The 72,089-nt window shown below is 41.4% G+C and overlaps 3 protein-coding genes across 5 annotated transcripts in view; all 3 read right to left on the reverse strand.

Moving 5' to 3' along the window:
• Window positions 1–1,935: 1,935 nt before the first annotated feature.
• On the reverse strand, window positions 1,936–19,142 carry LOC307139838 (zinc-binding protein A33-like). Its single transcript, XM_079838957.1, has 6 exons — window positions 18,573–19,142; window positions 17,970–18,065; window positions 17,625–17,855; window positions 17,492–17,514; window positions 17,291–17,409; window positions 1,936–3,344 (listed from the first exon to the last, which is right to left on the reverse strand). Exons 1-6 carry the CDS (start codon window positions 18,963–18,965, stop codon window positions 2,794–2,796), a joined length of 1,413 nt encoding a protein of 470 aa, XP_079695083.1. The 5' UTR covers window positions 18,966–19,142; the 3' UTR covers window positions 1,936–2,793.
• Window positions 19,143–38,450: 19,308 nt separating this feature from the next.
• On the reverse strand, window positions 38,451–60,508 carry LOC307139832 (E3 ubiquitin-protein ligase TRIM35-like). 2 transcript variants are annotated; one of them, XM_079838944.1, is made up of 6 exons: window positions 59,927–60,508; window positions 51,641–51,736; window positions 51,296–51,526; window positions 51,163–51,185; window positions 50,962–51,080; window positions 38,451–39,891 (listed from the first exon to the last, which is right to left on the reverse strand). In XM_079838944.1, the coding sequence occupies exons 1-6, from the start codon at window positions 60,320–60,322 to the stop codon at window positions 39,347–39,349; spliced, it is 1,410 nt and encodes a 469-aa protein (XP_079695070.1). In that variant the 5' UTR covers window positions 60,323–60,508; the 3' UTR covers window positions 38,451–39,346. The 2 variants fall into 2 exon arrangements, 1 of the variants encoding a protein (XP_079695070.1); XR_013818177.1 differs by lacking the exon at window positions 59,927–60,508 and having other exon boundaries at window positions 38,467–39,891; window positions 51,641–56,585.
• Window positions 60,509–67,173: 6,665 nt separating this feature from the next.
• Window positions 67,174–72,089, reverse strand: part of fhdc2 (FH2 domain containing 2) — an 18,258-nt gene continuing 13,342 nt past the window's right edge. For both annotated transcript variants that reach the window (XM_079839672.1, XM_079839671.1), the window contains exons 10-12: window positions 70,859–70,976; window positions 70,622–70,786; window positions 67,174–69,184 (exon numbers count right to left, since the gene is read on the reverse strand). In XM_079839672.1, coding sequence (XP_079695798.1) covers window positions 67,781–69,184; window positions 70,622–70,786; window positions 70,859–70,976 — 1,687 coding nt within the window. In that variant the 3' untranslated portion in view covers window positions 67,174–67,780. The remainder of the gene's footprint in view (window positions 69,185–70,621; window positions 70,787–70,858; window positions 70,977–72,089) is intronic.

Here is a 72,089-nt window from a genome sequence, read left to right on the forward strand (position 1 = left end):
TGTCCATGGAGCGGACCTGTTTACATTTCACTGCCAGTTGTATATTGTGTATATAACTGTGTATGTGACAAATAAAACTCTTGAATCTTATCATTGCTTTGGGCACAAAACGTGTTCAATGACGACATCTTTCAATTTACATTCATTCTTTTCTGACTTTGACACAAACACCACCAAAACATTATGTACTATACAGGCCAATTTGAACATTTTTACATTCTCTTTTCAAAACTGTTAAACTTATGTTAAAAAAAATAGAAATTTGCTACATTTCGACAGTAATACCATATTGACATATATTTTGAATCTAAAATACTATCAAAACAAATAGATTTAGCTGGTGTTAGTTTTTAAATTGCATTGCCATCCATTCAAAAGGGAAAAATTTAGGAATAATGTTATACTATACTGGACCAAGGACCATGTAACATAAACTGCAGTGAATTATAGTGTAAGTCTTTTTTTGAAAAGAAAATTTTACAAAAGAAAACATTGTGTAATGATCATGTGTTTTAGGTCTGTGTTTTATGATTGAAAAAGTGTGTTTGTTGGGTCCTTTTTGGTAGTTTTAGTGCATTTTGAACACTAAAATAACTGCTGTGCCAAGCTGAAATTCAGTTGTGTGAATTTGTGTGAAAAAGTGTGTGAAGAGTTTTAAAAAAGTGACCCAAGTATTGAAAAATGTGTCGTAGGGATTGGAAAAAGTGTACATTGATTTAATTTTCCCAGGTAAATCCCAGCGTTTTCTCTAGTTTGGATGAGAAGTTTGTGTCTGTGACATGGGTCTAACAGCTCTGTAAGGCCTCTTCCTCACCTGTGAGACAATGGCTTTGGCCTTTCCTGTATTCATATGTAAATGGAGTTTGGGGGATGTGTAAGCAAACAGATCTACACTAGGCTAAATACACGCATGAGTTTTTTTAGTTGTCTCTTGTGACTTTCTCACTGCAACCGAACATTACTTTGGAGTTTTTGCAGAAATATCTTTGCCATTGTGCCTGTTATTTCATAAAGAAACCTTACAGCAGCCATTTACAGCAGCCACAGTGCTGTAACACCACAGAATTCTGGGTCTTTGTTTGAGTCTGTTTGACGTCTATCTCTCAGCTACAATCGCTAGGACACCTTTCAAAGCAAAGCAGTTAATTTCACGTTCAAAATGTGCTAAAACTACCAAAACACTTAATTGATGTCTTAAATCAACTCATTCTTCCAGAACACAATGAGGATTCACCCAACATATACACTTTTAACTCATACAACAAAAAACACTAACAACAGTCAGCATTATAGTATATTTTTTTGCTGTGTAAATTTCCATCCATTAGCCCAAAAACCGAAAACTAATGACGTGGTCAAAAGGAATTCTGCGTGTAAGCCTTTTCAGCCTTTAGGTGAAGTTCTTTTAATTTATTGATATCTCATTTTAAATCTGACTCCATTAATAATTGTATCTGACTCCAATTCTATCTGACTCCATAAAGTGTGTTATATTTAGAGTTTATCAGCTGATTTGAAGATTAGTTGCGATTTAATTTAGATCAATGATTTTTCGTAGTATCACTTATTTTCAAATATTAATATCCTCCATGGGACACGGAGTCGCAAATAGGCTAAGCGTCCGGATTTCGCTTGCTCTAACGGTCACAGATTAGTCAGTTCTGATATTACAGAGGATTGCAGGGTGAACTATCTTACCTCTAAGTGAGTCACACATGTGCACTCATAATAAAACATGTAATTTTAGTGATAGTCACGGAAACTGCAACTTATAATAACAATGGCAGGTCAGAAATCAGGTTTTCCCTCATGCATGGCTCAATGCTCCCGCTATGGAGTTCCCAGTATGGCCTGCCCTGGCAGAGAGATCTGCGGTAACCCCTACAAAACCCTGCATGGACATGAATAAAAAATGATTTCAGAAAGATACAGAATAAATCAAGATTAACATTTATTTTGGCCAGACCGGAAAAGTAAATAAGTAAACAAGAATCCATGGTACACAACTGATCAGCGTAAAAACATAAAACACAATTGCAAAGCAATATGAAAATAATTTAAAAGAGTCATCATGTCTGGCACATCTACATGCAGTTTGCACGGGGGGTCTGATTGCAGAATATTCCCCCAGAGAGTTAGAACATCCAGCCTTAAATACTCCAACTAGAACAAAAGGGCTGTAAATATTTGCAACACCCCCACCTGGTTTTGGGGGAGTGGATCAGATATCTTTGAAGAGACTACTCAAAGGAGAACTGAATTCTCATTAGTTTTCCAATCTTTCTAATACTACCAGTGATACTGAGACCATTTTACCATTCGCACTGAGACCTTTAAAAAGACATCAAACATGAAAGGGATACAACAATAGATTTACAAAATACATCATCACTGATATATCTGCATTTGGTGACTTGAAACCAGGACAAGGAGAGGGCAAAATGGGGAGGGGGGAGGAATGTTTGTCAGGGTGTTGTCACAGTTTCTGTGAGATCTTTTCCTCAAGATTAGTGACTTTTATTGTTCAATTACTGAGGTGTGTATCTCAACTTTTGTCTTAGCACCAAAACAGACTCTTACAATATAAACAGCTGCTATTCATACTGTGTGTTTCCAGAGCTCGATTTATTGGATACATTTTAAATGTAAGTGTGATTGACGAATGAGACGCTTTGATTACAGTGTTATTATTGAAGCATGATTTGCAAAACTATGTATATTATGTTAATTTTTCTAGAAGAAACTAGAGAAACTTGCTCTAACTGGTAAAACTGAATTAATCTGGAAGCAGAATCAGATTGAACTGTGATTTTCTGCTGTAATAATCAGTTTAACTGGTAAGATCCTCAGAGGAGAAGTTGTGCAGCCATTACATAAGAATGGAAACACAGTCTCTGTGAAGGACGTCCTGAATGTGCGTAAATGTGTGTTAGTGACAGGATCAGAGAATGACACTGTTCCTCTGTCATAGTCCAGCTGAACTCTCACACGCTGAAGCTTCACTTTAACAGGAAAGACAGTGTCAGGTTGATCTGGGGATTTTGAGCTGTATTCGCTGTTTATGTATCGCACACACCAGACATTAGACTTAAAGAAAACCCGTCCCTTCCTTTGGTTTGATGCTGTGGTTATTCCAAGACTCCAGACTGTATTGTCACCAACCTCCACATCCCAGCAGTGTGTTCCTGAGTTAAAGCCCTCAGATCCCAGGACACATGGACACCAGTCAAACCTCTCTGGATTATCAGGAAGTGTTTTATCTTCATCACTGAGCGACACACTGGTCAGATCAGACGAGAGTGTGAGACGAGGAGATGCTGTGTTTGGATCTAGAGTCAACGGAGCTGCAAAGAGAAGAACATCAGATTACAGGAGGAAATATGATCAGAAATGTAAATATAAAACATAAATCCTGCTATCATAACAATGGTCTCTCAGTTTCTGTCCGAATGGATTGAGGCTTCAGGTTTAATATCAGTATTCAACTAGATTAAAAAGTTTGTCGAGACAAACTTTAAGTTGGCTTGAAAAAGCCGGACCAGAAAGTTTGAAAAAGTTAGAAAAGTTTAAAGTTTGAAATAGTTTGAGTTTTAGTTAGTAGTTTAGACCGGCTATGCGGTTGCTAGGGTACTCAGGTGGTTGCTGTGCGGTTGCTAGGGTACTCGGGGTGGTTGGTAAGGTCTTGCTATGTGGTTGCTAGGGTACTCAGGTGGTTGCTAGGGTGGTTGTTATGCGGTTGCTAAGGTACTTGGGGTGTATGTGGTTGCTAAGGTGGTTGCTATGCGGTTGCTAAGGTATTTGGGGTGGTTGCTATGTGGTTGCTAGGGTTTGCTATGTGGTTGCTAGGGTACTTGGGTGGTTGCTAAGGTCTTGCTATGTGGTTGCTAGGGTACTCAGGGTGGTTGCTAGGGTGTTGCTATGCGGTTGCTAGGGTATTCTGAGTGGTTGCTACGGTCTTGCTATGTGGTTGCTAGGGTACACTTGGTGTGGTAGCTATGGTGTTCTGGGTGGTTGCTAAGCAGTTGCTAGGATGTTCTGTGGTTGCTAGGGTATTCTGGGTGGTTGCTACGGTGTTCTGGGTGGTTGCTATGATAGATAGATAGATAGATAGACAGACAGACAGACAGACAGACAGACAGACAGACAGACAGACAGACAGATAGATAGACAGATAGATAGATAGACAGATAGATAGATAGATAGATAGATAGATAGATAGATAGATAGATAGATAGATAGATAGATAGATAGATAGATAGAGAGTTTAATGAGTCTCTATGGTTTAGTTCATAGAATGTCAGTTGGAGTGAGTCTGGGCTTCAGTGTTTAGATTTGAATTTTTGACAGTTGGACAGTTTGAAAATCTGAACATTCCGTCAATGAAAGTCTATGGGAGTTTTTCCGAGTTTTAATCAGCATTTTTAGGAAAAGCGTAAGTCCGATCAGTTAGAAAAGATATAGCAACTCAAGCCAGAACCGTCTGAAGGTCTGATACTGGACGCGAATGATGCGAATAATTTGCGCGAAGTTGGACGCTTGAACATTTTGAGTTTACTCGCTTCATTCGCGTGACATTCACTTCACAACAGAGCAGCTTTTCCTCAGCCAGTTCTTCTGCCGCTGCTCTGATGTCTCTGTGGCGGCTCCAGATATAATTCGTCTTGTGATGATGTAACGGCCGATCTTTGGTCTCATGGATCTATAATTTGTTCTCTGGCAAATCAATTAGGCTGAGGGCAAAGTGAAGTTTCCTTACTTTTTTATTTTTAGGCTATTTAACTTTAAGTTACCGTTGTAGCCGACTAGCGCTGACTTTGAATGTTTGACTTACTTGTTTGCTTTATTTCATGTATAGCTGATTATCAGTGTTGGGGAGTAGTTAACTACAAGTAGCTAAGCTACTAACTTAACTACATTTTTCAGTAGCTTGTCAGTTGCTCAGTTGCTTTTAAAACACTGTAGCTTTTCCAGTAGCTAACTACTTTTTCCAGCAAGTAGCGGTGTAGCGCGACCAAAAGCTACATTACGTTTTGTGTTTTGACGAGCCTGTAATGCATTGAAGCAGCTCAGTGTTTTCTTCTTATTTGATCACATACTAAAATCGCGCGTTGCTACCATCTTTATTTCATTGCGCATCTTGCGGCTTTACGGTTCACAGAGAAGAGATCGTCTGATGATTATGTAAAGGACGTACAGGAGTGGGTTGATAACTTCACACAAATCAACTAGTAAAGGTCACACTTAATTTATACAAACAAAAGATTAAAACGCTGTCTGCGTCGAAGACTTCAAGCACATACAGGTGAATAATTACCTTTTTAAATTGATTATCCTGCTATATATATATATATATGCATTTTTGTCTACTCCTGTGTATCAAAGTTGCTTATATTTTGTTCCTGCATTGATGGGACATGACATTTGTAGCGATTTTGCACTTGACAGTCAGTTTGAGATATAGACTACATTTGAGTATTGTATATTTGGATAGTTTACAAAATAAAACTTTACTCTTATCATAATTGTATTGCATTGTGTTGTTTTAAACCCCAAACATTTAACTTAAAACATTCTTCATTAACGATTATTCATTTATTTGTAAATATGCATTTAATTGTAAAAAAATAAAAAATAAATAAAAGTAGTTTCGAAGTAGCTAGCAACATTTTGGTAGTAACTTGTATTGTATCTAACTACTTTTTCAGAAGGGTAGCTTGGCTGTAGTTGAACTACTTTCATGTTTAAGTAGCTTGTAGCTTGTCAAACTGCTGTTTCAGAGTAGCTTCCCCAACACTGCTTATTTTACCTTTTACTTCTACTTTTGTATTATTGATCATACATTGCATTTAACGAAAAAGAGACTGGGTTGTGTTTCATGTAATTTCATGTTATCAAAGTGATAATTATATTGTCTGAACCAGATATTAAAGGATTAGTTCACTTTTAAATAAACTTTTGTTGATAATTTACTCACTCCCATGTCATCCAAGATGTCCATGTCTTTCTTTCTCACAGCAAATTCACCGGTGTTGATTCTCCAGTGTTACAATAAAGTGTTACAATAAAGTGTTGCATCAACACTTAACAGATTGGGTTTAACACCAGAAGTGTCAGCTTTAAATAAGTGTTGGTGTCATTTTACGTTGTTCCAAACCTTAACTCTATTTTAGAGTTAACCAAGCCACACCCCAGTTTACGTGCAAAACGTCGTTTTGAACCAGACCTCGTGCGGGTGGACGCCATTTTACTACTGAAAGAGTGGTGGTAAGTATCTGATATTTTCACTTGATACTAGTATAGATAAATGAAAAATATAATGTAAATTGATTCCAATATTTATAATGTCTAATCGTAGTCATCCGTTGTTCGATTTAAAACCACTATAATAACGAATAACTAAGATCAGACAGCCAGTGAGCTCACGTGTGATTTTAGTTAATTAACCCATTTCATATGTCTTATTATAAACGATTTAAGCCTTGATTATGCTTAGAGTCATCTTTCGTTATGCCTGCGCACGTTTTAAAAAAAATGTATTCGCTGTAAGCACGTTCGGGAATGTTCTTTCCGAGCACACTCGACAAAGCGTCACACGTGCGCGAAGCACTTCTGACTTCTCACAAATGTCTGCTGTGTTTTATCACTATCAAGATTATCATTGGACTAAAACAAATTATGATTTTAAATCGAAGATTGTAATAGGATTCCTGCTGCTCGTTGACCGTGCTTCTATGAGAGTGGTTTCTAAATTATACGTTTAATGTGAAATGTTTGAGCAGTGTGGAAGGATTTTCTGACCAATGGATTTTTTTTGTAGTGAATTAAATACGTTTAAGGATCAGAAGACGGTATTTGTTAGTATTTGCTTTGTTCATTTTATGCCGTATGTTCGAATATGACCAGTCATTTTCGCGTCATCACCCAGGTTTAGTGCCAGAAGACGCGAATGAGAAGTCGCGCGCTGTGAGAAAATGTGTCTGTTTGCACTCATCTGAGAGCGCGCACACGTCTCACAGCGCGCAAATATTCTCTTTCAAGTCTTGCTCTTGAACGGACAAACTCTCGCAAAAAGTATGTCAACATGTCCATCTTGATGAGTATTCTAGCAGACATAGTCTGTATATATGCCTTAAGTAAACTTTATACAGTTGAGAAAGACGATGCATATCCATGCACTAGGTCTTAAAGTGGCAGTAGCCTTTACTGCTGTCTTGTAGTGGAATAGAGGTAGAAATTATATTAAGGCACTGCTCTTTACTCGTCTCCCTATGGCTGAAACGATCTGTTGCCAGTAAAAAAGTTGACCAACAGATATTTTTAAATAACAGTTAACGTTACTGTGTAATGGCCTGCAATAAAGTGCAGCCTTTTTTTTCCCGTGTCGAACGCATCTTTCCAAACTACGTTAGTAGTGGGAAGTTATTTTTCTTACATTGTGAAGGTGAACGTCTGTCTGCTTGTCATCGTTTTTTGTGCCAAAAATATGTCTTTGTATTGTAAAACATAATTGTTTCTAGATGAATATCTTCTGAAATGTCCCTTGGGGTTTCTCTTGGGGTTTTTGGGGTTTCTCAAAGCCGTAGGCCTGATTACTGTGTTCTGGAAGGAAATTACACTTTAAGGGTAAGGACACACCATTTTGATAGAGGTTTGGGTGGTATGGCAAACTGTTTCACGGTAACAATATTGATCATTTTGATGTATATTGTGCTGCCCTATTTGAAAATCTTTTTAATATTTTGATATTTTTACAAATTTTGTTTCAAATGGAATCAGATTGTATTTATAGAAAACCAGTAAGAGGTGTTTCTTCCTCTCCAAACTAGGAGTTCAGACGCAAAATTACAATGATTGTCAAAGTACAATTTCGAAATCAGAAGAAGTTCATAAAAATCCCAGAGGCTTGCTTTGATTTGTTTATAGCAGAGGGTGAGTGATATTTAAAGTTATTAATAATGGTGTATATCTTTTTTCAAGTTGTGAATAAAGCATTGCCTAAAATTGACAAACATCTTTGCTTGCAGTGAAAGAGAAGTTCTCAATACCAGAAGATCTTGCAGTGACTGTTACAGATGAAACCGGTACAGAGGTGCATGATAAAGATGTGTTTCCTGATGTAGTGACCACCAGTGGGTTGGTTCTTGTCATAAATGAATTGAATGACATAGGTGAGTGATGTGTCCCAATATCATAATGAATGCTGATAGTGTTTGATATGTTCAGTATTTTAAATGTTGTAAGTAGTGTTGATGACGTGTGGAGAAATGTATTCCAAAAAGGTAAACAAATGACGAGCTATATTACAAGTACCAGTTCTAATCTCTATTCCTACAGCCAAAGTCCTGGAATAAAAATGATCAGAATTAGATAAATGCATTGTTAAATGCAGTGTTAGGCCCGATCACACAGAACGTGTTTTTCAGGGGGGGTTTTTTTATGTTGCTAAGAAACCCCCGAATCAGCTGTTCTGTCAGTCTTATAAAGGTAATGGTCACCATAACGGAACACCCGCCTCTCCATTCATTCGATTGGACAATAGAAAAAAAACGTCATGACGTCAGGTGCTTTTCCGCTCAGAGTTGATTTTTTTTTTTCAACTTCAGGCACTCAGAGCGCTCCTTCTAAAACGCGAGGTGCCTGTGGTGCATAAGAAGCACGCATAACGCTCTCTGACAACAGAAATCTATTAAAAAAAAAGGTGCCTCTCGTTCTGTGTGATCGGGGCCTTAAAGGATTAGTTCACTTTCAAATAAACTTTTGCTTATAATTTACTCACCCCCTTGTCCTCCAAGATATCCATGTCTTTCTGTCTTCAGTCGAAAAAAAATGAAGATTTTTGATGAAAAGATTTCAGGATATTTCTCCACATAATGGAAGTCAATAGACCCCAAACGGTTCAAGGTCCAAATGAGAGGTTCAGTACAGCTTCAAAAGGGCTTTAAACCACATCAAACGATACCAGACGATCAATAAGGGTCTTATCTAGCCAAACGGTCTTTTTTTTTTTTTATAAATAAAGTTTAAGTTTTATAAGCACAAATGCTCGCCTTGCTCTGTTCAGTGATGCGCTCTCGTGACGTCAAGTAAAACGCAATTACGTTGGAACGGTCACGCTAGACGCAGGCGCAAAGACCTTTGAATATGTGGATACGGTCCTCCCTCCGCTCATTTGTAAACACTGACTCGGTTCTTCCGCCTGCGTCTAGCGTGACCTTTTCAACATAATTGTGTATTATGTGACGTCACGAGCGCGCATCACTGAACAGAGCACGGCGAGCATTTGTGCTTATGAAACTTAAACTTTATTTATTTTTTTAAATTACAGATTGTTTGGCTAGATAAGACCCTTATTGATCGTCTGGTATCGTTTGATGTGGTTTAAAGCCCTTTTGAAGCTGTACTGAACCTCTCATTTGGACCTTGAACCGTTTGGGGTCTATTGACTTCCATTATATGGAGAAATATCCTGAAATCCTTTCATCAAAAATCTTCATTTCTTTTCGACTGAAGACAGAAAGACATAGATATCTTGTATGACAAGGGGGTGAGTAAATTATAAGCAAAAGTTTATTTGAAAGTGAACTAATCCTTTAAACTGGCTAACATGACATCTATTAACCCTGGTTTGAACATTAGCAGGACCTTCCACACCTCAATCTTCAGTCAGCTTAGATACAGATACACTCTCTCTGACTTCAAAAAGCAGTGCCAGTGAGGACAGTGACTGGTTTAGTCCAAAACGATTCAGAAAGGATGATGATGAGGCTTCACAAAGCACACAGGCCAGAGATGTGAGTCCTAGTAGCCTTACACAGACACTGGGGTTTTTACTTATCACAACCTTAAGCTTTACATGCTTGTAGTTTCCTTGATGCTCTGTTTTTTTTCTTCATTTAAAAAACAAACAAAAAAAAGTATAGTAATGAGCTTTTCCAGACCAAGAGCATAGTTCAGGGACATTTAAATATTCCTGAATTTTCTGCTTTTATCTATCTGTTTATTCCTCCTTTTATAGTTGATAAAACAAATTCTACAGACAAGACCGGGTGGAGCAAATGTGCTTAAGGAGTATGAAGATGCAGGGACAATTAGTGTTGACACGAGAAAAGTGATGGTGAACATCTTAGTTGCACACATGATTGAGACAGAAGGGTAATTATCAAAATATAATTCAGTTTCGGGTTGTTGATTTGTTCGTGATTATGACAGTACATAGATTGTGATGTAAATTGATCTAGTTGGGTGCTACAAATTTTTATGCTAATTTTCTAGCTGATAACCTGTTGATTTGTTCTGAAAGTTAGAGTAGTTAAATTAAATATTCTCAAACTTTATTTTATTTTTATATAAAGTAATATTTGAGTGTTCCCATTCTTCAGGAGAGTCCCACATCGACATACCAAACAGAAGTATGGTTTGGGAATTATCACCTTGTTTCCCTCACTCAAAGATCCCCAAGGGCGGACTGGATATGTAAGTGATTATCAATGATCAGAACATTCAATATTTTTGTTGTCATTTTGAAATGTCTTACTAAGAAGTTGACATTTTCAAAGGAGGGTTAAATTAAGTTTGTCATTTGTCAGGAACATTTTTATGATGGCCAAAAAAACACTGGATTCTTGTCGTGGCGCCTCAAGACGGTACAAAGGGGGACGAAAACTTCTGCAAATAAGGATGATCCGAGAACCGAGGAAAAGGGAGGCCCTTTGCTTGACAGACAGCCGTGTTGTCATGAAGATCAGCTAGATAATGATCAAAGTCTAGAGGCCATCTCTTTGATGAATCATACAAGAGAACGTGAGGTCATCATGCAGAAAATGAGGGCAACGTTTGAATACAGACAGCGCCTTGTCCATGATCCAGAGAGATCCACCACCATTCTCTCCATGTTTCCTCGATTTCTGGATACTAAAGGATTGGTATGTTGTAGTTTTTTTCACTTCCTTTTTTTAAGCAAATTTAAATGCTAGTTTCAGAGAACTGTTAATTTGTCTAATTTGTTGAAACTGAACACATTAAGCTTGTGAATATAATTAATGTTTTATGGTCATTTCTTTTTCATGTTTTCTTCTGCTTCAGATTCTTCAGGACTTCACTCTCCTCTTTGGGTCAGAAACTGCTTCCAGACTTTTGGAAAGGTGGCCAACTGCTTTCAAAGCAAAGGTTATCAGACTAGCGGAAACCTTGACTCCTACTCCACTGCTGAAAAGATTACTGTCATCTGCCAAACAGAACAGAGAAAGCAGCGAGGCACAGGATTCTGTGAGTTGTACACAAATAACATGCAATGGCTTTGCAGCTTAAATCTAATAAACTTATTATATACATTTACATATGTTGTGTGTTTTTCAGATTGGGACAGTGACATATCTTCCTTCCTTCTGCTTCTGCATCTCTTATCACCCCAGGCTTCAGGAAGAAAGAAAACCCATAAGATCAGTGTTTGTCAGGCTGTTGACCATCTGGTGGTATTTCACAAAGTAAGTAACTGGAGCACTGGTGACATAATACAAGGGCTATAAGTGTTGTACCTCGAATCGGTCCATTTCTCCAGTTGATAATTCTATATTAGATACACTCTAAAATGGGGGTTAATATAGCAAGTTGATAATTCTCAACCTAAACTGAATTAACAGCAGGTTGATGCATATACTTTTCTTCTGGACTGTCTCCTGTTCTTTACAATGTTCAATTAAGCTAAAAAGATTCAAATGTGTTTAATTGATTAAGATGTACTTATTAATTTGTAATTAATATTGAAAGTATAATTTTTTTTCTTCATTCAGACATGCCGGAGTATACAGGAACACCTTGAGACAGAAGAGAATCGTCAACCATACATTCTTGCCTCAGGGTCCAGCAAGGAAGCCATCAGTCACTTCTTCATTGTGGTTGATAAAAAGATCATCCCCTGTCAAGCATCCTCTTCACTAGCAGCAATTGATGAACTCTTCAAGGTCCATTTTGTTTTCAGCATCAGTTATGATCTTCCCCTCAAAAATATGTGCACTTTTGTCCAGACTACAGTCTACGGAATTGATGTAGGCACCACAAGTGAGAGCCCAAGGGTAAAGGAGCTCAGAGCTAAATTCTTGAATGATGTTTAGATGCTACATCTGTAAATCGCTGCTTGCTACAATAGTAAAATTAATTCGGCACCTTAAACTTGTACATGGTTTGTACCCTGGGAAGAAATTTGAGCTAGTTTGTGCTCAGGATGGTTGTTCCTTGCAATTTAAAAGTTATGCAGGGTTTAGAAAACACTTAACTAGATTTCATTTTAGAGGTGTAGCATCCAGCAGTGAGAATTTATCCCTGCAAAATCAACAAGCTCCAAATCCCAATGAAGCAGTGTCACTTGTTGTGTCTGACACAGAGCAAAGATCAGATAGTGATGCAAGTTTGCATGAATGTTCTTCTGTTTCAAGGGATGGTTCCAGGGAAATGTGTGCATCCCTAATAGCCAAATTGCAGGGTAACGGTGTTGCAAACAGTTTAATTATGTCAGTTGTTGAAAGCATGGAGGATTTTGTTAATGATTTCCATACGAGTTTAAGAGAAACATTTTTAAATGTTGTGCCAGTTGATAGCACAAGTAGAAGTTCAGTTGACGAAGTTTTTAATAGTTTTCAGAATCCATTCTCTGATTTTAATACCGATACAAAATGGAGAAAATATTTCAGTGAGAAATGGGGGGTTGTTGAACCTATTGAAGTGCATTTAGGAGTCAGATACGATTCAAGAAGAAATAAAATCTCTGGAATGTATGAACAGATTCCAGTTAATGACACGTTCATATATATCCCTCTTCTGAAGACTCTTGAGTTCATTTTTAGGAATGATGAAGTGTGTAATCTCATTCAAGAGAAACGGCAAAGTGACATGTATCTAGATTTTTGTGATGGACAGTATTACAAAAAACATCCTTTGTACTCCATCCATTGCAATGCACTTCAGATCCAAATTTACTATGATGATTTCGAAACAGCAAACCCATTAGGATCTAAACATGGGATACATAAACTTGGCTGTTTATATTTTACGCTTCGAAACTTGCCACCACACATGAATTCTTCCTTAATCAACATACATCTAATTTCTTTGTTCCATTCTGAAGATGGAAAAAAGTATGGCATGGACAAAATACTTGGCCCATTAGTTGATGATGTGAGAACTTGAGCAGGAGGGAATGAATGTGTCATTTTCTGAGGAGCCCATCTTTGGGACTATTGCACAAATTACCGGTGATAACCTAGGGCAGGGGTAGGCAAGTTCGGTCCTAGAGAGCCGCTGTCCTGCAGAGTTTGACTCCAACCCTGAAAAACCCTCACCTGCCTGTAGCTTTAGTAATCAGTGAAGACACTGATGAGCTTGTTCAGGTGTGTTTGATCAGGGTTGGAGCTAAACTCTGCAGGACAGCGGCTCTCTAGGACTGAACTTGCCTACCCCTGACCTAGGTCTAAATGGTATTCTTGGTTACGTTGAATCGTTTTCTGCAAAACATTATTGCAGACTGTGCCTCACTGACAAGGTTTTAGCACAGGAAGTATTTAGTGAGGATGATCCGCGTGTGATGTTGCGTAACCGACACCTAAATGAGGAGCATTATAAGTATCTTGCTGACAACCCCAACGAAAACTCTTGTTACGGTGTTAAAAGAAATTCTATACTCAATACCTTGACTCACTTTAATGTGTCTGAGAATTTTGTGCTGGATATTATGCATGATTATCCTGGAAGGAGTTGCACAGTATGAAGTGAAACTGCTTTTTGAATACATGAGTTGCAATCTTATTTCGTTCAATTCCATTCTTCAAAGACTGTATGCCTTCAACTATGGTTTTTTTGGACAAAAATAACCGCCCAACTAAGGTCAACCTTCAGCAAGCAGGAAATGGCATTGGACTCAATGCAAGTCAGACATTGTGTCTCATTAGGAACATCCCTCTCATATTTGGAGATTTGGAGAAGCACTGGCATTTGATGTTGCTCCTCTTACAAATTGTTAATATTGTGTTTTCTCCTTGCATTTCTGAAGGAATGACAATATTTTTGAAGCATCTGATAGTAGAGCATCACCGATTGTTCAGGGAGTTGTATCCTTCTAGGAATCTAATTCCAAAACATCACCTTATGATTCACTACCCTGAATGCATCAGGCAAATTGGCCCATTGATTCATGTATGGACGATGCGGTACGAAGCGAAGCACAGGTTTTTTAAGAAAAATCTAAAAAATTTCAAAAACCTGACCAAATCACTTGCAAAAAAACACCAACTAGCCATTGCCTATCACTGGGAGTCATGTACTATGAAAGGTATTGAGTCTGGCCCGGTTTCAAATGAATTGTTGTCTGACCTTGAAAACTGTGATTTTATTTCAGAGCAGCTCCACATTGATCCCTCTAGTGAGGTAACAGTCACACCATGGGTTAAATATCGTGGTACCGAGTATCGGTGTGGTCTTGTTGTTTGTTTAGACTTAGTTGATGATGCACCTGCCTTTGGAAAAATTGTTAAAATTTTTATCAAGGATGGAATTTACTTGTTGACCTCATGTATGGAATCCGAGTTTGTTGAACATCTCCATGCTTTCAGTATTGTTGCACTACAGCACGGTCTTGTACTCAGAAAGCCTGAACAATTGTTTTACTACAAGCCATTTGATTTACAAATGTCCTATGACAATGACAGTCTATTTTACATCATTTTGGATTGTTATTTGTAATAAATGTGACGGCTTGGTGATGTGCTGGAATACATTTTTGAAAGAGTTATATGGAGTGATGTGTTTAATTCAGTCAAATTATTCTTTTAGGATTCATTTTATTTTGTATTTCTTTAAAGTAGGTAATGCAGAACCCTAATAAGAAAAAAAATTACCAACACTAAATGGTAACTCCTTTAGTGTTGTTGTTATTTCTAAAAAGGTGTTCTATTAACACCAGGATGGTGTAATATTTGACTCCTATAAAGTTGAGTAGATTGTGATTTTCATTTTTCTGAAGTGTTAGGTCAACACCAGAACAGTGTAGAATTTCAACTCTGCTAGTGTGTTCTACACAGCTACGCTTAACTCTGTAACAGTGTTGTTGTTATCTGCATTGGTGTTAATATTTGACTCTATTAGAGTTAATTGTAACACTGTGTCAGTGTTATGAGAGGCAACACTTTTGAAAGTGTTGAACTAACACTTTGTGGGTGGTTCCCATATATACACTTTTAAAGTGTTGAAATTAACTCTATTGGTGTTGATTTCTGGATTTCAAATTCACTGTGTGCAGTCGAAAAGAAATTAAGGTTTTGGATGAAAACATTCCAGGGGTTTCCTCCATATAATGCACTTCAATGGGCTCCAAACGGTCCAAATACGAGCGTGGTCATAGATGTATGCGTAGATGCCTCATTAGCGCCTGCACGGATCAGTAGAATGAGGCATCTACAATCGATATTCTATGACCACGATCGTATTTGACCTCACTTAGCGGAAGTAATGGCTGAGCTCAGGGATGATCACGTTCGTCTGTTAAGAGTAGGGTTGCTACGATAGTCGGTGTTGCCGGTGTTACCGGTGTCCAGACTCAACACCGGTTACATCACTTGCCCACCGTGGCACCGCCCACCATCTTTTTGATTTTTTTATAGTAATAAAATCATTTCGTTCAGTTAGAGAACAGACAAGACAAATAAAAACTGAACATATCTGCTTAATAAAGCAGGATCCGACCGTGAGTATCGGCAGCGGCAGGAGTCATTCATCAGATTTAAGAGTGAGGAGCTGACTGAGATGATCGCTGAAGATTTTGGTTTCAAAGCGAAACGTAAAAGCGCCTATTTAAGGGAGTTTGTCATTTGTTTTGTTGTTGTGTTTTTCATTAAAAATAATAGGCTAATGAACCCACAATTCAAGCAACCCGCAGCCGAATTGGCGCTAATTCAAAACCGAAAGTAAAATGTGCACGGCCGCACAGAGAGCGCATTGTTTACTTTCGCCTGGCTCCGCAGTGCGAGCCTCCGCGCTACGCTGACTGCGCGCATTTATTTTTGCCGCGCGCACCCTCGCGCTCGTGCGGGCGCGTCGAGTATAAACAGCTTTACGGACGAACTGTTATTCATTCATGTCGTGCATCTCAATCATAGACTAATCAATGCTTGATCAGTGCCCTGACTACTGAACTAGGGAACTCATTGAGACGCACCCATGGCCTCACAGAGCGCGCATTTACAGACGAGCTGCCATTCACGGTGTGTGCGCACTGGCGCGTTTTCAGTTCAGAGTGGTCGTGTGCATGTTACTTTCGGTTAGATAGAATTAGTGATTTAAAAGCCTCTGCCGGTGATGCCGGTATTACCGGTGTTGTCACACATCAATTAACCGGTGGGAAAATTTCCTCACCGTCACATCCCTAGTTAAGAGGTAAAATAATAGCATAAATACTGCTCGGTTTCTCACAGAAACTGATGGTTTGGCTACATAAGAAACTTTTTCATCGTCTGGTGTCGTTTAAAGCCCTTTGAAGCTGCACTGAAACTGTCATTTGGACCTTGAACCGTTTGGGGCCCATTGAAGTGCATTATATGGAGAAAAACTCTGGACTGTTTTCATCCAAAACCTTAATTTCTTTTCGACTGCAGAAAGAAAGAAATGAACATCTTGGATGACATAATGTGAGTATGGAACATCTTGGGTGAGTAAATAATCAGCAAAAGTTTATTTAAAAGTGAACTAATTCTTTAATATACAGATTTTCTCCTCATTGTTGTCACTACTAGAGCAAGCTCCTGATTGGCTAACGTGGCGCGAATATCCGCCAAAGTTCAGATTTTTCAACTCGGGCGATTCGCGCCATTCACGCGTCAAACGCTCAAATCGCGACGGCTCATTCGTGTGAATCGCACCTCAGAATGTCTATTCGTGTCTTTCTATTGACTTAACTTGTAATTCACTCACGCAAATCGCGTCATTCACGTCCGGTGTGAACGCACCATTAGAGTCAGAAATTTAGAGTAAGAAAAATAATAATAATAACATTAATTTTAAACGGATTTCAGTAAGTTGGCTCTTCCAGGCCAACTTAATAAACACTATTGTATCCTAATACAGAAGCAGAGACCATGAGGAACAGACTTCTGTAGTCATTATGAGTTCACTGTATGATCTGATGATCTTCTGAAATACAGTTCAGAAATTCAAGAGATTATTAAATATATTTCTCTCAGATGTTAATGTTGTGTGTGTTTCTATCTGAAGGATGTTTTGCGCTGGTGTCAGATCTGCTGAGACTCACTGTGTTGGACAGTTTCCAGCATCTTCTTCCAGACTCTGAACGGCAGGTTACCCAGGTAACGGGACACATCAATCAAAGCTCCAGAACTCATCCGTGGATCCGGCTGTGAGATCTGGACTCTGGAGGAACATTCAGGAGTCAGAACTGCAGTGAATTTGAGTTCAGATCCACTGAGAGAAGAGATACGAGCAGCTCACTCACCTTTCTATTGAGACGCTAAAGTTCTGGAAAATATAGAGTTTGAAAACATGTTAATATCTTATCAAACACTCTCATTGTCAGTGAGTCTCAAGTTGTTTTCTGCTCAAAGAATGAAGCCAGATTGATTGGTCACCTTTAGAAACGAGACGTCATTGGCTTTCATCATCTCCTCCATGTCTCTGATTGTGTGTGAAAGAGCTGAGATGTGTGTGTTCATCTCCTCCAGCTTCTCCTTCATCATCTGCTTCTTCTGCTCCTCTTCCTCCCTCAGTGCAGTGATTGTAGCTTCTTCTTCGTCTCTGAGAAACTGATGAAGCTTCTCAAACTCTTCTTTAATCTGACGCTCTGTGTGCTCAGCTTGAGACTGAAATCACATCACATTCACTTCAGTCAGCTCTGTGTGAACACACACTCCACTAATGTCAATAATAAACTGTGTGTGTGAATGTTGAGTGTTTAACTCTTTACACATCCTCACCTCGATGTGTTGGATTGTTTTATCACACTTTCCTTTCATTTCTTCTCCATGTTTGAGCTTGTTTTGTAAGGACGTCAGCGCTGTATTAAATTCCTCCTACAGGTTAAGATGAAAATCTGTGAAATTTATGAAGCTATAAGAGGTTTAAACATTGTGTGTCTGGATGTTTTCTGTGTTCTATTATTTATATGTTGAATGGGTTATTCTCAGGACAATTTTTTATATAATTTGGAAAGGTCGAACATCAAGAAATCTTGTTTTCACCAAACAAATGTGGATTTTGCAACAGCCGATTCTTAATTATTATATCCGTGCAGTTGTAAAAGAGACTACTATCACTTTTTGGTGTGTCTTGTAATAAATCACATATTATCAATGAAAAAATATGAATAACTCATGACATTTTTATTGTTTTCAAAACATATTTTGTGCCAATGCTGTTACATTCAAGAAGATTTGAACATCCGAGCGGTCGAAGCAGTGCAGAGTTTTATATCAGTAGTAAGTCATGGAGATTTAGTCTGAGCAAAAATAAATACTGATTTATTACTGTTTCTATGTTTATCACTGTATTTAGCATGAAATGAGAGACATTTGTCTTACCTTGTAAGATGAAACCACTTCACTGAAGGGTCTGAATGTGTGTTTGGTGTGTTTCTCTGAGACTATGCACACTAAACACACAGGCTGTTTGTCCTCCTGACAGAAGAGTTTGAGTTTCTCACTGTGTAAACTGCAGATCTCCTCAGACTCTGATGAACGCCTCTCATTTCTCTCCTTCAGGAACGACTCACACAAGTTTTTTAATGCAAGATTAACTGGAGGATCATGTTTTGACAATCTCCTGCAGACGGGACACTCCTGAGTTTCCTTAGTTTTCCAGAACTGTTGTAGACACTCTTTACAAATACTGTGACTACAGGACAATAAAACAGGAACCTTGAAGATTTCATAGCAAACAGGACAAGAAAGCTCTTCCACATATTTTGAATCCATTTCCTTGTCTTGTAAAAGATCCAATAATCTACAATTTACTTTCACTTTCTGAACTTTGGTTTGAAAAGTTAATAATTACAATAAAAATCGAATTCAGAAATACACAATAATCCTAATATAAAGTGTCCTCTGTTCTTCACAACACTGACTCGATTTAGCTTTCAGTAAAAATGAAAGAAAGAAATAATGACTAGTAATTTCCTGGTTTTGTAAGAGGGTGGAGCTTCTGAAGACAGACTGGATTTCTGAGTCTCTGTTGGTGTTGTTCTGTTGTAATAGGCCTTGTATTGATGATTAAATAGAAAGTGTTCAAATATTTTCATTTTAATGATTACCTGCAGGTTAAGTTACTAAGCCTCTGTGAAACGACTTTGTGCAAAGACTGGCAAGCAGCTGATATACAGTCTTGTGAAAAAGAAAGGATGTCAAAGGTCAGGGCGGGCCAACCCAGACTGCACCCACCCCTGGAAAACCCGGGAACCACCTCGAGGAACGTGTCAAGGACCAGACAGACAAGGGAATAAAATACAGTTTATTTATTATATTAAAAGATCAATGAATTGGATAGGTCCTAATTAAAATCTTCTTGCCGCCAGGACAGTTCCAGAGTCACTAGACCTCCCGGGACGGGAGGGGAGGGACGATCGTGACGGACCGGATGCTCGTCGGAGGGGAATCAGGGGGGAGTCCCCGCGCCGTCCAGGTAGGTCACTGGGTAAGTACTCCTCTACGGGACTCAAGAGGGGAGGCCGTGGTCATACGAACCCCATTCAGACTGGAACCAGGTAAGTATGCCGATGCGGCAAGCGAGCCACTCTCTTCTTCTGAGCAGGGTAAAGGCTTCCAATAAGGGCGTGTGGGGACCACCAGGCGGGGGGACACTTTGAGCGGGGGCGCTCACGTCAGCTGAACGCTGGGACAGACACAGCACAGTTTCGACGGTTCAACAGTATGTGAAGCTTTTCAACTGATAGACCTTCTCTCCTTTCGAACAGGGTCAAGGCTTCCAATAGGGGCGTGTGGAGACCACCAGGCGGGAAGGACACTTTGGGCGGAGCACTCGACCACCAGGCGGGGAGGACACTTTGGGCGGAACACTCGACCACCAGGCGGGGAGGACACTTTGGGCGGAACACTCGACCACCAGGCGGGGAGGACACTTTGGGCGGAACACTCGACCACCAGGCGGGGAGGACACTTTGGGCGGAACACTCGACCACCAGGCGGGGAGGACACTTTGGGCGGAACACTCGACCACCAGGCGGGAAGGACACTTTGGGCGGAACACTCCACTTCAGCTGAGCACTGGAACAGTACAGCAAGGTCTCAACGGTTCAACAGGGTATGACGCTTTTCAACTGATATACCTTCTCTCCTTTTGAACAGGGTAGAGGCTTCCAATAAGGCGTGTGGAGACCACCAGGCGGGGAGGACACTTTGAGCGGGGCGCTCACGTCGGCTGAACACTGGGACAGACACAGCACAGTTTCAACGGTTCAACAGTACATGAAGCTTGCAACTGATATACCTTCTCTCCTTTTGAACAGGGTAAAGGCTTCCAATAGGGGCGTGTGGAGACCACCAGGCGGGGAGGACACTTTGAGCGGGACGCTCACTTCGGCTGAGCACTAGAACAGACACAGCACAGTTTCAACAGTACATGATATATGAAGCACTCGGCATTAACAGGGCCGGGTCTTTTCAAAGCAGGAATTTGGGCGGTTGCTTTATCAAAGCCCTTCGTTAGAGACAGCGGGAGGAAGACTGTAGGAGAAGAGTGCACGGCAGACTTCTATTACTTCTCCCCACACCAATTTCACTTCACAGCACAAACCGTGTAAATCGTCACTTCAGGCACTGCAATTCCACTCGCACACCGTGCATTCGGGCCAGCACTCACCCACCGGTCTTTTCTCCCACCAGATCGGATCTCGTCCTCGATCAGGGCTTGACTTCGCTCCGGGAAAGCAGAAGAACGATGCAGCGATCGTCACATTCGGCAAGGAGAGGACAGAAGTTGGAAACAGATCATTGATTCACTCGGTGTAATAGTTCACTCGTGCCAAACATTTTCCAAACTCTCCACACCACTTCAGTGTTAGTGCATATAAACAACGGATCAAATACTCATCACTTGCGTCTTTCTCACTACTGACGATATTCCTCAAGTCTTCGCTGACAAAAACTTCACTCCTTCCTTCCTCTTCCACAGCTTCAATCTTCCCCACTCCACAGCCCAGCCTCAATAAAAAGAAGGGTTACTAGTTGGTTTGTAAACTGTCTATAAACATTATCTAGATGGTTATTATAAAGTTGCAACAAATGACTATAATACCTTGATAAATAGTTAATAAACAGTACCAGTAAAACATGTGGGTTGTCCTGATACTGTACTTCAAAATGTAACAGTGTAAAAATTGCCACAGAATAAAGTAATTGTTCAAGATCCATTGGTAACTTATAAAAAATAATGTCATATTTGCAAATTGTCACTACCGTATATATCCCGACACTAGCACACTAAGATAAGCTATGAAAAAAATAATGTTCCTCTGCCTCTTTCTGGTTAAATAATGTTTATAATAATTGTTAATATAGCATGCTATATTAACTATTCCAGGTTATTTATGCATAGCATAAATAATAGTTAGTATAGCATGCTATGCCACTTTCATCAAAACATATTCCAAAGCTATAGCAATCTCATGTAATTTCGTCTGTTCGAAAAAAAAAAGTTGCTCTAACTGTTCGTTATAAGCAGCATTTGCCGTCAGGCAGGTAACGATAGCTAACATAAACATATTTTTGCTAGCCTACCTGCTGCAAACTTACACCATTTTTGTACAAGACAAGTAGAGCTATTTTATCCAGTGTAATTTATCACATACCACTATCTTGTTTTTTTTCTTATCCTCCTCTTCCTTTCTCTATTTTCTTTTCTGGCTTCCTGAAGCATAAAATTCCGCTTCAAATCCGAGGATGTTTTGTATTTTGCCGCAGCAGAGATCGCGTGGTTGGCTGGCTGCTGTCAGCGACTACTGAGAGGGGGCCTTTTAAGGGGGATCCCGATAACAGTGTCATTGCACTTTACTGCATTGACTATCAATGGGGCGCTCACACAGTTTGTCGTTTCATTTTATTCTTAACCTGTCGCTGTCTTGGGGCCCCAGGCCAGCTCGGGGCCCCAAGCAATTGCTTGGTTTGCCTGCCTTGTCGCGACGGGCCTGGTGTGTGTGTGTGTGTGTGTGTGTGTGTGTGTGTGTGTGTCAGTGTCCCTTGATTAGCTGACATGAGACGCATCCACACAGACAGGACACTGACACACACACACACACACACACACACACACATACACACACAGACAGGACACTGACACACACACACACACAGACAGGACACTGGCATACAGCGCGCTCTCCTGTGTCTTGTTGCGCTTGGAAGAATTTACATGAATAGGAGCGTGATCATGTAACGCTAAGCAAAAATGGATATAAAAACGGACGCTGCGTTATTTGCGTTAAATATTTTTAATGCGTTAAGCTTCCGTTTCACGTTGACCGAGTTTGGTTGAGATTGAATAAATCGCCTACGAAGAGAACGTAAAAACTCAGACCCTGAATTATACAAATATTCACGTTCAAACAAAAACTTTCTGTGAAAAAAGACACTTATAAACAGACACTTGTAGAAAATAATGTGAATTTTGTTTTAAAATAAATTTGAACTATGTCAGTAAATAATGAATTTAAAGACAAATGTGTCAAAAGTGATCTTTGCAAACACAGCACATGACCTTCTGTAAAGCACATATATAGAAAACACACTCACACTCTGTTTTAAAAAAGAGTTCTGTCTGAATGAGTACATGAAATCACGGCTGTCAGATGATAAGAATTGGAACTCAAATGTCATTTAGAAAATTAGTCCTGTATTAGTAGTGATATAGTGTCATAGTTCATGTCCACATTAACCACTACGTTGTAATACCAGTGTATGTCATCATACACATTTGTGTCCTCATAAATCACAAAAACAAGCACAGAGAGAGAGAGAGAGAGAGAAAGGGAGTTTCAAAAATAATACAACACTGCCACCTTTTGGTGATAGAGGGGAGGGCACACAAACAGCCAAAAACATTATTAAACTTTGACATGTTGCCATGGCAGCATTATTTGAAATATCAGGAATTCATTCATATGTCTCTATCTGTCATGTTTTCACATTATACTGATGAAGTTTGAAGTCAATCTGGTGAAAATAAGATGGTGATTCAAAGCATTTTTGAAAGTGACACACTTCCTGCTGCCAGTTGGTGGCGCTATAACTTTGACTCACAAAAGTCATATCCATGTGATCGGCCTCTTACAACGAACACACAGCTGAAGTTTCATCCAAATCAGTCAATGTTTGCACAAGTTATTACACACTTCCTGTTTACCTTTTCTCGCCATAAATTCGTTGCTTCGCCACGGCCAAACTGTTTAAGATATCAAAAATCCGTTCGCAATTTAGCATCCTCTGTGTCTTGACTTCATGCTGACCGAGTTTGGCACTGATTGAAACAATGGCCTCGGAGGAGTATATTAAATTCCAGAGCATGTGTTTTCAGAACAACCCATATTAGCTCACTTCCTGTTGGGCTGACACGTAACTTAGAGCACGAAAGTTGTTTGGCCCGATGAGGTCTATATGTGTACCGAGTTTCATACATGTACGTGCAAGTGTGTTTGATATATAGACCAAGTTTTCAGACACCACTTTAGGGGGCGCTGTCGAGCCCCCCTGCCACGCCCGGGTACCAGCTTCAGCCCGGCTCTGATGGCCGCGCATTCCGATGTGTGTGCAAAGTTTCAAGAGTTTTTGAGCATGGTAAGAGCCCCAAAAGTGCCCGAGAAGTCGATAAAATAATAATAATTAAAGCTGCGAGCAGCGATGACGGGCCCAAGCCGGTGGCACCGCCACGCCGGTGGCATCAGCATAACTGTGCACGGCAGGCAATATGCATTTAAACAGGAGAATATTTTAGAATCGCTCGAATGTGCCACATTTACCGCAGCAACTGGTGCCACTATCACCACAAGCCACACCCATGATGTAATTTAAATTTAGATTAATTTTAATATCATAGGATAAAATAGATAAAAGTTATATTTTCCTGCTCAAAATTTTGTAAGTCCAGAAGACCAGTATTTAATTCAAGGTGTTTGTAGTTCTTTTTTACTTATTCACACTAAAGTAGGGATGAAACGGTATGGAAATTTAACATCACGATTATAGTGACCCAAATTATCACGGTTATCAATATTATCACGGTTTTGTTCAAACAAGATGAAAGTGTTCAAAAAGAACAGATGCACACACTTAAAACATTTCAACAAGTTTTATATTTGAAATTAAACAAACAACAAATAACTAAAGCAGCTCTAAGCACTTTTTTAAGCTAGATTCTGTGGGATTTCTTTACTTAATGGCCGTCGTCAATAGCAACGCATAACGCATAAATAATAATAATTTGTCGTAAATATAATCTCTAATATTATCTCTGTAAATATATTCTCAATAAATATTCTCATCAGTGTTCAGCTATGATGCATTTAAATCAAGCATATTTTGTGTTAGAGCCCAAACAGTATCCAAGTGAAATAATGCATATCCATATTTCCATATGATTTGACAGTTTATTTTATTAAATATCAAAATGTGTGCATCATACCTGACACCTAGATGAACACTTTACAGTCAGTTTTATGACTGTCATTCTCTTTAAATGCTAGTGAAGTTTGGTAACGTTATACACGTTTCAATGTTGTATGTAACTTTGCAGACGGTCCCTAACTTCGCCAGCGTTATGCCAGTCATATCAGATGCGCTGTGGTTCTGCTGTGTTTTTTTAAACCATTTTACCTAAATCACCAAAATAATAAATGTTATATTTACCCATGGCCTTCCCTGTTATACAGAAATGTAATAGTTATCAAACCTTCCTTAACTGCATAAATAATAAATGAAATATAGATGAATCATCATTAAAGCTACAATTTTCTCTGTTCCCGTTGTTCTTTGATGAACATTAATGACAGGCATCATCAGTGCTCCTGTCACTTTAAGAACAGCCGTGGATCTCACGCGCTGTCCCGCGCATCTCATTTCCTCACAACTCTTTAAGTTCATTTAAGACGTTATTTAACTAATTTAAGACTCGAATATGAAAATACTCACAATCCTCTGTGTTATTGTTTGTTCAAGAGCAAAAGAGAACTCGATGTGAGCAGGAAACTGACGCGAGTCTATCTATGCGTCGAGAGTGTGTGTGTGTGTGTGTGTGTGTGTGTGTGTGTGTCAGTGTCCCTTGATTAGCTGACATGAGACGCATCCACACAGATAGGACACTGACACACACACACACACACACACACACACACACACACACACACACACACACACACACACACACACACACAGCACACACACACACACACACACACACACACACACACACACACACACACACACACACACACACACACACACACACACAGACAGCATACCGCAGCATAGCCATACAGTTTAAGTTCACCTACACTTTATATTAATAAAAAGGTTTACAGTGCAAATACTGTTGTTGCATATACTGTGCATAAAATTTGAAAACATTTGCAAAAAACACCACTGTATCATTAAATTTTTTTTAAACCTTTAAGTAACCATTTTTTAAACATCTATAAACATTACTTTTACATAGATAGACGGACCAGATATTCCTAACACTTTGGGAATACTTAAGGGTTACTAGTTGTTTTGTAAACTGTCTATAAACATTATCTGGATGGTTATTATAAAGTTGCAACCGATGACTATAATACCTTGTTAAATAGTTTAATAAACAGTACCAGTAAAACGTGGGCAGTACCAGTAAAACATGTAAACAGTACCAGTCAAACATGTGGGTTGTCCTGATACTGTACTTCAAAATGTAACAGTGTAAAAATTGCCACAGAATAAAGTAATTGTTCAAGATCTATTGGTAACTCATAAAAATAATGTCATATTTGCATAAACTGTCACTACCGTATATATCCCGACACTAGCACATTAAGATAAGCTATGAAAAAAATCATGTTCCTCTGCCTCTTTCTGGTTAAATAATGTTTATAATAATTGTTAATATAGCATGCTATATTAACTATTCCAGGTTATTTATGCATAGCATAAATAATAGTTAGTAGAGCATGCTATGCCACTTTCATCAAAACCTATTACAAAGCTATAGCAATCTCATGTCATTCCGTCTTTTCGAAAAAAAAGTTGCACTAACTGTTCGTTACAAGCAGCATTTGCCGTCAGGCAGGTAACGATAGCTAACATAAACATATTTTTGCTAGCCTACCTGCTGCAAACTTACACTTTTTTTGTACAAGACAAGTAGAGCTATTTTATCCAGTGTAATTTATCACATACCACTATCTTGTTTTTTCTTATCCTCCTCTTCCTTTCTCTATTTTCTTTTCTGGCTTCCTGAAGCATAAAATTCCGCTTCAAATCCGAAGATTTTGTATTTTGCCGCAGCAGAGATCGCGTGGTTGGCTGGCTGCTGTCAGCGACTACTGAGAGGGGCCCCTTAAGGGGGATCCCGATAACAGTGTCATTGCACTTTACTGCATTGACTATCAATGGGGCGCTCACACAGTTTGTCGTTTCATTTTATTCTTAACCTGTCGCTGTCTTGGGGCCCCAGGCCAGCTCGAGGCCCCAAGCAATTGCTTGGTTTGCCTGCCTTGTCGCGACGGGCCTGCACACACACACACACACACACACACACACACACACACACACACACACACACACACACACACACACACACACACACACACACACACACACACACACACACACACACACACACACACACACACACACAAAGAGAGTTTAAAAAATAACACAACACTGCCACCCTTTAGTGAGGGGAGGGCAGACAGAGAATAAATATTCAGAAGAAATATATTAAATAAAATAAATATATTGATCTGAAAAATAGTATGATTATTTTAAAGCTATTTGGTTACATTTTAATAAAACATTGTTTTAGTATGTTTTTAAACACACACACATACACGTTGTAATACCAGTGTAATACCCATGTCATTATACAAATTTGTGTCCTCATAAATCACATAAACAAGAGAGAGAGAGAGAAACAAGTTTTTTTTTGTCCTGCTTCAAAACTAATACAATGCTGCCATCTTGTGTTCATTGAGGGGAGAGCAGCAGACACAGAAAATATTATTCACAGAAATATTTTAAATAAATAAATATATTCATCTGAAAAATAGTATAGTCATTTTAAATTAATCTAAGTTCAATTGCCAAACATACAATCTTAATTTAATTGAAATCAAAATATGATTTTACAAGATATGAGACAATTTCTGTTCCTCTTTTTTGTCCTTATTTAATCCCTCGCCATGGCAACACCGTTTGAGATATCCAAAATCCGTTCACATTTTAGCATCTTCCGTATCTTTGTTTCATGTTGACCGAGTTTGGTGGAGATTGAATAAATCGCCTACGAGGAGAACGTAAAAACTCAGACCCCGATTTAACCAAAAATTCACCTTAAAACCAAAATATCTGACTTCCTGTTGGTCGGAGCTAATGACTGTAAATTAGAAAGTTGTCCGGCTCGAAGAGAACAATATATGTACCGAGTTTGGTGACTCAAGATAAAACTAACCCCCCCACTTTTGTCAAAAGGTGGCGCTAGAGAGCCCCTCATCCCCGCCCGTTTCTGAGGCTTTGTCCATGTGTACTGACTGACATCTCTGATGTGTGTGTTGAGTTTCAAGCAGTTTCAAGCAATTTCAAGCATGCTAAGAGCCTCAGAACAACACTGCTACCTTTTAGTGAGGGGAGGGCAGACAGAGAAGAAATATTCAGAAGAAATATATTAAATAAAATAAATATATTGATCTGAAAAATAGTATGATTATTTTAAAGCTATTTGATTACATTTGAATAAAACATTGTTTTAGTATGTTTTTAAACACACACACATACACGTTGTAATACCAGTTTAATACCCATGTCATTATACAAATTTGTGTCCTCATAAATCACAAACGAGAGAGAGAGAGAGAGAGAGAGAAACAAGTTTTTTTTTTATCCTGCTTCAAAACTAATACAATGCTGCCATCTTGTGTTCATTGAGGGGAGAGCAGCAGACACAGAGAATTTCTGTTCCCCTTTTTTGTCCTTATTTAATTCCTTGCCATGGAAACACCGTTTGAGATATCCAATATCCGTTCACATTTTAGCATCTTCGGTATCTTTGTTTCATGTTGACCGAGTTTGGTGGAGATTGAATAAATCGCCTACGAGGAGAACGTAAAAACTCAGACCCCGATTTAATCAAAAATTCACCTTCAAACCAAAATATCTGACTTCCTGTTGGTCGGAGCTAATGACTGTAAATTAGAAAGTTGTCCGGCTCGATGAGGTCAATATATATACTGAGTTTGGTGATTGTAGATGAAACGAAGCCCTTCACTTTTGTCAAAAGGTGGCGCTAGAGAGCCCCTCATCCCCACCCGTTTCTGAGGCTTTGCCATTGTGTACTGACTGATATCTCTGATGTGTGTGTTGAGTTTCAAGCAGTTTCAAGCAATTTCAAGCATGCTAAGAGCCTCAGAACAGCCAAAAGATTATTAAACTTTGACACGTTGCCATGGCAACAGTATTTGAAATTTCAGGAATCCATTTCATAAGTCTCTATCTGTCATGTTTTCACATTATACTGATGAAGTTTGAAATAAATCGGGTCAAAATAAGATGGTGATTCAAAGCATTTTTGAAAGTGACACACTTCCTGCTGCCAGTTGGTGGCGCTATAACTTTGACTCACAAAAGTCATATCCATGTGATCGGCTTCTTACAACGAACACACAGCTGAAGTTTCATCCAAATTAGTCAATGTTTGCACAAGTTATAACACACTTCCTGTTTCCCTTTTCTCGCCATAAATTCGTTGCTTCGCCACGGCCAAACCATTTGAGATATCAAAAATCCGCTCGCAATTTAGCATCCTGAATATGTTCACTTGATGCTGACCGAGTTTGGCAATGATCGAAACAATGGCCTCGGAGGAGTATATTAAATTCCAGAGCATGCGTTTTCCGAACAACCCATTATAGCTCACTTCCTGTAGGGCTGACGCATAACTTAGAGCACGAAAGTTGTTTGGCCCAATGAGGTCTATATGTGTACCGAGTTTCATACATGTACGTGCAAGTGTGTTTGATATATGGACCAAGTTTTCAGACCCCACTTTAGGGGGCGCTGTCGAGCCCCCCTGCCACGCCCGGGTACCAGCTTCAGCCCGGCTCTGATGGCCGCGCATTCCGACGCCTGTGCGAAGTTTCAAGAGTTTTCGAGCATGTTAAGTGCCCCAAAAGTACCCGAGAAGTCGAAAAAAAAAAAAAAAAAAAAAACAAAGAATAATCTGAGGAAGAACAATAGGGCTCTGCGCCCTTTGGGCTTGGGCCCTAATAATCCTTAGGGGAACAATAGGGCTCTGCGCCCTTTGGGCTTGGGCCCTAATAATCCTTAGGGGAACAATAGGGCTCTGCGCCCTTTGGGCTTGGGCCCTAATAACAACAAAAGACAAGAAATAGATAAAAATGATAAAATAAACTTTTTTTAAAAGTATAAAATGTCTTTCCAGTCAGTCTGTCTAACAGCTGAGATAAATATTCAGAAATGAAAATGTATGCAGTCAAATGTAGAATAAAACCACTGAAGTTTCTCACTGTCTTAATTTCTGATGAAGATAATGTGCTATTTTATTAAATAAAGCTAATAAATGTATCCATCAATAGCAGTGAGTTGTATTCGCGTTTTCTTGACAGTATTGTTAAATTTATCACATCAGCAGCCGGCAGGTCTATAATGCTTGTGACATGCAAATATTTCTGCATGTTATACAAACCAACAAAACTACATAATAGCGCAAAAAAGACGAGGACTTTGAGCGTAATCATTCGAGCGGTGCGCACCGATTCCCGCAGAGTAAATCTGGCAGAGAAAATATCGGGCCACGGCATCCCATCAAACCGACTTGTCTTGTTAAAGAACGTTTTGATAGACTTTTCCAATTTTCCTGGCCTCCCTTTCCTTTTCATGACGTTACTGGTACCATGATTTTTTTCTTTGCATTTTCAGTCAGTTTCACTTCCACTGTAAGTTTGCTTCTAACTTCAACTGTTCTCGGAGCAGCCTCAACTGTGATTGTTTTTTCTGTTTACTAGCTGGGGTGGGACTTGCGGTTTTATTGGGTCTCTCTGCTGTTTTCCGCTGATTAAGCTGAAATAATTAATAACCATCAGACTAAACCATTTTTAGGGAGGGGGGAGTTTCGGAAAACTTGTTTAACTAAATTGCATGTTTTGGGGTTTTCATTGAACAATCAGGCATACAAATGTATATATTATAATGATTCATAAGAGTAGAGGAATATATAGCATAACTACTGAATTTAGTAGGGCCCCTGGGCAGTGGGGGCCCCTATAATTGTCACCACCTTTCACACCACTAGCGACGGCCCTGCCCATGCTTGTACATGGCACATGTCATTTTTAGGAACAGACACAAAAGCTGCAACTGCTATTACAGTGATAGTCAGAAATCGGATCGCCCCTAATGGTGTGCCCCATGCTCCATCCATTGGGTCCTCGGTATGATCTATCCTGACAGAGACTTGCGGAAATAAAGGACTCCACATCGATCTATACTAGAATAATAATTTCAGAATAATACAAGATAAATCAAGATTAACATTTGAGTTAACATTAACATTTAGTTTTAAGTTTCAATCTTCCTCATCCTACCAGTGACTGCAGTGAAGTTAAGATCATTTTACCAATCGCACTGAGACCTTTAAAAAGATACCAAAAATAAAAGGGAAAAAACAATAGATTCACAAGACACATCATCTGTGGTTTTACACCTTCCGTGTCTTGAATCAGGGGGCAGGGAGTCGGGCGAGGGAGAGGGGGAGAAGGTTTGGGCAGGCTGATGATGTCCCACAGTCTTTCTGTGAGATCTTCTCTCCAGATTAGTGAGTTTTATTGTGCTATTGCAGGGGGTTGGATCTCAGCTTTTGTCTTAGCAGTAAAAACAATCCTAACCCTAACCCATCTTTAAAAGTTCATGATTTTGAACACAGCTTTGAAGCGTTTACTAAAGAGCTGATGAGTTGCCTCAGTGAGTTTGATTAGGAAGAGTTCACAAATGTTGGTGTGTCTCCAGGAACAGGGTTGGGAAATACTGAGTTCCCATTCAGTCGGTCACGTTCGACGTACGTCGGACGTACCGACGAATTGGGATCACTTCTGGGAGCCCCTATCAGCTTCGAGCTTTCTAGAACCGGCCAATGAACAATTGGCGTGCGAGATTTGCATCTCGCGCTCCGCCCCGCGCCGCGGGTATAAACAGGAAGCGATAGCGAATGCACGCTGTCATTCACTTCGGAGCCACACGGCAGATGAAGACGACTCTCAACGCATTGCTTGAGTTTATCGCTGCTATCAGCAAGAGTTATTTAACTGGAGAATCCAGAGGAAACGAGTGTTGGAGGAATGGCACACTTCAGCGGGACCCACGCTGACTCATCGGCTGCCTCTGCAAACAGAGAAAAACTGCTGTTTTCACAGCAACGAGCAATTGTTGGTCTGGTTGGGCGTTTTTCCTGTTTTGAGTACAGGCACGGGCTGCGAGCGACCCTCCGCAGGCCCCTAAACCCTCAGCTCCGCAGCCGGTAGAGCCTCCGAGAGAAACCGCTGGACCCTCCCACGGGAGACCAGTGGTGACTTTTGGAGCTCCAGCGGACGAACAGATGTCGATTGCTGCATCGGAGGGGGAGTTTCAGTCCTCGGAGGATGAAGGGTCAGCTGTACTGCCTCCCTCTGGGAGAGTGGCAAGGGTTACGTGGGAATCCCGCCAGTGGAGCGCGCCGTCGCGATGCAACTGTGTCCGGCGACCGCCTCTAACTGGCGCGGTGACCCGCGTCTCCCGTCCCGGGCCTGTAAGTTCTCTTCCGGTCTGACCGGGAAGGCTTACAAGGCCTGCGGACAGGCTGCGTCCGCCTTGCATGGCATGGCGTTGCTTCAGGTCCACCAGGCCCAGGCACTCCTTGACATGCACGAGGGTAGGCCTGACCCAGAGCTCCTCCGGGAGCTCCGGACGGCGACGGACCTCGCCCTCCGGGTGACGAAAGTCACCGCCCGTGCCATCGGTCAGGCGATGTCCACGCTTGTGGTCCAGGAGAGTCATCTCTGGCTGAACCTGGCTGACATGAGGGAGACCGATAAATATCGGTTCCTGGACTCCCCCATCTCGTCAGCTGGGTTATTCGGCGACGCAGTCGAGAGCTTCGCCCAACAGTTCTCGGCCGCCCAGAAGCAGACAGAGGCGATCAAGCACATCCTGCCCCGGCGGCCCGCTGCTGCCTCCACCCCGCCGCCGGCGGCAGCGCCTCCGACTATTCGTCGCCGAGGACGTCCACCCGCCGCCGCCTCCGCCCCCGCCAAGGCACCGCAGCAGCCTTCCACCAGCCGACGGCGTGGGGCCGGCCGTGGGAAAGATGTCCAGCCCGCTCAGGCCGCTGCCAAGCCAGGTGGCAAGCGTCGTCGCAAGCGACCCTGAGACGGGCCGCCCAGAGATGGAGGAAACTGCTCTGAGGGAGATGGCTGCAGCACCACTCCTTCCCCCGGAGGAGGGCCGGGGGAAAATCTTTTGTTTGTCTGTTCCGCCGCTGGTCCCAGTGCCAGCGGCACCCAAAACATCAATAAAAGAGCAGTTTCCAATATCTCTGGGTGCAAAGAGAGCGCGCTTGGCTGTGGTCGACGCTCCCATGCCTCGCCACCCTCAGGTACCTCTCCCTTCGCCAGCAGGGGACGCCGGCTGTCGGGACGCACACAAGCGGCCTCCCCACACTCGCACGTCCCCTCCGCGGATGCAGGTAAGTGTTGCACAGCACACTCAGATCCCGCTTCGGGCCGCTCCCATGCCGTCCGAGCCGGATCCCTGCGTTCTGCCTCGCTGCCCCGCTGCGGGTACGTCTGTGGTGCCGATGGTCCCCCTTGCTCGGAGTCTGGGAGCCTGGCTAGCGCTTCCCAGCCCGTCTCGGTGGCTCATCCGTACCATCAGACTCGGCTATGTGATTCAGTTCACCCGGCGTCCCCCCAAGTTCAGGGGCGTTCACTTCACGACTGTAGTGAAGGCGAACGCCCCTGTGCTCAGGGCGGGAATCGCTGTCCTACTGGCGAAGGATGCGATAGAGCCGGTCCCTCAAGCCGATATGAGGTCCGGGTTCTACAGCCCGTACTTCATTGTACCCAAGAAAGGCGGCGGGTTACGACCGATCTTGGACCTGCGATTCCTGAACCGGTCCCTTCACAGGCTGCCGTTCACGATGTTAACGCAGAAGCGCATCTTCAGGTGCATCCGTCCCCGAGATTGGTTTGCAGCGATCGACCTGAAGGACGCGTACTTTCATGTCTCGATTCTCCCTCGACACCGGCCCTTTCTGCGCTTCGCGTTCGAGGGACGGGCATATCAGTACCGCGTCTTACCCTTCGGCCTGTCCCTGTCGCCCCGCGTCTTTACGAAGGTTGCGGAGGCGGCCATTGCTCCCATGAGAGAGCATGGCGTTCGCATCCTCAACTACCTCGACGACTGGCTGATTCTTGCCCAGTCGCGAGAGCAGTTGTGCGAACACAGGGACAAGGTGCTCAGTCACCTCAGCCAGTTGGGACTTCGGGTCAACTGGGAGAAGAGCAAACTCTGCCCCACGCAGAGGATCTCTTTTCTCTGTATGGAGATAGACTCGGTCGCCATGACTGCGTGCCTCACCGAGGAGCGCGTCCAGTCGGTGTTGAACTGCCTGAATTCGTTCAAAGGCAGGACAGCGGTTCCACTGAAACATTTTCAGAGGTTTCTGGGGCATATGGCATCCGCAGCCGCAGTAACGCCGCTCGGATTGCTTCATATGAGACCGCTTCAACGCTGGCTACACGATCGAGTCCCGAGATGGGCGTGGCACAGCGGTTCCCTCCGCGTCCAAGTTACTCCGAGGTGCGCCAAACCTTCGGCCCGTGGTCGGACCCTCTGTTTCTCCGGCCGGGAGTTCCCCTAGAACAAGTGTCCAGGCACTCCGTTGTCTCCACGGATGCCTCATCCACGGGTTGGGGTGCCACGTACAACGGGCTTGCAGTTTCGGGTCTGTGGACGGGGCCTCAACTGCAATGGCATATCAATTGCCTCGAGTTGTTAGCAGTTCGTCTTGCACTCAGCCGCTTCAAAGTGCCGCTCAGAGGCAAGCACGTTCTGGTCCGGACGGACAACACTGCGGCCGTAGCGTACATCAACAAACAGGGTGGTCTACGCTCCCGTCGCATGTCGCAACTCGCCCGCCATCTCCTCTTATGGAGTCAGAAGCATCTGAGGTCGCTTCGTGCCGTTCACATTCCGGGCCTGCTCAATCGTGCGGCCGACGAGCTGTCACGTCAGCAGGTACTTCCGGGAGAATGGCGACTCCATCCCCAGGCGGTCCAGCTAATCTGGAGTCGTTTCGGGGCCGCACAGGTAGACCTGTTTGCCTCCCCAGAGACGACCCACTGTCAGCGGTTTTATTCCTTGACCGAGGGGACCCTCGGGTCGGATGCCCTGGCCCACAGCTGGCCCCGGGAAGAACGCAAGTATGCGTTTCCCCCGGTGAGCCTTCTTGCGCAGACTCTGTGCAAAGTCAGGGAGGACGAGGAGCAGGTCCTGTTGGTCGCTCCGTATTGGCCCAACCGGACTTGGTTCCCGGAACTAGTGCTCCTTGCGACAGCTCCTCCCTGGCCCATTCCTCTGAGACAGGACCTCCTGACTCAGAGACGGGGCACCCTATGGCACCCGCGTCCGGACCTCTGGAAACTCCATGTTTGGTCCCTGGACGGGACGCGGAGGTTCTAGGTGACCTACCGCAAGCGGTAGTTGACACCATCACTTCCGCTAGAGCCCCCTCTACGAGGCGCCTCTATGCGTTGAAGTGGAACCTGTTCGTCGACTGGTGCTCTTCTCGCCGAGAAGACCCCCGAAGATGTTCGGTCGCATCTGTGCTTACCTTTCTACAGGATGGGTTGGAGCGAAGGCTGTCTCCCTCCACCCTCAAAGTCTATGTCGCCGTTATCGCCGCTAATCATGAGCTCGTAGATGCAAAATCTCTAGGTAAGCACGATCTGATAGTCAGGTTCCTTAGGGGAGCGAGGAGGTTAAATCCACCTCGTCCTCCCTCCATACCCTCTTGGGACTTAACTCTGGTGCTAACTGCACTACAGAGAGAACCTTTTGAGCCTCTGCAGTCAGCTGAGTTGAAAGTTCTGTCGTTAAAGACAATACTCCTGATTGCGTTGGCCTCCATCAAGAGGGTAGGGGACCTGCAGGCATTTTCGGTCGACGAATCGTGCCTGGAATTCGGGCCCGGTAACTCTCATGTGATCATGAGACCCCGGCCTGGATATGTGCCCAAGGTTCCCACTACTCCCTTCCGGGACCAAGTGGTGAGCCTGCAAGCGCTGCCTTCGGAGGAGGCAGACCCAGCCCTAGCTTTTCTCTGTCCCGTCCGTGCTCTCCGGACATACGTGGATAGAACGCAAAGCTTCAGGACCTCAGAGCAGCTTTTCGTCTGTTACGGAGGACAGCAGAAGGGAAAGGCTGTCTCCAAGCAGAGGATGGCCCACTGGATAGTGGATGCCATCGTCTTGGCTTATCAGTCCCAAGACGTGCCCTGCCCGCTCGGGTTAAGAGCCCACTCCACTAGGGGTGTTGCCTCTTCCTGGGCGCTGGCTCGTGGCGCCTCGCTGACAGATATTTGTAGAGCTGCGGGCTGGGCGACACCTAACACGTTCGCTAGATTCTATAGCCTCCGTGTAGAGCCGGTTTCTTCCTGTGTGCTCACTTCCCATAGTCAGTAACACCGAAGTGCCCGTTCTAGTGTCGGCTTGCTGCGCCATTCCCTCCCCTATGGTAGACGGATGCGTGCGCTTATTCTGCTCCAGTCGAGTTCCCCGGAACGGCGAACCCTGTTGAGTCCTCCGCAACCCGCGGCAGTCGGACGTGGCGGAGCGTTCGACGCCAGGTCTAACACTCGTATGCATTGGTGGAACTTGTGTTAGGCTGGGTTCCGTATGTAGTGACCCCCACGGCGGTCCCATATGTGTATTCTTCCACGGTACAGCTCCCTACGGCGAGTCCGTGTCTTTCCCTCGGCAGAGTTCCCTCTGCCGTCCCAGGTACGTGTTGTTCCCCCTCCACGAATTGGCCGGGGCCACCCCTGGGACTTCCGTATGTTGTGCTGCCCACGGCCAGCCCATACGTGTATTCTCCACATGTTAACTCCCTCTGGGCATGATGTGGCTTCCGCAGCTGCCTTCACAGGCACGCTTTCCCAGCGTTATCCAATACAGTCAGCTGAGTGGGTCTTGCGGAACAGCAGCTTTGACTCTCCCTGCGTGAACCTACCCGCCCGCATCAGATCGGGGTCCGTGGGGCTCATTGCTGGGCGCTGGAAGTGGTAGTAACTATGGCGTTTTCCATAGGGGATCCCAATTCGTCGGTACGTCCGACGTACGTCGAACGTGACCGACTGAATGGGAACGTCTCGGTTACGTATGGTAACCCTCGTTCCCTGAAGGAGGGAACGGAGACGTACGTCCCGTCGCCACAGTTGCTGTACCATCACTGCAGGTCGAGCCACTACGTGTGGCTCCTCAGTGAAAAACAGCGTGCATTCGCTCTCGCTTCCTGTTTATACCCGCGGCGCGGGGCGGAGCGCGAGATGCAAATCTCGCACGCCAATTGTTCATTGGCCGGTTCTATATAGCTCGAAGCTGATAGGGGCTCCCAGAAGTGATCCCAATTCGTCGGTACGTCCGACGTACGTCTCCGTTCCCTCCTTCAGGGAACGAGGGTTACCATACGTAACCGAGACGTTACAGCATCATCTCCTGCAGTAGATGAGCCTGTCCAGCAGAGGGACACACACACACACACACATTTTGTGGAGAAAATCCTACAGTTGACTCTTGATATGAGAAGCGTATCATCATAACCAGGAGCAACTGCACAAGTCATAACTAGTTTAATAACTGACTAACCAAGTGTGGGACGCTCCCATTGGCTCTTTATTTGCTGTGTTCAGAGTCCAGTGCTGTGACTGCTGGGATTTCTCAAAACTATTTCACAAATACTGATGGTGATATCAAATGGTTTAATGAGCACAGTTTCTCTTCTGGTGTTGATATATTTTCTCACAAGTTAATTAGCTATTGAAATTCTACTTTTATTTCTGTCATATTAAAGGGTTAGTTCACCCAAAAATAAAAATTCTGTCATTAATTACTCACCCTCACGTCGTTCGAGACCCGTAAGACCTCCGTTCATCTTCAGACACAAATGAAGATATTTTTGTTGAAAGCTGATGGCTGAGAAAGGCTTCATATAGGCCTCCATTGGCATTCAGTACACTTATTCTCCCAAGACGGATAAAAGGCACTCAGAACATCATTACAAAGTCCATCTCACCACAGTGACTCTACAATAATCTTACAATGCGACGACAATAGTTTTTGTGCGCAAAAAAAATCAAAATAACACCTTTTTCCAACTTGTTACTGCCTTCCGTGTGTGCCTCCACGACGCATGCGTGAGAATATGACGCAGATCCGGCGTTCGGACAGATGACCCAGAAGTGATTTGTTTACAATCAGAGGAAGACGCGCGAATCTCAGCTTTTGGATTCTACATTGATCGTGCTTTAGGTCTCGGCGTAGTGCTCAAAATGGGGCTCAAGTGTGCATTTCATGGATTCTCGAACCCCGGCGCTACGTCATATTCTCGCGCATGCGTCGTGGAGGCACACACGGAAGGCAATAACAAGCTGGATAAAGGTGTTATTTTGATTTTGTTTTGCGCACAAAAACTATTGTCGTCGCATCGTAAGATTATTGTAGAGTCACTGTGGTGAGATGGACTTTGTAACGATGTTCTGAGTGCCTTTTATCCGTCTTGGGAGTATAAGTGTACTGAATGCCAATGGAGGCCTATATGAAGCCTTTCTCAGCATCAGCTTTACACTAAAATATCTTCATTTGTGTTCCGAATATGAACGGAGGTCTTACGGGTCTCGAACGACATAAGGGTGAGTAATTAATGACAGAATTTTCATTTTTGGGTGAACTAACCCTTTAAACACGAGATTATTGTGACCAATACATATAATAATAAAATAAGTGAAATTTCCAAGCAGTTGGAATGAAATTAAATTCACGGTCTTGTAAAAGCATAGATCTTATTGTGAACGATTCATCATGTACACATTCATTTTTTGCCCTACAATTTTTCTTTTCTGATATTCTGTTACACTTGGACACAACACATAAGAAAAGATCTGTCACTATTTCCTTTTAATTGAGACTTTAAGTCAAGTCACCTTTATTTATACAGCGCTTTATAATATACAGATTGTTTCAGAGCAGCTTTACAGTGATAAACAGGAAAATAATGATCAATGATGCAAACAGAAATCAATTCTGCTGTAAAGAGACAACAGTGTCATTGTTCAGCTGAAGTCAGTTCAGTGTTGATTCAGTTCAGTTCAATAACTGTGAAGATCATCAACTATTAAATGAGTTCAGTTCATCTATAAGCAGCTCTGCAGGAGATCAATGTTATTCAGTTCAGTCTCAGTGTTGATGTTGTTACTGTCACCAAATCCCAGCATGCACTGCAGTCCCTGGTGCTGAGAACGGTCCTGTTACATCATCAATGGCCATTCTGTCTTGCACGTGGTATCATGACTTATATTCATCTCAGCAGTTGTACTTAAAATCCACTGAAGTGCTTCATTGTTCATCTGGTGTGGTGATTTCTGTTATTATTTATAGTGTATATTTTTCAGCTCCTGTTACATAAGGCAGTTTTGTGCATCCATGAAAATCTGTCACTGTAACAAATCTTTAACCAAATTAAACCATAAAAAGAGAAACATATGTTAATTTTCAAACATCTAAATAGTGGTTTGCAATTATTTAGTTTGTCTTGTTATTCTGTCAAACATGATGTAAGAATATATAAACAGCTGCTATTCATACTGTATGTTTCCAGAGCTCGATTTATTGGATATATTTTAAATGTAAGTGTGATTGACGAATGAGACGCTTTGATTACAGTGTTATTATTGAAGCATAATTTGCAAAACTATGTATATTATGTAAATTTCTCTAGAAGAAACTAGAGAAACTTGCTCTAACTTGTAAAACTGAATTGATCTGGAAGCAGAATCAGATTTAACTGTGATTTTCTGCTGTAATGATCAGTTTAACTGGTAAGATCCTCAGAGGAGAAGTTGTGCAGCGATTATATAAGAATGGAAACACAGTCTCTGTGAAGGACGTCCTGAATGTGAGTAAATGTGTGTTAGTGACAGGATCAGAGAATGACACTGTTCCTCTGTCATAGTCCAGCTGAACTCTCACACGCTGAAGCTTCACTTTAACAGGAAAGACAGTGAAGGATTGATCTGGGGATTTTGAGCCGTATTCGCTGTTCATGTACAGCACAAACCAGACATTAGACTTAAAGAAATCCCCTCCCTTCCTTTGGTTTGATGCTGTGGTTATTCCAAGAATCCAGTCTGTACTGTCACCAACCTCCACATCCCAGCAGTGTGTTCCTGAGTTAAAGCCCTCAGATCCCAGGACACATACACACCTGTCAATCCTCTCTGGATTATCAGGAAGTGTTTTATCTTCATCACTGAACAACACACTGGTCAGATCAGACGAGAGTGTGAGCCAAGGAGCTGCTGTGTTTGGATCTAGAGTCAACGGAGCTGCAAAGAGAAGAACATCAGATTACAGGAGGAAATATGATCAGAAATGTAAATATAAAACATAAATCCTGCTATCATAACAATGGTCTCTCAGTTTCTGTCAGAATGGATTGAGGCTTCAGGTTTAATATCAGTATTCAACTAGATAAAAAAATTCATTGAGACAAACTTTAATTGGCTTGAAAAAGCTGGACCAGAAAGTTTGAAAAAGTTAGAAAAGTTTAAAGTTTGAAATAGTTTGAGTTTTAGTTAGTAGTTTAGACCTGCTATGCGGTTGCTAGGGTACTCAGGTGGTTGCTGTGCGGTTGCTAGGGTACTCGGGGTGGTTGGTAAGGTCTTGCTATGTGGTTGCTAGGGTACTCAGGTGGTTGCTAGGGTGGTTGCTATGTGGTTGCTAAGGTACTTGGGGTGTATGTGGTTGCTAGGGTGGTTGCTATGCGGTTGCTATGGTATTTGTGGTGGTTGCTATGTGGTTGCTAGGGTACTCTGTGTGGTTGCTTGGGTCTTGCTATGTGGTTGCTAGGGTACTTGGGTGGCTGCTAAGGTCTTGCTATGTGGTTGCTATGGTACTCAGGGTGGTTGCTAGGGTGTTGCTATGCGGTTGCTAGGGTATTCTGAGTGGTTGCTACGGTCTTGCTATGTGGTTGCTAGGGTACACTTGGTGTGGTACCTCTATGGTGTTCTGGGTGGTTGCTACGCAGTTGCTAGGATGTTCTGTGGTTGCTAGGGTATTCTGGGTGGTTGTTATGATAGATAGATAGATAGATAGATAGATAGATAGATAGATAGATAGATAGATAGATAGATAGATAGATAGATAGATAGATAGATAGATAGATAGATAGATAGATAGATAGATAGATAGATTAATGAGTCTCTATGGTTTAGTTCATTGAATGTCAGTTTGAGTGAGTCTGGGCTTCAGTGTTTAGATTTGAATTTTTGACAGTTGGACAGTTTGAAAATCTGAACATTCCGTCAATGAAAGTCTATGGGAGTTTTTCCGAGTTTTAATCAGCATTTTTAGGAAAAGCGTAAGTCCGATCAGTTAGAAAAGATATAGCAACTCAAGCCAGAACCGTCTGAAGGTCTGATACTGGACACGAATGACGCGAATAATTTGCGCGAAGTTGGACGCTTGAACATTTTGAGTTTACTCGCTTCATTCGCGTGACATTCACTTCACAACAGAGCAGCTTTTCCTCAGCCAGTTCTTCTGCCGCTGCTCTGATGTCTCTGTGGCGGCTCCAGATATAATTTGTCTTGTGATGATGTAACGGCCGATCTTTGGTCTCATGGATCTATAATTTGTCCCCTGGCGAATCGTTTAGGCTGAGGGCAAAGTGAAGTTTTCTTACTTTTTTATTTTTAGGCTATTTAACTTTACGTTACCGTTGTAGCCGACTAGCGCTGACTTTGAATGTTTGACTGAATTGTTTGCTTTATTTCATGTATAGCTGATTATCAGTGTAGGGGAGTAGTTAACTACAAGTAGCTAAGCTACTAACTTAACTACATTTTTCTACTTATTTGATCACATACTAAAATCGCACGTTACTACCATCTTTATTTCATTGCGCATCTTGCGGCTTTACGGTTCACAGAGAAGAGATCGTCTGATGATTATGTAAAGGACGTACAGGAGTGGGTTGATAACTTCACACAAATCGACTAGTAAAGGTCACACTTGATTTATACAAACAAAAGATTAAAACGCTGTCTGCGTCGAAGACTTAGAGCACATACAGGTGAATAATAGCCTTTTTAAATTGATTATCCTGCTATATATATATTTATATATGCATTGTTCTCTACTCCTGTGTATCAAAGTTGCTTATATTTTGTTCCTGCATTGATGGGACATTTGTAGCGATTTTGCACTTGACAGTCAGTTTGAGATATAGACTACATTTGAGTATTGTATATTTGGATAGTTTACAAAATAAAACTTTACTCTTATCATAATTGTATTGCATTGTGTTGTTTTAAACCCCAAACATTTAACTTAAAACATTCTTCATTAACGATTATTCAGTTATTTGTAAATATGCATTTAATTGTAAAAAAATAAAAAATAAATAAAAGTAGTTTCGATGTAGCTAGCTACATTTTGGTAGTAACTTGTAGTGTATCTAACTACTTTTTCAGAAGGGTAGCTTGGCTGTAGTTGAACTACTTTCATGTTTAAGTAGCTTGTAGCTTGTCAAACTACTGTTTCAGAGTAGCTTCCCCAACACTGCTTATTATACCTTTTACTTCTACTTTTGTATTATTGATCATACATTGCATTTAACGAAAAGAGACTGGGTTGTGTTTCATGTCATTTCATGTTATCACAGTGATAATTATATTGTCTGAACCAGATATTAAAGGATTAGTTCACTTTTAAATAAACTTTTGCTGATAATTTCCTCACCCCCGTGTCATCCAAGATGTCCATGTCTTTCTTTCTGCAGTCGAAAAGAAATTAAGGTTTTGGATGAAAACATTCCAGGGGTTTTCTCCATATAATGGACTTCAATGGGCTCCAAACGGTCCAAATACGAGCGTGGTCATAGAAGTATACGTAGATGCCTCATTAGCGCCTGCACGGTCCAGTAGAATGAGGCATCTACTATCGATATATCTATGACCACCAGAGCCGGATTAACGCAAAGGCAAACTAGGCACGTGCCTAGGGCCCGATTGGCGGGATGGGGCCCAGACAGAGGGACAAAAAAAAAAAAATTTATAAAATTAAAATGCACAAATGTCCTATCTACAATTTATTTCAATATTTATTAATTAACTAAAAATAGTGACGATGTTTATCTTAACCATAGACTGTTACATTACGTCACATTAACGCCAGCCCATGACTGTATTTATTATAATCAGGTCAGAGCGGGACAACAAAGCTAGCAGGCAGGTGTTTTGAGTAGGCTAACATTCAAGATGCTTTCGGTGCGGCAAAACGTAAAAAGAAAAAAATGAAGAGGAACAAATGAAGAGACAGCGGAGGGCTTTATAGAAGTTTCTGTCGGGCAGCCGTGAACCTGCTCGAGTCAGCAGAGCCAAAGGCCGAGCCATGCCCGGAGACACGGCCCGAAGACGCGGTGGAAGATGCGGCGGAAAATAAGTAAAACAACATTTCCGTGTCAAGTTTTATGCTGCGTTCACACCAAACGCGAAGAGCGTCTGGCGCGAGTGATTTCAATGTTAAGTCAATGGAAAGGCGCGTTTACGCGCGTCTGGAGGTCCCGCGGCGCGGAAGGCGCGTTTCGCGCGGAACGCAGCATTAAGTTACAAGAAAATCTAATTCAAAATGATAATAAAAGATAAAAACAAATGTAAAAAATTAAATAAATCGATAAAAGAATAATGGCATGGCCCTACTTTACATATGATATAATAATCATGTATGGCTCCCATAATTGTACAAAGTCCTTTATTTTACTCTTGGAGATATAAGTCAGCCTTTCAATGCACTCTGAAAGTTCTTTTATCCATTGTTTTATAGAAGGTGCTTCCATGCTCTTCCAGTTCAGCAATGGCTCTTCTGGCATGTAACAATCCAAAGTCCAATAGTCTGGTGTGTTTCTTTGTTTGTGAGAAACCTGTAGGATATATTCCCAGTACACAAAGTTTGGCACAATGTGGTATTTTAAGATTAAACCGTTCTGACAAACAGTTTATGACATCCTTCCAGAACTTCTGTATATCAGAACATTCCCATAGACAGTGAATTAGAGTTCCTTTATAATTTTGGCATTTTGTACATATATCAGGAATATTGCTAGACATATGATTGAGTTTTTCAGGTGTTATATAAACCCTTGTCAACCATTTATACTGTAATAATTTAAGCCGAGTGTTTATGATTTGTTTTTGCGCTTTTAAACATGCTTCAGTCCGTTCAAATTCCTCTGTTTATTCTTGAATGGCTTTCCTCCATGCGTTTAATTTTCCTACAGCAGACTGTTAGAGTTAGACATTATTAAATTATAATATTTTGACAATTGGCCCTTTTCACCTCTTTTTTCAATTATTTCCTCAATTAATGACAGTTTGGGAATATACATAATATCTGTTGACATGGAAGACATAAAACTTTTAAGCTGTGAATATTTTTTTTTTAAATGTTTTGAGGGAATCTGGTGTTTATCACACAATTCTTGAAATGTAAGAAGTATACCATCCATATACAATTCTTTAATAGTCTGAATACCTTTAGTTTTCCATAGTTTAAATCCTCCATCCTTATATTTATTATTATTTATTGTTAGACAGTTTCTAAATGGTCTTGATGAATGTGAAGGGGTCATGTTTGCCTTCTTGTTCTTAATTACAACATTTATAAATGTTGTAAGCTATTGCATTTTGCAGAAAATCTTAATTAAATGTGTTGATTAAATGTAAACAGAGCAAATAAGATAAACTTATTTGCTCTGTTTACATAGTTTACTGATACCTATTGGTTATTTACTGGTACTACTGCCTTAACAATGACACTCCCAGTGGATGAGGATAATTTAATAGCATTTAATAGAGCCATGTAATGACGTATAAATAATGAATATCAAAAAATAGTCTGATGGACTGTTTAATATACAACACAACCAATTTGTAACCAAAGACTAGGCTATGTAAAATGTGAATTTACTTTTATTAGTAACTTTGGTCAGTTTCAGATTTCAATTCATAAATAACATCGATGGAGGGGGGCCCAAAAAATGCAGCCTGCCTAGTGTAGTCCATTTATTTAATCCGGCTCTGATGACCACGATCGTATTTGACCTCACTTAGCGGAAGCAATGGCGGAGCTCAGAGATGATCACGTTTGTCTGTTAAGAGGTAAAATAATAGCATAAATACTGCTGGGTTTCTCAGAAACTGATGGTTTGGCTAGATAAGACACTTATTCATCGTCTGATATCGTTTAAAGCTGCACTGAAACTGTCATTTGGACCTTGGACCGTTTGGAGCCCATTGAAGTCCATTATATGGAGGAAACCCCTGGACTGTTTTCATCCAAAACCTTAATTTCTTTTCGACTGCAGAAAGAAAGACATGGACATCTTGGATGACATGGGGGTGAGTAAATTATCAGCAAAAGTTTATTTAACAGTGAACTAATCTGGGAGGTTCCGGTGATGGCGTAACGAGATAGACGTGTTTGGTGACCGCTCTCCGAGATTGATGGAAATACCCACCAAAACTCGATTTTATTTTATTCATTATTAGAATAAGTTAAGTATTGGAGTGGGGTTCAAAACATTAAAGGCCAAAAGACGCAAAATGCCCAAAGGAGACAAAGCAATATCCGCGACAAAAGCTAGCAACGTAACCGAGCACGCTAACACGAGCCCGGGCGGAGCTAGCAAAACTTCGAGCGCTATATTGGAAGCAATAGAAACGCTTAAATCCGAACTGAAGGAGGACAATGTCAAACTGAGAAAGGACATCAACACCTTGAGACAGGAGATGGGTAATAAACTTGACAACTTGATGGAGGAAATGAGAGGTTTGACTGAAAGAATGGAAGAAGCTGAGAATCGCGTGGGTCGTGTTGAGGACATGACACTGGATTTGACCGAAGCGCTGACTGAAAGCATTAAGCGACAGAGGAGAATTGAAAACAAATTGACCGATCTCGAATCCAGATCCCGAAGGAACAACATTCGCATTTTCGGGGTAGGAGAAGGAGAGGAAGGGAAATCAGTAACGCAATTTGTGACAGATTTCCTGAAGCGCGAGTTACCTTTGCCAGCGGATTTGGATCTGAAAATTCAGCGAGCCCACCGAGTCTTTGCAGCCAAGCCTCGACCCAATAATAACCCGAGACAAATTATAGTCAATTTCCAAGAATACACTACTAAAGAGATGGTCCTCAAAGAAGCCTGGAAAAAGGGACGCATTCAGTCAAATGGGAGAAACATTTATTTTGACCATGACTATGCAACTGAGATCGTCCAAAAACGCATGGCATATCAAGAGATTAAGAAAGTGCTGAAGGAAAAAGGTGTACGTTTCCAAACACCCTACACGAGTATACGAATCCATTGGGAGAGTGGCGTTGGAACATACAGCAGCGCACATGAAGCTGGGCTGGACTTGCGGAAGCGTGGCTTTGAAGTGGAGGTGCCGACAGCGGCTACGGAAGGAGTCGCTATGGAGACTCGACTACAGAGGTCCCTGGGATGGCAGCGGGAGGCGCGTCCTCGGCGAGAGCACAGCTCTACTTCACAGAGGGCAAAAGAGAAACTGATGGAGTTTCAGAGAAGCGGGAAAAAATGACTGATTATTAGCGTCTGCACCATTGACACAGGAAGGCCTTTGCAATTCAGTGGACTTGAGGAGAGGTACCAGAGAAGGAGTTAGAACGTTGGACACTTAGGATGGAAGCAGTTTCCAAACCTTACATAGGGCCCTCCCCTTACCGGGGACACTACCCTAGGCCTACCAACGGGGCCCAGTTGGGAGAGACATTTTTCCCCTTGAGTTGGAGCCACAGGTATCATTGTATTATTGTTCTTGTTTATTTTATTTTTCAAACTCTTATGTTCTCGTTCTTAGTTTCTGTTCACTTGTGGGGTCTACAGCATTAATATACTCAGGGCATGAGTAGGTCATGTAAACTGAAAGTTGAGACAATAAATGTAAACGGCCTGGGCAACCCGATAAAGAGGAGCAGGGTGTTAACGAAATTGAAAAGGGACAAAATGCAAGTGATATTCATACAAGAAACTCATATGTCAAATGAAGAACATGAGAAATTTTAAAAACTTGGTTACATAAATTCCTTTTATAGCTCGTACAAGAATAGCAGAAGGAGAGGAGTTATTACCCTAATTTCGAACACTGTTAACTTTGAAATGATTGAGGATTGTTCCGATAAGTATGGCAGATATGTGATTGTTAAAGGGAGGATTGACAATACTGTTGTCACATTAGTGAATGTGTATGCACCCCCTGAGGAAGACAAAACATTCTTTAACTTATTGTTTGACAAAATAACAATAATGAGTGAAGGGATTTTGATATGTGGAGGAGATTGGAATACAATTTTGAATTATACTAAAGACACAACAAGTACTAAAAGATATAAAAACATTAAATCCAAGAATCTTAATATTCTAATAAAAGACGCAGGCCTGTGTGATGTCTGGAGGGATCTGCATCCATCAGAGAGAGACTATTCACATTATTCAGCAGCTCATAAGGTACATTCAAGGATTGACTATTTTCTGATGAATACTATAGATAGACACCGGGTAATAGACTGTGAAATCGGAATAGCAGATGTGTCAGATCACAATGCTATATACTTAACCATATATCTTGATAATCCAAACAAAACAACATTATGGAAAATGAATGTTAATATTCTTAATAATGAAACTGCGGTGCAAGAAATCAAAAAAGAAATTCAGGACTGTATAGCCAATAATAAGGATGAACAAATAGAGCCAACAATATTATGGGACACAGTTAAAGCAGTGATGAGAGGAAACCTGATTTCAAGGCTAGCTCACATTAAAAGAAAGAAAAAACTATTACAGGCTGAATTAGAACAAAAAATTAGAAAACTAGAAAAACAACAGCATACAGATAAGAGTGAAAAATTGGCTGAAATTATAAAAGGAATTAGAAAACAATTATCTGACATGGAAAATGATGAGACTGGAAAGAAACTGAGATTCACAAAACAAATATTTTATGAATCAGGTTCCAAAGCTACTAAAATACTAGCAAAACGATTAAGATCACAGCAATTAAGGAACTCAATTAACAAAATCAGAGACCCAGAAAGTAAGGACATAAAATATGAACCTGAAGAAATCAAAAATATATTTTATAATTATTATAAAACTCTGTATAATCATTCAGAACAAGTAGATAGAAAAGAAATTGAAGATTATTTAGCTGAATTGGATCTCCCCTCCATAGGAACTATTCAAAATGAATCATTAAATACACCCATTACCAAAAAAGAGCTTGATAAGGCTATCAGTAGATTGAAAAGCAATAAAAGCCCAGGGAACGACGGCTACCCTAACGAATGGTACAAAGTTTATAAAGAAGACCTTGCCCCTCTATTATTGGATTCATTCAATTGGACACTCAAACATGCAATATGTCCACCCTCATGGAAAGAGGCCATGATAACAGTCATACCAAAGGAAGGTAAAAATAAAGAGTTATGTGAGTCCTATCGTCCAATCTCCATTTTGAATGTTGACTACAAATTATTCACGTCTATAATCGCCAGAAGATTGGAAACCTTCCTCCCAGATCTGATAGATGAGGACCAGACGGGATTTATAAAAGGTCGCCAAGTGCAAGATAACATCCGGCGCACATTACATATAATCCACGAAGTCAATAGGCAGAGCACCCCTACAGCCTTAGTAAGTCTTGACGCGGAAAAGGCTTTTGATAGAGTCAGCTGGAACTTTCTTTTTGCGGTTCTGAAAAGAATGGGTTTTGATAAAACTATCATTAAATGTATACAGGCCCTGTATGATAAACCAGTGGCTAGAATTAAAATAAATGATGACTTAACAGACAGATTCGAGCTCTTCAGAGGGACAAGGCAGGGATGTTGTCTGAGTCCTTCCCTATTTGCCTTGTTTATAGAGCCTTTGGCTCAGTATATAAGACAAAGTAAAGAATTTAAAGGAGTCACAGTCGCTAAGGATGAACATAAGATAGGTCTCTTTGCAGATTATATCATAGTATATCTCAGCAATCCTGATTATACGTTTCCTAAACTTTTAATGTTACTAAAAGACTTTGGAAAGAAATCTGGGTATAAGTTAAACATTTCAAAGACCCAAGCCCTTTGTATAAAATATAGACCAGCTGACTCAATTAGACGATCATACAAATTAAAATGGGATTCAGGAAAAATAAAATATTTAGGTGTTTATCTGACTAGAGAACTAAACACATTATATGAGGCTAATTATAGTAAAATTAATGAAGCTATACAAAAGGATTTGACAAAATGGGCAACACTAGTAATGGATCTAAGTTCAAGGATAGAGGTGATAAAAATGAATGTGTTGCCCAGATTATTGTACTTATTCATTTCACTGCCAATTTGTATACCAAATACTCAATTTGGTAAATGGGATAAACAAGTGAGTAGATTTATCTGGAAGGGGGCAAGACCAAGGGTGAAGCTTAAAACTCTACAGCTAGAGAAAAAAAGAGGAGGACTTGCTCTTCCAAATTTTAAAGAATATTTCCTAGCTGCTCAGTTGAGATATATAGTTTATTGGTGTTCGTCAGAATATTACTCCAAATGGAAACACATTGAGCTTAACTATGGAGCATGTCAACCACAAACGAGACTGGGTGAGAAAGCATCTACCCAACCGACAGAACCAAATCCTATAGTAGATAAAACAATCAAGATCTGGTGGGATGTAGTGAATAAATACAAAATGGAGGGGGAATGCAAATTGTTGATCTGGCCATTGCACTCTCTAAAATTCAGAAGTGGTCAGATGGACAGAACTTTTACAAGATGGACTGACAAGGGAATCATTGCAGTGTGTACATTAACAGATGGGAAAAAGTTTAAATCTTTTGAAAACTTAAAAAGGGAATTTGACCTGGAAAACTCTGATCTATTTAGGTATTTTCAACTAAGACATTTTTATAATACAGAGATTGAAAATCACCTTTCTCAAGAGGGCAGTGAATTAATAGATATGATCGCAGGGGCATACAGACATTTACCTTCAAAAATTGTATCCAAGCTGTACAAATGTTTGCAAAATTGTAATAGATCTGACTCATTATATATAAAACAGAGATGGGAAGCAGAACTGCAACTTAAACTGTCAGAGAATGATTGGCATTCGATCTGTCTTCTGCAACACACTTCTACTAGCTCCAGACAATGGAGAGAATTTGGCTGGAAGAATTTGGTGAGATACTTTATTACACCCCTCATTAAAAGTAAACAGTTAAAAATCCCCCAACATTGTTGGAGACTCTGCGGGGATGTCAATGTCAATCATTCCCATGTATTTTGGACATGTACAAGAGTTCGCCCCTATTGGCAATCTATTGTAACAGAAATGGAGAAAATTTTGGGTTACAAAATACCAAATGATCCACAGACTCTGTATTTAGGCCTGTTAACTAAAGATGTTATTAGAAGAGAAGACATTTACTTATTCAAAGTGATGCTGATAACAAGTAAGAAAGTTATAACGAGAAATTGGTTAAAAAGTGAGCCTTTGAGACTGGACCAATGGAGGAATATCATGGAGGAAATCTTTACAATGGAAAAAATTACTTATGACCTGAGACTGGAAACACAAAAATGTAAACTACGATGGTGGAAATGGACTTATTATGTAACTCACTGAAATGTATGAAACAAATGGGAGACTTGTATCTGTAGTACCCTACCAGTTGTTATTTTATTTTGTTCTCTGTGAAAATTTAAAAATGCAAAAAAAAAAAGTGTAAAAAAAAAAAAAAGTGAACTAATCTTTTAATATACAGATTTTCTCCTCATTGTTGTCACTACTAGAGCAAGCTCCTGATTGGCTAAGGTGGCGCGAATATCCGCCAAAGTTCAGATTTTCAACTTGGGCGATTCGCGCCATTCACGCATCAAACGCTCAATTCGCGCCGCCTCATTCGCGCGAATCGCACCGCAGAATGTCTATTCGCGTCTTTGCATTGACTTAACATGTAAATCACTCGAGCGAATCAAGTCATTCGCGTCCGGTGTGAACGCAGCATTAGAGTCAGAAATTTAGAGTAAGAAAAATAATAATAATAATATTAAGTTTAATCGGATTGGCCGATTAAATTTAATTAAATGGCTCTTCCAGGCCAACTTAATAAACACTATTGTATCCTAATACATAAGCAGAGACCATGAGGAACAGACTTCTGTAGTCATTATGAGTTCACTGTATGATCTGATGATCTTCTGAAATACAGTTCAGATTCACTCAGATATTCAAGAGATTATTAAATATATTTCTCTCAGATGTTAATGTTGTGTGTGTTTCTATCTGAAGGATGTTTTGCGCTGGTGTCAGATCTGCTGAGACTCACTGTGTTGGACAGTTTCCAGCATCTTCTTCCAGACTCTGAACGGCAGGTTACCCAGGTAACGGGACACATCAATCAAAGCTCCAGAACTCATCCGTGGATCCGGCTGTGAGATCTGGACTCTGGAGGAACATTCAGGAGTCAGAACTGCAGTGAATTTGAGTTCAGATCCACTGAGAGAAGAGATACGAGCAGCTCACTCACCTTTCCATTGAGACGCTAAAGTTCTGGAAAATATAGAGTTTGAAAACATGTTAATATCTTATCAAACACTCTCATTGTCGGTGAGTCTCAAGTTGTTTTCTGCTCAAAGAATGAAGCCAGATTGATTGGTCACCTTTAGAAACGAGACGTCATTGGCTTTCATCATCTCCTCCATGTCTCTGATTGTGTGTGAAAGAGCTGAGATGTGTGTGTTCATCTCCTCCAGCTTCTCCTTCATCATCTGCTTCTTCTGCTCCTCTTCCTCCCTCAGTGCAGTGATTGTAGCTTCTTCTTCGTCTCTGAGAAACTGATGAAGCTTCTCAAACTCTTCTTTAATCTGACGCTCTGTGTGCTCAGCTTGAGACTGAAATCACATCACATTCACTTCAGTCAGCTCTGTGTGAAGACACACTCCACTAATGTCAATGATAAACTGTGTGTGTGAATGTTGAGTGTTTAACTCTTTACACATCCTCACCTCGATGTGTTGGATTGTTTTATCACACTCTCCTTTCATTTCTTCTCCATGTTTGAGCTTGTTTTGTAAGGACGTCAGCGCTGTATTAAATTCCTCCTACAGGTTAAGATGAAAATCTGTGAAACTTATGTAGAGGTTTAAACATTGTGTGTGAGGATGTTTTTATTGTTATATAAATATTTTTATGATGAATGTGTTAATCTCAGAAGCATTTGTGCCTGCAAATGACAGGACATATATTGAACATATGAACATCAAGAAATCATGTTTTCATCAAACAAATGTGTTTTTTGCATTGGCCAATTCTTAATTATTATATCCATACAGTTGTAAATTTGTGGTTGTACAAATGCAAATACAGGAAGTGAAAGTTCACTATATTGCCAAAAGTTTTGGGACGCCTGCCTTTACATGCACATGAACTTTAATGACATCCCATTCTTAATCCGTAGGGTTTAATATGGAGTCGGCCCTCCCTTTGCAGCTCTAACAGCTTCAGCTCTTCTGGCTTTCCTCAAGGTTTAGGAGTGTGTTTATGGGGATTCTTCTAGAAGCGCATTTGTGAGGTCAGGCCCTGATGTTGGACGAGAAGGCCTGGCTCTCAGTCTCCGCTCTAATTCATCCCAAAGCTGTTCTATCGGGTTGAGGTCAGGACTCTGTGCAGGCCAGTCCAGTTCCTCCACACTGTTACGGCCAGCTCGTTTCGACCGTACATAAAGGATACAAGTACACTGAATGACTTGCAAGTTTTTATTACTCTTCAATATTCAGATAAATTAATATAACAAAGTCTAGGGTTCAAAATCAAAAGGGAAAAATCATAATCCAAATGGGGAAGAGAAAAGGTGGGTATGGGTTGTAAACAAACAAAGGTATGCCAAAGAATGACTTCTCCGGAGGGTGTCGATCCCCTGGACGAAGCAAAGTAGAATGGTGAAGGCCAAGGTTTTATCCTCTCCTTCATTAGGTGGAAAATAAGGAACAGGTGTGTACACTCTCCTGCGCTCTCATTAACACAGCGCCCTCAGCAGGCGAGCAAGTGGAACACAGGGTCGTAACACCTCCCTCCTCAAAAAAGATTCGACCACGAATCTACACAACAAAGAAAAGACAGTTAAAACACTTCCAAGAACAAATACAAAGAAAAGTTCTGGGGATCCAGAGAAACGTCGTCTTTTCAAATCTTCAACACCTCTGGGCCCTAGAGATGCAAAGAAAAAAAAGAACAGGCAATGCAGAAATGTTACGCTCTAGAAAGTGTGTCAGCGATAACGTTATCTTTTCCTGGAACTGGTCAAAGGCACCTGCCAATACCCCTTTAAGAGGTCGAATTTGCTGACGTATCGGGCAGAGCCAACATGATCGACGCAGTCATCAATTCGAGGTAAAGGGAAACAGTCCGGCTTTGTCACAGAATTAAGTTTTCGATAATCTGTGCAGAATCGATATGAGCCATCAGGTTTATTTACTAAAACACAAGGGGAACTCCATGAACTGAAACTAGATTCAGCCAGATTATTAGCAAGCAGATAGTTCACCTCTTGTTTCAGCAAATCTCTTTTAAAAGGATTTACTCGATAGGCGTTCTGTTTAAATGGACATGAGGTTCCTACGTCGATATCATGTTCGATGACAGAAGTGCGACCGGGAACGTCAAGGAAAAGAGAGGGAAATGACATCACCAACTCAGTGACATCACTTCTCTCTTTCTCAGTCAAATAAGAAAGATGAGAGGACAGGTTAAGAAGAATCTCAGAGTTTTTAAGTCGCCCGTCGACCTTTTCTCGAGAAAGGAAACTCTCATCCTCATCATCATTCTCTAAAGAATCCCCACTCGTGCTGTGAAAGAGAGGAGACGATTCTGAAAAAGAGTCACAAGAGTTTACCACATTAACAGTAACGGAACGAACAGGAGCTATATACAATTTCAACAGGTTACTGTGACAAACTTGTACTTTTTTCCTCCGGTCAGGAGTATTCAACAGATAGTTATTATCGGAAAGACGTTTAGCTACACTGTAGGGGCCTGTAAATTTAGCCTGAAATGGGTTGGCAGGTAGAGGCAGCAAAGCCAATACTTGATCACCCACCTGAAACTCCCTCAGCTTAGCTTTTCTGTCAAAATGTTGTTGCATTTTTATTTGAGATTTACTCAACTTCTTTTTAGCGAGAGCTCGTGCCTCATACAATCTACGCCGGAATCCACTCACATAATCTGAAATATTTTCAGAAGGTTTAGACGTTCGCCACTCATCAGCTAACACAGCCGTAGGTCCTCGCACTACATGTCCGAACACTAATTCATTTGGGCTAAACCCAAGGCTTTCTTGGATTACCTCACGTTTCGCTAATAACATCCATGGCAGACCTTCTTCCCAATCCGCATCGAGTTCCACACAATATGACCTCAAAAGGGACTTCAGAGTTTGGTGAAACCTCTCAAGAACTCCTTGACTCTGCGGATGATAGGCACTGGAAATATTGTGGTTTACTCGAAGTTGACGCAGGGCTTTTGAGAACTGTTTTGACATGAAGTTCGAACCCTGATCGGACTGAATAACTTTGGGAATTCCAAAGGTCGACATGAAATTAGTGAGGGCCTTCAAGACAGATTTAGTAGTGATGGACCTTAGCGGATAAGCAGAAGGATAACGAGTAGTCTGGCACATGACGGTTAAAAGGTATTGGTGACCAGTCTTAGACCGGGGCAAAGGACCAACACAGTCAACTATCAAATGCTCGAAAGGTGTGGAGACGACAGAAATAGGCTGCAATGGAGCAACAGGTACTTTTTGATTTGGCTTACCGGTGATCTGGCATGTATGACAAGATCGAATATGTTTTGCCACATCTCGTTTTACCTTAGGCCAATAGAACTGTCGCAAAACTCGATCATACGTTTTACGAACTCCGGTATGACCAGCAAGTCCTTGATGAGCCAAATGCAACACAGAGTCTCTCACTGTAAAAGGAAGCACAATCTGAGTTTTAGGTTCCAGAGAAAAATCTTTAGGCAGGACCACTGTCCGACAAAGCAGACCATCATCAAGAAAGTACGAAGAGGACAGAGGACCAGAACACTTCTTAGACCCAGCTGCAGAAAATAAAGGTCCAAGAGTGTCATCGCTCTGTTGAGCTCTAATTAAATCCTCTCGAGAGATCTGTAACAAAGAAGTTAGAGAACAGTCATCAACAGCAGAGAGATCAACATTTGTTTTCTCAGGAGTGGACAGAACCTCCGACGTATCAGCAAATTCATTTTGCAGCACTGTTGAATCTTTCTGGTCAGAAGACAACGAAGAGCAGGATTTCAGGTCTCTTTGCTTAGGACATATATACTCATCAGATCCTGGCTTACCTGTATTAACAGTGTAAAAGAAAGTGTCATGCAGTGGAACTTCAACTTGATGTTCAGACAGGGGTTTAGCCATGGATCGAGTAACTGCACAAGCTGGAAACAAATCAGGAAATTCTCTACAATTGTTAACATCAGATTTCCTGGGTGTAGATGCTATTATGGGCGGAGCTGTCACACCACTCCGTCCCCAAACATTCCCACCAGCTAAATCATTTCCTAGAATAAATGTAATCCCAGGGACTGGAAGTGCAGAACGAACACCAACTACTACATCACCAGAGACAATGGCAGAGGAAAGATGGATTTGATGCAAAGGCACTTCAACAAACCCCATCTCAAAACCTCGCACTAGTACATGAGTTCCAGTAGCGGTTTCAGAAGTTAAAGGCAAAATTCCTTCTAGGAGAAACGACTGTGCGGCTCCCGTATCTCGAAGAAGACGCACTGGCACCGTTTCGTTTGAACCAGGCAATGACACATTTCCCTCAGTGATAAAAGGTGTATAATCAACGGAGGAAGCTATACACTGATCAATAGATTTATCACCAGCACTAAATAAATGACAATCTTTCTCATCACGAGTGTCAACAATAAATGGTGAAGTAGAAACTAAAGCAACAGGTTTAGACAATCTCTCTTTCTTCTTGAGAATTAGACAGTCAGATATTTTATGACCAGGCTTTTTACAATAAAAGCAAACCATGTCTCGTGAGAGTGCAGGCTTACTAACATGTTCAGCAACTGTCGCCCTAATATTCCTACTCATCACAGGAGACTTCATCTTAGGTTGAAAGCAAAACTTAGACCTACTCATATCGTTGGTTTTAAGACCGACTGAACTGAATGACCCACGATGGGTTAACACAAATTCATCAGCCATGATAGCAGCTTCAGAAAGTGTATTCACCTTGTGTTCAGTGAGATGCGTAGCTACAGCATGAGGAACACAATGTTTAAACTCCTCTAAGAGTACTAATTCTCTTAACTGCTCTTTAGTTGTAACTTTCATTGAAGTGCACCAACGATCAAATAAGTTCTCTTTTCCTCTTGCAAATTCAACATGAGTACATTCATCTGTTTTAGTCAAACTCCTAAATTTTTGTCGATATGCCTCAGGCACGAGTTCATATGCATGTAACACAGCAGATTTCACCACATCATACTCACCACTCTGTTCCAGTGAGAGTGCAGAATAAACTTCCTGAGCTTTACCTGTGAACACACACTGTAACAATAAAGTCCAAAAGCTTCTCGGCCATTTCATGGATAAAGCAACACGTTCAAAGTGATAGAAATATTTATCCACTTCCTTTTCAGAAAATGGCGGAACTAATCTCATATTTCTGTGAACATCAAACACAGGTTCACCTGCATTCGCACGCGGGTGTGGAACAGTAGGCACATTCGCTTGCGCTGTCTTTGCTTCTAGTTCCAACTCCAACTTTTTAATCTGAAACGCTCTCTCCTCTCGATCCTTCTCTATCTGAAATGCTCTCTCGTCACGTTCCTTCTCTATCTGAAATGCTCTCTCGTCACGTTCCCTCTCACTCTCAAGCTCCATTTTTCGCATGGCTAACTGATGATCTAATTTTCTCCCTTCAAATTCTCTTTCTACCGCTCGTTCTTTCATAGCGTGATCGTCACGTTCAGCACGAACTTTCGCGGCTTCTAAACACAATTGCTTCTCTTGCAAAGATAATTCTGGAAATTTTGTCTCACTTTCACTATAAACCTCAGCAGGAGTAGACACAAACGATTCACTAGGAGTAATTAACTCAGTGCTTACCTCTATAACTCCCCTATCAACAAGTGATCGCTTCAAAATAGTCACGATAGTTTCCTTCAGCCTCTTTTCTTGAGAAGTAAGATCAACACTGAAGCGTTCGGCGATTTGCACTAACTGCTCCTTTGTACAACTCTCAAGCAAAGCTTCTGACGGACACGCAAAGAAATCTTCGACCACCGAAGACATTTTGTTCGTATATGTATACGCACAATAACACAAACGAAACTACCACACGTGAGACGCTGTTTACCCGAAATACAACTCCCATAAGCCACTGCTTCAAAAAAATGAACTACGTCACCGTATTATGCAACCCATGTTCATTCACAAAACTTCCGAAGACTTCCCACAAGTCAAAACACAGTGTAAACGTGAGATTAAACTGCACTATACACACGAACACAATGATTTACCTTTACTCATTTGTTGAATGGATTTACCGTTTACAATGAGAACTCCCGCTCCTAACTCAGAAAACACTAACTAAACCCTACCTGGTCTTCAGAGATGTACCGGGCTCGGGGCGGCTTTAAACGCTGAGCTCCGCGACAATCAGTCAGACTGAAGGTCCGGAAGCGTACCCCCTACAGAGAGTGAATCTCCACCCAGGATAACCTCCAAAAACAAGAAAGGCAAAATAACAAAACAAAACAACAAACAGTGCTCCGTCGGAAAGATTGTATTCACAATCCAGCTGGAAACACTCTAACTAAGCAGAGTTCTCATTTATAAAAGGCAATCATTCACAAAAACATACACACATACAACCCATACTTACCAACGTTTCCTACCCCCATAGGATCCCGGACGAGCCCCCAATTTATGTTACGGCCAGCTCGTTTCGACCGTACATAAAGGATACAAGTACACTGAATGACTTGCAAGTTTTTATTACTCTTCAATATTCAGATAAATTAATATAACAAAGTCTAGGGTTCAAAATCAAAAGGGAAAAATCATAATCCAAATGGGGAAGAGAAAAGGTGGGTATGGGTTGTAAACAAACAAAGGTATGCCAAAGAATGACTTCTCCGGAGGGTGTCGATCCCCTGGACGAAGCAAAGTAGAATGGTGAAGGCCAAGGTTTTATCCTCTCCTTCATTAGGTGGAAAATAAGGAACAGGTGTGTACACTCTCCTGCGCTCTCATTAACACAGCGCCCTCAGCAGGCGAGCAAGTGGAACACAGGGTCGTAACAACACCAAACTCCTCATCATGTCTTTATGGAGACGCTTTGTGCACTGGTCAGTCATGTTGGGACAGGAAGGGGCCGTCCCCAAATTGGTCCAACAAAGTTGGGAGCATGAAATTGTCCAAAATGTCTTGGTATGGTAAAGAATTAAAAGTTCCTTTCACTGGAACTAAGGGGCCAAGCCCAACCCCTGGGAAACAACCCCACACCATAATCCCCACTCCACCAAACTTTACACTTGGCACAATGCAGTCAGGCAAGTACCGTTCTCCTGGCAACCGCCAAACCCAGACTCGTCCATGGGATTGTCAGACAGAGAAGCGTGATTGGTCACTCAGAGAACACGTCTCCACTGCTCTAGAGTCCAGTGGCGGCTCGCTTTACCCCACTGCATCCCACGCTTTGCATTGCACTTGGTGATGTAAGGCTTGGATGAGCTGCTCGGCCATGGAAACCCATTCCCTGAAGCTCTACACACTGTTCTTGAGCTCATCTGAAGGACACAGGAGTTTGGAGTCTGGAGCTCTTGACTCTGCAGAAAGTTGGCGACTTCTGTGACCCTCAGCATGTGCTGACCCCGCTCTTTGTGGCTGAGTTGCTGTTGTTCCCAATCGCTTCCACTTTGTTATAACACCACTAACAGTTGAGCGTGGAATATTTAGTAGTGAGGAAATGTCCCGAATGGACTTATTGCACAGGTGTCCACCGATCACGGCCCCACGCTTGAGTTCTCTGAGCTCCTGAGAGCGGCCCATTCTCTCACTAATGTGTGTAGAAGCAAACACACACACACACACACACACTCCTGAGAGCGGCCCATTCTCTCACTAATGTGTGTAGAAGCGAACACACACACACACACACACACTCCTGAGAGCTGCCCATTCTCTCACTAATGTGTGTAGAAGCGAACACACACACACACACACACACACACACACTCCTGAGAGCTGCCCATTCTCTCACTAATGTGTGTAGAAGCGAACACACACACACACACACACTCCTGAGAGCGGCCCATTCTCTCACTAATGTGTGTAGAAGCGAACACACACACACACACACACACACTCACTCCTGAGAGCGGCCCATTCTCTCACTAATGTGTGTAGAAGCGAACACACACACACACACACACACACACACTCCTGAGAGCGGCCCATTCTCTCACTAATGTGTGTAGAAGCGAACACACACACACACACACACACTCCTGAGAGCGGCCCATTCTCTCACTAATGTGTGTAGAAGCGAACACACACACACACACACACACTCCTGAGAGCGGCTCATTCTCTCACTAATGTGTGTAGAAGCGAACACACACACACACACACACACACACACACACACACACACTCCTGAGAGCGGCCCATTCTCTCACTAATGTGTGTAGAAGCGAACACACACACACACACACACTCCTGAGAGCGGCCCATTCTCTCACTAATGTGTGTAGAAGCGAACACACACACACACACACACACACACACACACACACACACACACTCCTGAGAGCGGCCCATTCTCTCACTAATGTGTGTAGAAGCGTCTGCAGGCCTAGAGCTTGAGTTATTCACCTGCGGCCATGAAGGGATTGAACACCTGAACTCAGTGATTTGGAGGAGCGTCACAATACTTTTGGCAATATAGTTTATGTTAGTATCAAACACTTTTGGTGTGTCTTGTAATAAATCACATATTATTATTGAAAAAATATTAATAACTCATGACATCTATTTTTTCCAAACATGTTTTGTGCCAATGCTGTTACATTCAGGATATGAACATCAGAGCAGTTGAAGCTTAGTGGAGAGTTTTATATCAGTAGTAAGTCATGGAGATTTAGTCAGAGCAAAAGTAAATAGGCTACTAGTCTATTGTACACACAAATAGTACTGTGTGTTTATCACTGTATTTAGCACATGAAATGAGAGACGTTTGTCTTACCTTGTGAGATGAAACCACTTCACTGATGGGTCTGAATGTGTGTTTGGTGTGTTTCTCTGAGTCTCTGCACACTAAACACACAGGCTGTTTGTCCTCCAGACAGAAGAGTTTGAGTTTCTCACTGTGTAAACTGCAGATCTCCTCAGACTCTGATGAACGCCTCTCATTTCTCTCCTTTATCAATGAATCACACAAGTTTTTTAACTCTAGATTAACTGGAGGATCACCTCTTGAGGATCTTCTCCTGCAGACGGGACACTCCTGAGTTTCCTTAGTTTTCCAGAACTGTTGGAGACACTCTTTACAAATACTGTGACTACAGGACAGAAAAACAGGAACCTTGAAGATTTCATAGCAAATAGGACAAGTAGGAACTTCAACAGATTTTGAATCCATTTCCTCGTCTTGTAAAAGATCCAATAATCCACAATTCCCTTTCACTTTCTAAACTTTGCTTTGAAAAGTTAACAACTATTACAATCGAAATCTAATCTGGGTAAATTCATAAATACACAAAAGTCCTAATATAATGTCCTCCTCTGTTCTTCTCAACACTGACTCGTTTTAGCTTTCAGTAAAAGTGAAAGTAAGAAATAATATGACTAGTCACTTCCTGATAGGTTTTGTAAGAGGGTGGAGTTTCTGGGGTTACATAAACCACTAAAACTAGTCACAAGCTAGTCTTTTTTTTTTCTTCTTCTTCTTTATAACTGTTCATAACTTTAAGCCAGTCACATAAACATGTACATTGGCATAATTTGATACAAAAAACAAAACTAAACTGATTGTCCTTTGATGAACTGCTAGTGTGTCACTATAAGACTGTCTCCTCCTCCAGCTGGAGTGCTCATGATCTCCACTAGGGGGCTCTCCTCCCGACTCTTGTGCTATCTTATCATGGACTACATTACCCATAACCCACTGCATGGACTCATTATGCTTGATTACATTCAGCTGTCTCATTACCTTGTTAACTGTAACAGAATTGCTCTGAGACAGAAGGTTGAGAATCAAAATGCAGCTTTAATGAAGGGTAATCTACAATCGTAAGCAAAACAGGCAACAGGTGATACTCAGGTAATCAGTCCAAACAGGCAAACAAGGCAGGAGAGACAGGCAAAAGGGTAATCCACGGGACAGGCAAGAAATCCAAACCCAAGAGACAAGAAACCAGGGAGAATGCTCAGAAATGCAGTGTTACAACAAACAATGACCCAACTCTCTGACTCTGACACTCACACTTCTTCTACTCCAGACACTTCTCTGAAACGCCACAAGGTGGCGCGAGTTTCAAACCCGAAGCGTCACTCAGACCGAACCAATGACGTATTACTCACAAACCGAGGCCTCGTTTGTCATTGGTCACCAATTTATTATTAATTCATTCCATAGTTTTGGTTTTGGTGATATGTTTTGTACAGTAATTAAAACCCTTTAGAATAATAGAAGCTTCCCACTGGATGTGACAGCGCGGTTTAATAATGGTGTCCGGGTCTGGGAGTAAACACAACTCCTAAGCTTGTGCTTTATCCACTGGCCGTGCTGCGTAGCTCAAAGTAAACTAGTGAAAGAACTGAAAACTGTGCTATTTGTTCTCTATTTGTTGTAACTGACAGAGAAATCGCTTCAGATGATTCAGAGACAGAGCGGTCCGAACAAATCCGAATCGCACATAGTGTTCGTCAAAGTGGACATGAGCCCATTATAGTAGAGCTACCTCTCTAATACAATCCAGATATTCAGCATGATCCCATCTTCATGTGTTTTTAAAGGATTGTGTTGCTTTTGTGTCTATTCTTTTATTCTGACAATAGACAAAGACACATAAAATATGATTACAGTATACTTTAATTATTGTACATGTCCTCAGCTCAGTGTAGGGACCATGTGGTTTTTCTCTTATTCACACTTTTTAGGGACCCTGTTACTACTGTCAATAATAAACTATTTTGAAAGGTAAAACACAGAAATGACTGCAAATATAATTAGGCTACATCATTCTTTAATTATTGCACTTCATCCTTTGAATGCATTAATACATCAATTGAATAAGAAAATAATTTAAACAATTATTACACATTTTAATACCACAAGGTAACTAGAGATTATGGATTCAGCCTCTTATGAGGACTCCTGAACAGCAAATATGGATGATTATACAAAATGACCATGTTATCATTGCTTTAAAATGCACACTAATTTGATTTAAATGCATATATGATATTTTTAAATACTATAATTTGTACTATTTTACAACTTTCTGAGATCATCTCATAAAATGCTATTGTGGTTTTGTTACACAGAAACATGAAATATGTATCGTGAACAGCATTTTACACATGAATGTATGAATTAAATTGACTTCAAAGAGCCATTGCGTTGTTGGTTACTGTACCATGTTGAAGTTATGGACTCAGTCTGGCAATAGCCGTCATATTGTTGGCCCATTTGCTAAATTCCAGACAGTTTTACTGTAGCATACTTAGGTTATGGACCCATGTATTTGACAGATATGACAATAACAGCCATTGCACTGTTGGTCCAGTTAGAGGCGCTGTATCACAGGGGTCTTTATGGGTGCTTTGAAAGTTGCACTAGGACCTTATGTCCAGTGCATGTGACTGTCACCACCAGACAATTTTACTGTAGCATTTTGAAGCTATTAACCCATTTAATCGAATGTAACGCACGCTTAAATATGGCAGAGAAACTGTGAATTTCTCCATTCATTTCTACCAGAGCTTAGTGTGAGCAGTGCCATGCACACAGGGTGCTTCAGGAAGCGCTGCGTCACTTAAAGGGCCTCAATAATTAACAAACAAACAAGTAACTGGAGTCAGCCTCGTTTTTATTAGAATCAGCGATTGAAATTATTTCAGAAAATTCTTATACAAGAACTACACTCTCAGAGAAAAAGGTACAGTTGAGATACAAAACGTATAACCGTACCTTTAAAAAGGTACACAATTGGTCCTTAGGGTACAGTTATACCATTGTTTCCTCACTTAGAGCAGGTCAAGTTCAGTCCTAGAGAGCCGCTGTCCTGCAGAGTTTGACTCCAACCCTGACAGACGTCTATAGAAGCTCTTATTGAGAATTAACAGAGGTCTAGATGTTGATGTTTTATTTATGTCACCATTATGGAGATCAGTGTTTCATTTAGTTGGGCAGTTTGACTCTTGGCTTTTTATGTGAGTTTGTGGTTTTTGATAGTGTTAACAAAACACATAATCTGTTAAAATCAGAAGAAGCTATAAACAAAAATAGTCAGGAAGAAAAATGTTTGACTAAAGTCATCACTGACTAAAAATATTAATAAATAATATTCACCAACAATACTTTGTTGCCACGGATCAGACATTCTGAATTCTTGGGGAAAAGTTTAGATGCACACAGATATCAAGAATCAGCATATGAATCTCAACAATGGTGACATACTTAATGCTGCAATGCATGCTGGGAGCCATGAGTTTATACTGTGGTGGCTTAGTAGGAGCTAAACTCTGCAGGACATCAGCTCTCTAGGACCGAACTTGCCTACCCCTGAATTAGAGGTACAAAAATATAGCCTTGAGGGTCCCATCCCAGTGACGGCCACTCGTACCTTAAAAGATACAATTTTGTACTTTTTTTTTTTGAGAGTGAACATGTTTGTTTAGGTAGCAACGTGTTTTAAAAATAAAATGAAATATATCTAATATCTTTTCAATGGACAACAAAAAATCTTGTTTGAAATAACAGATTTAATAATGACTCAAAAAAAAAAGAGATGCCCAAAAATTCAGAACACTATCTACAGAATATATTGTAGGCCTAGACTGAGCAATTTATTCACGTTTAATGCTGGAAAAATATACCTAGATGTATTAAAAATGTGCCGTATACGCAATACACTGGGTCTAATTCTGAATCCCACAATGCAGTGCATCTGTCTTTACCTTCCACATTAGAGAAAACCAGCCAATAAGTTGGACACGCTTCAGTTTTGACATTTAAGCGAGAACTTGTTTGCACATATGAATCAAAATTCAGAGTTCAGAGGCGTCGAAAGCCTCTAGCAGGCCTTTTGTGTCCAAGTCGTGACTTTTCCAGAAGCGTCATTACATTTCCCACAGAATAATGATGTCATTGACGAGCCTGAATCAAACCAGCGACGCGCTGAATGACATGTGAGCACATACAGACGCACTTTATTGCCTTTCCCAAGCGTCCCGGCGTCATTGTGTCCTGTAAAAGGATCTTTCCCACTGAGACTAGCATCTTCCCCCGTTCCGTCTCCCACTGTTCCGCTGTGGATTCTTGACCATGCCTGAAGCATCACCATAGCAACGTTTACAAGTTGGGAGTGACTGTGTCAAGAGATGCGGATGAGGGGACGGGGGCCTTGAGTGCAGCGAGGGCCACGAAACAATGAGCTGTTAATGAGCACTGCCATAAGAGGAGGGGTCGGGACCTTCTGCTTCACTCGCCCACCCTGACCTTACAGTCACTGATAGAGTGAGTCGAGAAACAAACATGGCTGCCATATTACCCCCAATAGACCCCTTCACGGGTGACGTCACGGGAAAATTCGCAGTTCGCACTGCGCATGTCGGGGTCAGAAAGTTAATTCCGTCCCATTGAAGTGTGTGTCAACCAGTTAATTTCTCGTCAAGAAAAAATGCCTACTTGTTGCGTCGTGAACTGCGAAAATCGTACCAGTTGTGGAGTCAAATTTTTCAGGATTCCTGCAGGATCTCATCCATTTCAAAAAAATAGACGACTTCTGTGGCTGCAAGCTATTAAACGGGCAGGTTGGGACAATGCTACGATCAAAGAGGCTCGTGTTTGTAGTGCTCACTTCATATCAGGTAAAGTATCCTATCCCTTTCTATTAGATTAAACTCAAAAGCCTAGATTTTATGAACAGTTTTTTGTACACTAGCCTATAACGTTAAGTTATGCAGGTTAATAGTTTTGTTAATGTCATGGACCGTAAGACGTAAGTTTGCCAGCTGCTAGCAGTTAGCCGCAGGCTAGCGCCAACATTGTGACAACAACGGTAGAGTTAAGCCGTGTTAAGTAAACAAAATGTTTTCTGTAAACTGTAGACTGATTTAATAGTTTGGTGAAGTCTGATATCTGGTAATAATTGTGACCTGTGGCATGCTACATACTTAGCAGACTATTGTTACATTAGCACTTTAACTATGACAACATTAATCAAATCATAGCTTTGTAATCAATGTGTGCAATTCTTTCTTTTCTTTTGCCCACAGACTACGTAATTATAAGCGTCTAGGGATTTGTAGGCTCTTAGTTTTTCGCGCGTGTAAACACTCGGCTTGTCCACCAGATAGCAGTATATCGCGGGCCAGTTAATATCTGGCCACTTGCTAACGTTGTCAACCCATTCTGTTAGGAGCTCGGGATCAGGCAGACAATCGCCATTAGCTAAAACAAGTTTTCCATAGTATTGTTCCCGGTCCTGTGGCGTCAAAGACTGTGCATAGCTTGACACAATATGCCGGTCTATTAGCCCCGTCATTTTTTCTGACCCCATGCTGCGCGCGCATCCAACGATATTTACAAACATTGAAGGGGTCTATATGAAACCACAAAATCAGTGTTTTATTACGGATTGATGATATTTACACTGCAAAGAGTTATGGGCTTGACAAAGCCAGCACACTGATCTATTATTTAAGCTCATTATTATTATTCTTAGCAACAGTCTCTCCTAGAGCTTTAACTCTACAACCTGCTCTGACTCGGGTCGCTGTATCTTTTCTAACTGCTACGATTTTCGTTAAACAGACGATCAAAACTAAGTCTCAGACTTTCATTGAGGGGGTCAAAACTTTTGAACAACAAGACTAGAGTACTTAATCTGTCTATCATTATCAAAGCCTGACGGCTATCATAGAAATGTTAGAAACATGCAAGCAATGTGCTAAATGTACTAGCAACGTGCTAAATCATGCAGAATCATGTAAGAAACATACTAAATCATGCAATCAACATGTTAAATCATGTTAGAAGCATTCTAATCACGCTAACAGTATGCTAGCAATGTGTTAATTCTTGCTAGCAATGTGCTAAATGTACTAGCAACGTGCTAAATCATGCAGAATCATGTAAGAAACATACTAATCATGCTAAATCATGCAATCAACATGTTAAATCATGTTAGAAGCATTCTAATCACGCTAACAGTATGCTAGCAATGTGTTAATTCTTGCTAGCAATGTGCTAAATGTACTAGCAATGTGTTAAATCATGCGTAATCACGTGAGAAACATACTAATCATGCTAAATCATGCAAGCAACATGTTAAATCATGTTAGAAGCATGCTAATCATGCTAACAGAATGCTAGAAATGTGTTAAAACATGATAGAAATGTGCTAAATTTACTAGCAATGTGCTAAATCATGCAGAAACACGTAAGAAACATACTAATCATGCTAAATCATGCAATTAACATGTTAAATCATGTTAGAAGCATTCTAATCACGCTAACAGTATGCTAGCAATGTGTTAATTCTTGCTAGCAATGTGCTAAATGTACTAGCAATGTGTTAAATCATGCGTAATCACGCAAGAAACATACTAAATCATGCAAGCAACATGTTAAATCATGTTAGAAGCATGCTAATCATGCTAACAGAATGCTAGAAATGTGTTAAAACATGATAGAAATGTGCTAAATTTACTAGCAATGTGCTAAATCATGCAGAAACACGTAAGAAACATACTAATCATGTTAAATCATGCAAACAACATGTTAAATCATGTTAGAAGCATGCTAATCATGCTAACAGTATGCTAGCAATGTGTTAATTCTTGCTAGCAATGTGCTAAATGTACTAGCAATGTGCTAAATCATGCGGAACCATGTAAGAAACATACTAATCATGCAAGCAACATGTTAAATCATGTTAGAAGCATGCTAATCATTCTAACAACATGTTAGCAATGTGTTAAAACATGCTAGCAATGTGTTAATAATGTAAACATGATAAATCATGTTAGCAAAAAATGCTAGCAATGTGTTAATTCTTGCTAACAAGTTAAAACATGCTAGCAACATGCTAAACCATGCTGACAACATGTTAAAACATGCCAGCAACTCAGTTTTAACTCATGCTACCAAAACATGAAAAGATTTTAATCTTAACAACATGGTAATTCAGGGTTTATTCCAAAATTTGTATAATTGCAAGATTTTTTTTTTTCACAAGAAAAGTCAGAATTGAAACACAATATCTGAACAGTCAATTCATCCTTTATTTCAAAATTCTTATTTACAAATACAAATATTACAAAGGTTTTTGATTCTGTTAATTTAACATTTGACACACACACACACACACGCATGTACAGCAGAATAACACAGAGACCTGCCAGCATTGGATCTCGCTCATCTGTAAAGTGCATCGAAGAAACTCAACATGTACAAAACTCCTCATCACACAGGCTTTGGGATCTTGAATTATTACATATTAGTTTTGCCTCATCATTTTGTACCTGCAAGTCAATCTGTCCTGAATCAACGGGTGAGTTAAAACCAACCGGACCAGAGGTCACATGAGTGTTTGTTTACTGCGGCCAGCTCGATTCGCTTCGACAGTCTAACGTTGCAAACAAAACACACGTTTTGAAAGGCGGCTCTGGCAGGAGCTCACGATGTGCGCTGTTCCCTGCACAGAGCACTCAGAGGTAGAGACAGTCCTGAAACGAGAGGCGAAACTCACAGTGACCTGAAAGTAGCGGTCACTCCTCTTGGATCCATTACAGCGCCTGTGGACTGTCCACTCCGAATCAATGGCGCCTTTATGTAGAGCCTCACGAAGAGAGCTCAAGAAACCGGGTGTTATCTCCACATGGGTTGGGCGGCGGGTCTGGGAATCTTCGGGCCTGGGATTCTGGAGCCGGGGGTCTTGCTTGTCTTAGCTTTGGCTGCACTTATGATGGCCGTGCGGATTGTCTTAGCGGTCGTAGCCGCGGTGGGACTGTGTATGGGGTGTGGAGCCGGGGAGTTGGGCGCTAGCCGTTTGGACACGCGAAGTGGCGATCCCCTCACAAACTGCTCGCGCCGCTTGTCCTCGTCCTGCCTCGACCTCTCCGGAGCGTGACCCTTCGGCTTCCCCGCTTCAGACGGGGCGTTTACCTTCTGCCGCGCGCCGCTATTGCGCTTGAGTTCATTTTGGACACTGGTGAAGCGAGACATTAGCGATGTGCGCGATACGCGACTAGCTGACAAGCTATCGGCCGGGGTCGGCTCTGCCTTCGTGGGCACCCTTGGGATCCCGCTATAGTTGGACGGCGCTCCTCGGGGTACCAGATGTCTTTTGCTCGGTCCGCGCGTGGGCGACTTTAGCAGACGCGAATCGTCCTTCGCATGGGGCGAGCCTGCGCCATCTCGCTCCTCGGCTTCCCGCTCTTTCTTCCACTTGGAGCAGTGATTGGTCGCTGGTCGTGTCGCGGTTGGCGAAAGACTCTCGTAGGAGCGCAGGCCCTTCACTAGTGTGTGGCACTCCAGCGTCTCTCCGACGCGCGGGTAAATGACGCCGCACGGCTCCTGAGAGAGAAGGGGACTAGATTCAGCAGGCGGGGTCGCTTTTACCCATGAAGAAGTGTTCGTCTGTGGTGCCGCTCCTCTTTGGGACGCTTTGCCACTTACACAATCCTTCTTCTCAGCATCCGCCGGGGCGTCTGGCATCTGCGTCAGCCTTTCAGAGGCGTCTTGAACCAGCTTCTCAACTTTCAAAACATTGTTAGGGGATAGTCCTGTGAGCGGCAAGACATTCACTGCCCCCTGCTGATGTGACGCGATACTTGTTTGTCCCAAAGCAACAAAAGCGTCATCTCTGGGGACTGTCCTTGTGTTCAACCTACAGTTGCTTCTCATGGTGTTCGGGGAGTCCATTGCATCTCCATGAAGGCTTAAACACGGAGCCTGTTTGAGCTCGTCCTCATCGTTCTTATGCAGTGAATGTCTGGTGAGCGCGGAGTCTCTGCTGAGGGCTGAGTTTGGTTGCTGTTGGACGTCAGGTGTGATGTTCCTCTCACTGGAGCGGAGGAAGTACTGAGAGAGTCTGCGGAGGCTGCGGCGGCTGCCCGTGTAGCTTAAGCTCCTCTGTAGCGCGTGCTCCAGCTCGTCCGATTCGCGCTCCGCTTCCAGGCCGGTGCACAGAGCCAGGGAACGCCGCTTTTGCACATTCTCTCGCTCGCGTGCCACGCGCCGCTGCTCTTGTAACTCCCTGTCTGTGTTTTCCTGTTAGGAAACAAGTCAGAATTGTAAACTTCTTTTCTAAAATGAATGGGGTGAATAAAGTGTTCATGGAAGATTTTTCATGTATAAAAATGTTTAATACATGCAAGTAAATATAATGTATATCACCACATACTGTTCATGGAGATAGTATTACATTTTATTAAGTAAAATGCATGCCTTTATTTGGCCTTTTACATTTTATTTTAGCCTAATAACATGCCTTTTATTAACATTATATGTATCTTTTTAATATATTTTTTTAAGATGCTATACATTAAACATTTTAAATTTCACATTTAGCATTTGAATGACTGTATGGTTGAAATTATGGTTCTTCTGATTGGAAGAAAAATCTTGAAATATGATTGGCATTTACTGATTTAATGAAGTTTTTTTATATAGAACCTTGTATAAAAGGTAATGGTGACTTTCATCTCAAAATTCTCTTTTTTTTCCCTTGCAATTGCAAGTTTACATCTCAGAATTGCGAAAAAAATAAGAATTGAGTGATAAAAAATCTAAATTGTGAGAAAGAAAATCCAGAATTTAGTCAAAATTGCAAGAAAATTTAGAATTGTGAGAAGAAAAATTCTGAATTGTGAGAAAAGTCAAAATTGGGATAAAATTCTGAACTGAAAAAAAAGTCAGAAATGGGATAATTCTGAACGGAAAAAAAAGTCAAAATTGGGATAATTCTGAACGGGAAAAAAAGTCAAAATTGGGATAATTCTGAACTGAAAAAAAAGTCAGAATTGCAAGAAAAAAAGTCAAAATTGCAAGAAAAAAAATCCAGAATTGAGTCAAAATTGCAAGAAAATGTAGAATTGTGAGAAAACAAAACAAATTCAGAATTGCAAGAAAAACAAAGTTAGAATTGTGAGGTAAAAGTCAAAATGAAAAAAAAAAATCCAGAATTGCGAAAGAAAAAAAATCCAGGATTGAGTCAATTGCGAGAAAATTCTGAACTGAAAGAAAAAAGTGAGAATTGTGAGAAAAAAAAATTCAGAATTGCGAGGGGGAAAAAAAGTCGCAATAACATTTTTTATTCTGTATTCAGTGGTGGACACAAGCTTCCATAGTTTTACTGTTGTTAGTAGAGCATATTTATATTATCAATAATATTACCAAACAATCCAACCATTAAACATCAGTTTAGTGGATGCTATCACTCATATTTACACTAAATGTAAAGTTAACCTGTGTGTGTGTGTGTGTGTGTGTGTGTGTGTGTGTGTGTGTGTGTGTGTGTGTGTGTGTGTGTGTGTGTGTGTGTGTGTGTGTGTGTGTGTGTGTGTGTGTGTGTGTGTGTGTGTGTGTGTGTGTGTGTGTGTGTGTGTGTGTGTGTGTGTGTTTGTGTTTGTAATGACACTTTGAGATTCTTGCAGCTCTGGGTTCAGGCATGTGCTTTTGGTGGTTAGTGTGTAAAGAGCCACTCACCCGCACGGCTCTCTGGAAGCGATGGCAGAACCCGTGGAAGATCAGACAGGCCTCCTCCAGTTTGAAGGTCTTGTCGTCCTCACAGAAGAACTCCACCAGAGCCTTGCTGCTCTTCTGCAGGCTTTCCAGCTCATCCTGAGCTTCCTCCAGCCTCACCTCCGCCACCTGAAGGAAGACACGCGGGATTACAGGCTGAACACACGAGCGTCTGTGAGCATGAGCTGGACTGACACACACCTGGAGAAACGACCTGGTCTGCAGCTGGAGTTCGGCATCCGCCTGACCTCTGACCCCGAGCTCAGAGACTCGGCTTTGTAGTCGAGAAAGATCCTCCAGCACACACTCTTCTGACAACCTGACCACAAAACAACCTGATCGTTAACATGACGTCCTGTAAAGCTGATGAAAATGATTTCACAACAAACCATTATTTTCTGCATTAAATGTATTTTGGGGTGAAATATGACCCAGACAGGCTTCATGATATTCTTCCCTGTTTACACCTATCGAATCAGATCGGATCACAAGTAGATGAGGGAGATGCATCCCATTCACACCTGGTGTTTAATCATCTCTTGTCCACTTTCAGTCACTTCTGTCCTGATTTCTTCAGTCTATGGGTGGTAAATATAAGGGCTTTTCCAGATCTTTCCATCTAATGGATGAAATAAACTCACCTAATTTACATATGAACGCCCGGAGATGCAGGAGAAACACACAGAGAGCATCAGCTTTAGTTTCTTCTCTGACAGACACAAGAGCAGCCGAACGCTGTGAGTGTGTGTTAGACATCAGGAATGGAGAGAGAACATTGTGCTCGGGTTTCTCATCTTCAAACCAAACTTGGGTCTCCAGTGAGAGTTTAAAGGATTAGTTCACTTTTAAATAAACTTTTGCTGATAATTTACTCACCCCCATGTCAAATTAGATCGTGGTCATAAATATATCGATAGTAGATGCCTCATTCTACTGATCCGTGCAGTCGCTAATGAGGCATCTACGTATATACATCTATGACCACGATCTAATTTGACCTCACTTGCCGGAAGTTATGGCAGAGCTCAGAGATGATCACGCTCGTCTGAAAAGAGGTAAAATAATAGCATAAATACTGCTGGGTTTCTCACAGAAACTGATGGTTTGGCTAGATAAGACCCTTATTCATCGTTTGGTGTCGTTTAAAGCCCTTTGAAGCTGCACTGAAACTGTCATTTGGACCTTGAACCGTTTGGAGCCCATTGAAGTCCATTATATGGAGAACAATCCTGGAATGTTTTCATCCAAAACCTTAATTTCTTTTCGACTGCAGAAAGAAAGACATGGACATCTTGGATGACTGGGGGTGAGTAAATGATCAGCAAAAGTTTATTTAAAAGTGAACTAATCCTTTAAATCCCATCCCATAATGTTTCCGCATCAGGTCAGTCGGCGGAGAGTAGTGGGTCTTTAGTGGCTGTTCCAGCGCATT

This window comes from Gobio gobio (assembly GCF_949357685.1).
Source record: "Gobio gobio genome assembly, chromosome: 16".
NCBI classification, from domain to species: Eukaryota; Metazoa; Chordata; class Actinopteri; order Cypriniformes; family Gobionidae; genus Gobio; species Gobio gobio.

Bases quoted from the DNA above. Each gene is read 5' to 3' on its own strand.
- LOC307139838 (XM_079838957.1), bottom strand. From the start codon at position 18,965: ATGGATTCAAAATATGTGGAAGAGCTTTCTTGTCCTGTTTGCTATGAA. The intron at 17,515-17,624 runs GTGACCAATCAA...TATATTTTCCAG, and splicing joins ATGACGTCTCGTTTCTAAAG to AACTTTAGCGTCTCAATAGA. The intron at 17,410-17,491 runs GTGAGTGAGCTG...ATGTTCCTCCAG, and splicing joins TTTAGCGTCTCAATAGAAAG to AGTCCAGATCTCACAGCCGG.
- LOC307139832 (XM_079838944.1), bottom strand. From the start codon at position 60,322: ATGGATTCAAAATCTGTTGAAGTTCCTACTTGTCCTATTTGCTATGAA. The intron at 51,737-59,926 runs GTAAGACAAACG...CTTAACCTGTAG, and splicing joins AAGTGGTTTCATCTCACAAG to GAGGAATTTAATACAGCGCT. The intron at 39,892-50,961 runs GTGAGTCTCAGC...TTCTCTTTGCAG, and splicing joins GCTGGAAACTGTCCAACACA to CTCCGTTGACTCTAGATCCA.